At 36.8% G+C, this 72,089-nt stretch overlaps 1 long non-coding RNA gene across 1 annotated transcript; it reads right to left on the reverse strand.

The window, feature by feature from the left end:
• Positions 1-16,676: 16,676 nt before the first annotated feature.
• On the reverse strand, positions 16,677-21,932 carry LOC139736400 (uncharacterized). Its single transcript, XR_011711258.1, has 2 exons — positions 21,754-21,932; positions 16,677-19,842 (listed from the first exon to the last, which is right to left on the reverse strand). It is a non-coding gene; the product is annotated as an uncharacterized lncRNA (long non-coding RNA).
• Between the last annotated feature and the right edge of the window lie 50,157 nt (positions 21,933-72,089).

Below are 72,089 nucleotides of genomic sequence, written 5' to 3' on the forward strand. Positions count from 1 at the left end.
ATCATTGATATACAATAAAAACAATAATGGCCCAAGAATTGAGCCCTGGGGTACTCCTGTGCTAATGATTTTTTTGTGTGGATGTACAAGAATTAAATACAGTGTATTGTTTCCTATCTAACAGATATGATTTAAACCAGTCAAAACAAACACCTCGTATTCCATAATAATATAATTTTTGCAACAAAATATAATGTGAAAGAGAATCAAAAGCTTTTGATAAATCCATAAAGACTGCAATGACCTCATCCCCGAATTTAACTCATCCAGGATTCGATCATGAACTTCAATAATGGCAAGGTCCGTAGAATGATTGTGACGAAAACCATACTGGCTGTCATACAACACATTATGTTTAATTAAAAATAAATATAATCTATCAAACACTGATCTCTCTAAAATTTTAGAAGAACAGGGTAAAATTGATATTGGGCGATAATTATTGCATAAACTTGGATCACCTATTTTAAAAACTGGAACGGTCTTGGCAATTTTCATTTCAGATGGTATAATACCAGTATTGAGTGAGGAATTAAAAATATGATGTAAAGGTTGAACTATATACGGTAATACATGTTTGACAACAGTTGGGCTGATGTCATCATATCCACTGCTCTTCCCGTTCTTCAACAGTTTACCAGTTCTGATTATTTCTTCCTCTGTCACTGGCTTAAAAAATAAAGAATGAGACAGTGGTTCTTGCAGATATCCATAAAAATCATCAGTTCTTCCACTGTCAATCTCACTAACTTTAGATCCAGTATGAATAAAAAAATCATTAAAACGTTCACAAATTACATTAGAATCTCTACAATGTTTACCATCAAATGTGATACCTTCACTTTGCACATTATTTTTCTTACCGAGTATAGAATTTATATGAAACCACATCTTTTTTGAATTATTTTTTACTGAGTCAAATTTACTAAAATAATAACTCCTTTTTGCTCTTCGCAAACAAGCTGTAACATGATTACGTAATTTCTTGTATTTTTCATATCTATATTCTGACGGGCATTGAAGATATTCTCTATAAACTTTGTTTTTCTTATTGATGATCTTTAAAATACGAGAGGTTACCCATGGTTTCCTACTTTTCTTACATTTCTTCACATGCTTAATAATTTTCGGCAAGTGTGTGTTATATAAACCTGTAAATATTGCACAAAATACATTATATGCTGCATCAGGATCATCTTCCTTATACACATCTGACCAATCTGTTGTTTTCAACCCTTCTATTAGCTCACCGATACTTGCCCTCGTTACATTCCTGTAACAAAAGGATATCTGCTCAACATTATCATCGCAGACAGCTTCATAAGAGAAATAGAATACAGGAAAATGATCTGATATTTCAGTCAAAAAAATACCACACAGATTACAGTATCCCACATCATTTGTATAGATGTTGTCGATAAGAGTGGCCGATAATGAATTCACCCTTGTGGGTTTGTCTATAGTTGAGCAAAACCCGAATGAAACAACTGTATTAACAAAATCAAATACCTGCGCATTGTCTTGTTTTTTCATCAAATCAATATTAGTATCTCCCATAAGGTACACTTTTTTACTCTTCCAATCCTCAGTGTTCAACAAGTTATCAAAGAAAGATGTAAATGCAGACACTGATGATTTGGGCTGTCGATACACAACTCCTACAATTATATCATTACGGGATTTACGTTCAATTTCTACAATCAGATAGTCAACACCTTCACATTCCTCATAATTATTCTTTAACGTAAAATTCAAGCTTTCATGTATAAACAAACCAACTCCACCACCACGGCCACTGGGTCTATCCACATGGACAAATTTGTAGCCATCAATCACAAATTCAGGACAATTATAGGCACGAAGATGATCACTGATACATGATTGTATGACGAAGATGATCACTGATACATGATTGTGTCAAACCGAACTACTCAAGGTGAAGAATATTGTACGTTTGAAAATATACACCTAACCCTAACCCTAACCCTAACCCTAACCCTAACCCTAACCCTATAACCCTAACCTAACCCTAACCCTAACCCTAACCCCATCCCGCTTGGTTGCTTAATTCCCTCAGAAAGGTCCACTATATCCGATTTTGAACCCCCCTCCATAAAAATCCTAGTTACGGGCCTGAAGCCGTGTTAAGATCCCCCCCCCCCCCCAAAAAAAAAAAAAAAAAAAAAAAAAAATTGCCGGACTCTGAGATTGCCGGATGAGATATTTTATGTTTTCCAGCAAAGCAGCATGGCTAAGAGTCTTGCCACTACTGTGGTCCAAGTCTTAGCCCTAAACATGGCAGGTCAACTGGTGTCAATTAGTGTGTATATATATGTGTGTGTGTGTGTGTGTGTATGTGTGTGTGTGTGTGTGTGTGTGTGTGTGTGCGTGTGTGTGTGTGTGTGTGTGTGTGTGTGTATGTGTTGTGTGTGCGTGCGTGTGTGTGTGTTTGTGTGTTGTGTGTGTGTAAGTGGGTATACTGTGTCTTTATACTTCAATGCTTCTCTCATTTCTTCAATGTTTTTTCCCTTCTTCATCTACTATATGTCCTACAGGTAAACACATGTTATATACGAGTAGGGCTGAGGCAACAAAGTAAAAATACAAATACAGCCTGTAGATTATGTTCATACATGTATATTATGTATTATGTATACATATATGTATATTATGTATACATGTATATTATGTTCATCAGGAAAAAGCTAACTTAAGAATGTGAGTAGCTGCCGCTGCTTGATCGGTAGGTTGCCTTATAATGTAAAGTGACGATGGCGTGAGAACATTATGTTATGTTCATCACTTTGAGGACTTTCACTTTCGAGCCTTTCGAAACCTCCGTGTAATTGGAATTGGTGCTAAAAGCATAAATGACGGATGTTGCTTCAGACCAATAGTCAGAAAGAGAAATTTCAAAAAAGATTAGCCTGATGTGTCGAAATAAAATTTTCTGATTTGGGGAAAATATCCGGCATCGAAATATTGCTCTATTTCATTTCGTTTCATTTCATTTCATTATATTTCATTGCGGACGAAAGTAGTACATTGTATATACAATATGACATTCGCATATAAACAAAGTAATGTACAATGTAACTTTTGCATTTTAAAAGAGATTTGAATGCACGTCATTTGTTTACAATAAGACGAAACTGACTTGATATGAAGACATGAACTTATATATGAATCGTAACAAAGAAAAAAAAAAGTCGGAAATGGAGGGGACTGAAACCAAAAAGCCTAGCTTGTAGACTGCCGCCCCTTCGTGAGTACTGAATTGTAGTACATGCAATAATCAAACGAAACGATAAGACATATTGCTTGGGAAACAGAACATAAAACAAATACGGGAAGAGGAAGAGGAAGACAGGGGAAGAAGAAAAGGAGGAAGAGTTCAAGGGTCGATGGCAAAGCACATGAGACTAGTCTCGCCGAGATATAGACTATTTGAATAATGTGTTTAAACGATTATGAAATAAATTACACAAAGTTAAAGACGTTAAAGCAAAGAAATACATTAGCGGCTTTCAAAAATACAAGCCCCCAATGATTTAAGAATTAACAAAAAAAAATATTTAATTCAATAAGTGAAGGTGTTAAATTCTAAAGCTTCCTTTATGCTGCATGCTATTTAGTGAATTTCAGAATTGAGGTCCGGCAAAAGAGAATATAAATATTTTTTTAATCGCCCTATAGGCAGTGGTAAATGAAATTCATTAGATTGTCTAGTGAGATTTGAATGTACAAATTGAATTCATATTTGTATGAATTCCAATTGGCTGGCTAATTCGAATCATCTGACATAGAGTGATCAGTAACTGAATTTGTATGATTTGTATCCTTTGTATGATACTCGTCAGAGAAATTCAACCAAAGGTACGCACATGAGCCCTGAACTCATTCCAAGTAAAACTAGAAATATCCATTGCATCGCATTGCGATTGTATCCCCCGGCACTAGAGAGGCCTGGGGCCTGTTTCACTAACATGGGAAATCGATCCAACCCAAGACCGATCCCAACTCTGGGATTGATACCAGCCTGGGAACGACTCTTGTGACGCGTTTCATCAAATCGATCTTTGGGTGGGAACGATAATTAATTGAGTTCGACTGATTTAATCATAGTGAACGAGGCTGTGATCGATAGTGAGAGCTAAAGGCGAGAGAAACATGGCAATGACAACCAAGCAGAAGGTACGGTAAAGAAACAATGAAATTAATATTTCGTGGTCAAATTTCATTTTCAGTACACAAATTTCATCTTAGAATGACATGTTTATTTTTATTTCCATGGCTGATGCCATTCCAAGTCTGTTCTTGGCAGTCATAAGGAAGCACTGCCCAACGATTTCTTTACTCTGTTCGTATTGAACATGTTAATCGCAACAATCGTGATTTGCTTAGTCCCATGTGTGTAATTACGCACACGTATGTCAGTCTACATCTACCACTGATACGGTAATCCACATCTAGCTCCATCCTTGCTTTATTCATGCATGTAGACTCACGACTGTAGACCTAGAATATATCTAACTGTTAGATTAGTTACAACTTGTCACTGATAAGATTTCGATTAAGTGAGCTTCGAATAACTTGTGAAATGTCAGCAATATCGCAGACGCCGCTAGCTAGGCGATCGCGTAGCTGTCTAGCTATAGAAAATTCAAATTTGAATTGAGGCTCCTCCGGACAGACGTCAGCTTTTTCTGCCTAGAAACTCTAGACCCTCTACCTAACATTGTTAGACCCCTAACCTGTTACTCTTCATCACAATCACAATTGAGTCTCTCTTGTCTAGACCTAGACTCTGTACTACTCAATTCGAGTGCAGTCTACACTTGACTACAGTGCAGTAGATTACATTATAGGCCTAGCCTAGACTAGGCCTAGGGCTAGATCTAACGTTACTACTACTTACTAGTAGGCATACTACTACTTCTAGTTAGCTAACGTCAGTATCATTAGATATCTAACGTTAGTCAGTAACACATAGATCTAACATTAGATTAGTCGAGAACTAGTAGATACACAGTAATGGCAACGTAGCATGCTGATTCTATTATAGACCTCTATATCTTTGTCTGATTTTGTTTTCGGTGCTAAGTACTCGGTATCCATGGTTGCATGTTTACTAGACTTAGAGCTCTATACGGATGTTATATCTCAAGTTCCACTACTGTTTTGTTGGAACAAGCCGTCCATACTTCGACTATAACACTGTCCTAAATTTGACAAGCGGGTATGTGGAAAGACCTAATTCCATGCTTTTACATGTGGTCATATTTTTTCGTTGAACTGCTGTGCATTTTTGTTGGGGGGGGGGGGTACAACAAATTGTACCAGACTACACCAAAGTTAATTCATATTACACCATAGCCTATTTCAATATATGCATCTCTCGATGTGTAGGTTACTTCAGGTAAGCGTAGGCAGCAGCGCAGCGTATGCTGCGGAGAGCGAGGTTTTTGCAGTAACCATGTGCAAGTCAATGTCAATATCAACAATTTCCTTTACCGAGTTGGTTCCAACTTACGTGAATGATTGGAAAAAATCTGGTAGTATTTCCTGCCATTTTCATACAATATGGTATTACAGTAAAATCAAAATATCTCTACCTGGGTATGAAAGTACAATGCACAAATGCAAGTCGGTGACACTTCCTTTTCCCGCTAGGTTGAGTAATGACAGACAAATTTGAGAAAAGAACTAGAGCTTGAGATATTTTACTTGTCATAGCATGTTTCTACAGACTTGTATAGTTAAACTTTGTAATCTGCTTTATTCTGTTATCAGCAGGGACTGGCTCTGAATGTGATGCACTCTTCTACACAGTGGACAAGAGGACTGTGCAAACCTTATGAGAGAGGTGAATTCCTGACCAGGCTTTGAGCTCATTGATTGACTGGAAAGATGTAAGTTTCATTTCTTAAAATTTTCTGAAAGCTCATTATTCAAATGGTTTTTCAATGTATTATTTATACCCAGTTTTAGAACGCAATCATACGATTGTGGGAGGGAAAAAATCATTTAATGGGGATTTGGTGGTAGTGGTACTTAGTATTTCTAATCACAATACCTATGTACATTTTTATCGTAACTATGACACCATGTACTTTGAATGCTTATTTTCCTGATACCAAGTGTGAAATTTCCTTGAATTCATATTTTTTCTAGCGTCTTAAATCTGCCTCCCTCAGAGAAATATAAATTCTTCTCTTTCTTCTTCTCTGTAAAGGATCGTCAGATACTTTTAGTTGGTATTATGTAATCCAGCATTGGCAAATCAAGATCAATAAAATGGTATGAGATATGACATGAATCCAAAATCATGAATGTACAGAAAGCTCTTTTAAAACCAAAGTTGTAAGTCAAATAATGGCCAATGCAAGTGTCGGTATGGAGACCAAAAAATGCAAGTAGTGTAATATTTAAATTTAAAGTTATCACCATTACCCATCATTTTTTTATTAAGTCCTGAGAGATTTGACTTCATTAATTGGCAGAGTGACATCTATTTGCAACATGACTTTGTCTTAAATTAAGTTAGATATCAAAATGAAAAATAGCATTACTCGGGCTAGAGATGTAATGTGATCTTTAGCTTCCATGTAATACAGACCCATGCTACCCCCACATGCCATGTCTTTTTTTTTTTTTTATTCGCAAAATAATCTTTTGCTTTTAAATGTGACCATCTTTGAGAGTCCATCAAGTTATGGTATGAGTCATTACAGAATTAATGTCATAAGAAAAAAAATCTTAACAGTAACAAAACCATTTTGTGGTTCAAGACGTCTTCAATGTTTCTCTTTTTATTTTATATGCTTTGTTTTACCTCAGGAAGGGACAGTTGCTGAGTTTTATTGGTCATGTGTCGTCAACATGGAGCATCTACAGTCACAGCCTTCGTCCTTTCTATTGGAGGATATGAAACCCTATTCCTTCTTATATGCAGCCGTGGAGAACAGCTAGGGGACTGTCTTGTCCAAGCATTGTAGCTACAGGTGATCTTGTCTTCAAGTTGAGCTTGCAAATCTGTTCAACTGAACCCTTATCTTTTCCAGCAACTTTGTGAATGACGTGTAATACATTCTGGGACCTGGGCGCCTTTGAATGTTTCTACACATAAATGGCGCTATGCTGTTTCCTCATCATCATGGTCATCTGTGTTCTAGATCTCGGCTTCTAGCCACATTACATGGCAGAGTCACCATTTTCTTTTAAGAGGGATTTGTGTATAAACTAGGGCCGAGCCAACAGTAATGTAACAATTTATTCATCATCTCCAATCTCCACATAACAAGTCCACACAAACATGACAAATACGACAACAGTTGATTCAGAGGTGATAAGGGAATAAAAGGTTACTTTTGATTTTGATCTCCCTGTGTAACAACAATGGTATTCTTTCAAAAGTCATTTAGCAAGAAAGTTTAGGCATTATTGTCTAAATATTTTACCCTAAATGTGTTAATAGTGTCATGAATATGCATTTGTACAAAGTGGGTGTGGCCTGTTCTGCCCATAGTGGAAGTCAAGATGGCTCGAAGCAGGGACCATGCCGTCTGAGGAGTCGAGGGAAGAATAAAGTTTTCATTACTTTTAAGTTTGATTAGTGGTGGTGATTTGTTTGGTGTCAGAATGTGTGACATGTTGCCCCACCAGGATTTCCCTCATTCCATAATACTGTAATAGGAAATACAAGAGTATGCTGTAAGCAGATTCCTGGAAACTTATACCTTTGGCTGGTGAATACTTTTACTTTGAAACCTCACTCTTTAACTTTTGACACGACATTGAATTTTATCTCATTGTGAACGTTTGTGAGCTTATAATTTTTTTTTTTTGTAATCAATTAGTGTCATATTACTGAGATAACCATCATATCATATGCATAATAAATAGCCACTTTGTTATGTATTTGTTTTATCTGACTAGATTCAAATAGAAACCATCTAAGGCAATGAGTAAGCCATTTTAGTCATACTCCTTGCTTGTTTCTTCATTTTTCTTTGTCTATGTAATTGTGTGTCAAAGTCGTTATAAATCTGTAGTCTCTTCCATCCCCCTCTAAAATCCAAGTATATCATAGTTCCTCTTTCTTGCTCAATTTCTCTTGAACCTATTTTTCTTATTGCTCTCTTCTTGCACTGCTATGATTCTCTCATTTTCATTCTCCCTGGTGTGCATAATATGCTACCTTTCTCTCCTTTCCATTCTCCTTGTCATGCATATATGCTACTTCACTCTTGACCTTTAACAATGAAAAAAAAAAACTTGTCTTGTGTTGGAGGCTTAAAAGAGGGAATGTCTGAATGGAGTTGTCTCATGTTGTAATGTGTACGTTTCTACCATGGATTTGATTTGAATTTGAATATTTTTTCAGTTGTAAGAGAAGAGAAAAGCTACTGTATGTAGAAGAAAGATGCATACTAGTATTAAAAGTTTCATTGGTGTTGATTTTCATATCTTATTCATTCATGACTTCAATTACCATTGTTTCTTCTATGTGATTTTAACACACCCAGATGTGAATGATTTGCCCTTCACGTGTGAACGTGATGTAGTGGTGTTGAAACCCAAGTAGAGGCTTTCAGATAATGAAGAGTGTGTATTCATTGCATTTTTTTTTTTTTATTCCGGTAGTATTTTGACATTGCACAATTAAATTCCATCAAATGTGAATATTTTTGTAACAGTTGACTTATTCAGAAGTGTCTCGAGAGCTGTAGTTGATTGATGTTGTTTTATCGAGTGCTATAGTTGATGGTTTTGTTGGCGCACAGTGAATTTTGTGTATCTATGTAAATAAATTATGGTTACATGTATACATATGGTTACATGTATACACTGTACATATGCTTACATGTATACATGTAACCATATGATATAGCGCACAGGTCCACCTTTCAGTGCTCATGGCGCTTTAAAGATGAAAAGATAGATATACACACACATTGTACATGTATGTTCAAACATGTCAACAAAGATGAAAATGGCAAACAAAAAACAAACATATGTATACCAAATAAAGAATACAATATTGTTCCAAATATTAATGACAGCAATTACAGTCCTCAGTGTGAGTGGAACAGATACGTTATATATATGTATTATGTATATATACATGTATTATGTGTGTATATATATATATATATATATATATATACATACATACATACATACTGCGATATTACGTGTTAGATTTTAAGCTTGACACCTACATAAAACAAAAAGAATGGGGAGGGGGCATTTTAACTTGACATCCAAGGAACGCCCCCCCCCCCCCCCCCCCCCCCCCCCGTTAGCGTCTTTCTTCAAACTTACATGACTGATGGCTCCTGGTGCAGACTGCTGTGGGTTTTTCTGTCTCTGTAGTATCATGGACTTCAGTTTCAGTTCTACTATGTACAGTTGATAGAGTGTCCGTTGTTCCGGAGCTCTCGGCCATGATGTCGGCAGGAAATGTCGTTACAGGTTCCTCGGTGAAAACTGATTAGGTGGAATCAAGATCAAACCTGACCTGACCTAACCTGGGTTGTATTATTTCACCTATTTTCGCAGTGAAGTTAGAAGTTTCCAAATACATCTGTGTACATCCGATAACACCTTATAACTTCAGAAAAAAAGCAAAACTAATATTCAATGACATCAGAGCGAGACAATCGCAATTTAATACTCGAATTCACTTCAGTTGTCATGTGGAGTAAAATTCGCCAGTTTTAACACCAGTTAAAGACATTTTTAGATATCCAACAATGGATAGTAGCTTTGCTTCTTTTCAGTCTACTAACGGCGGTTGGTTACTACCTGTTGCCATAGCAACTCTTATTTTATCCTAGGCACCATGCATACCGATCGAGGGGTTTGCTGGTTTTCTGACAGGTTTTTTCCGCTTTCTTTGAAATGCATAATAGGATTTATTTTCAAAGCACCCTCACTGAAATTTAAGCGACAGCATAACATTCGTTAAATCGTAATCATGACCACAGATGAATATGTAACATACGTTATTCTCGGGAGCAGCCCACAAGATATACAGTCTTTTTACGAGTCATACAGTTCATAGACCACGAGGTCAGCATCAAGTAAAATAGGCCGACGAGTATTATATACAGCCCTTGAGTTCGATACCGTGCAAAAGAGGCTAACGAGACGGACAAGACCCACGAGACCGATACGATGAACAGCGTTATTCAGACACCAATTAAGAGTACGTTATTGCATTGAGAAGAAGGAAGAAATATAAACTTCAATTTCTCAATTACGTCTGAACTGGTGTAATGAACTACCGTTCAAAACAAAACGAAAAATGATTTACACTGATTCCTTATTGTTGTACCATTTTGTGGCATATAGGCCTACCTCTTGCTTGGACAGAGACGTTTGTTGCACTGCCATATGTCGACGCTGTTGAATAATCGAAAATCTGACACATATATTGGCCAGCATGGTCGGGATTGACTTCATTAATATGACCAGGGAAAAGTTGTTAGTAATGTCGAACAAGCCGGCCTCGTATCCGTAGCCACTCTTCTCACTTGGATCGCCGTTCTGAGTGAGTATTACCAGATACTCATTAGAGGGGTCACAAACCTTTCTCCAGAGTACCACATACGTTTCCATTCCCTTTGCCTTGCACGGAATTACACCTTGTTCTCCTTCCACCACTTCTACGGACGTTAGATCGACGTCGTATCCGTAAGATTCTCTCATTTTACCTGAAAAAAAAGAAGGATGTCTATCTATTAACACATTCTGCCCATGATTAATCCTTTCAAAAGTAATTAGACTTGAAAGTGAAGAGTGAGTGAAGGATCTCAAAAAATAAAAGGGGACTCCAAGACATACCTGATCACGTTTTATGTTCTTGGTAGTCTACCGTTTGTTTATTCACAAGAGATGTGACCGCGCCATCAATGGCAAGTGTCATTTATTAGACATTCTAATAAATAATTGCAGTTGCTACACTGCGCAAAACACAACACATTGTACATACATCGGAACATTCAATGAATATTAATGGATATCGAATAATTTGATGAGTACCAATGTTATTTCATAAGGCATACGCGTTGCAATACATCAAATGACGACTGTAAGCAGTGTTGAGAAATAAGAACATATAATGGTCAAATATACCAATATTTAATCAATATCTCGATGTTTTAATAGTATGTTGAGCTGCTACTTTCTTTATCAGTTTGTCTGCTTCTCTGTTTTTACCGTAAATTTCTCTCCTTGATACGCACGGTTTTAATAGTGTATTAGTTACATAATTCCTGTAACCAGGACAGCTGGTAAACTATCAGTCATTACGTTTATAAGGACACCCTGATCGACTGTGCACTGCAGTTACCCTTGAGGTCAGAAAAGATTTCGAATCAGGATGGTATTTTCACAACAAAATAGAACGCACGAGGCAGTACCTCAATGGCAAACTACGTAAAGGACATATTAGGGTATTTTGTGTTTCTGATAGGAAATTAACTTTCAGTTTTTTTGTCTAAATTCCAGAGTACAACTAAGTTAATCCAATTAACTTCAAACTGTGACTCCAGGTGAAGTACAGTATAGGTCATTTTCAGCACGTATAATTGAAGTTACGATTACCAATGTGAGTGCTAGGTCTTACATTCCTTTTTGATATTGTTATTATTATCGTTATTTCACAACACGGCCAAAAATCATGAATTCAAGGCAAGGCTGGAGACAAACAAGACGTTGACGAAGCTAATGGTGTTTGCAGTCAAGACGACCAATAGTGCCAAGTTGATAAAGACATCAAAATCTGACGATTGACTAAATTGTCTCAGGTTTTCATCCGACTCGGCCTGCTTCAAAATAATGGTAAATATTAACTTTACGGCAATGAATAAGTAATACTGAATACGCGAAGTGGGAGGTGTCAGCATTAATTCGAAAAAAAAAACACTGTTTAGATCGATAAAACATGTCTCAGTTTACAATATTGGAAGGAATATGTATTTACATTTGAACATTGCCCAAAAGAAATGTTCTTGGTAAAGCAGCTTACCAAGCACCTTAGTAGCTTCCAAATAAGATGAAAGACATGCCACATTAAAAGAAAAGAGAAACATTGCATTGCAAGCGATTCAAGTCCTAATGATTTGCGCGTGCCAAAAGGGAGGGGGGGGGGGGGATTCCTGACCCTTGAATTTCCCGCCGTCCCTCGAAAGTATAAGGAGATGAGATATGCATTTATATATTATATCGAAATATGTACAAAATCTACGTTCTTTTATCGTATGCAGCCATGCCTGATTGTCAAGGAAAACGTAATAACGAATATAATAATTCTCATAACTCAAAAACTTCATTCTCATTGTTCTCTCAGAAAAGATTTTTTAGTCTCATCATAACCACGGGAATACAATACTCATGGTTTGTTTGGTAATCAATCATTGTTTTTGAATTTTTATTTGTTCAGAAAGTTCTTTACAACTGCTGTTTAGCTATGTATACGTTGTATAACTATAATTTATTTGTATACTTTTAAACAAAAAGAATATGAACTAATACATTTATTTATATTTTCGATAAAGATGAACCCTGTCTTTCAACCTGCGAAGGTCATTGTCTATACGCAATAAAACATTACTCTGGAGAATTAAAGTAGGTATATCCTACCTTGCGCAGCAAACGACAAAAAAAAAAAGAAAAAAAAAAGAATGAAAATTTTCACGCAATCCCGAATGCTTCTCCCAGGGCAGCTTTCAAGGAATGGAGGTGAAGCTGGAGATAGAACAACTACAGTCGACGGAAATGGGACTGACTCCTGTTAAGACAGCCAACATTGTCAGGCTGATGTTGACATCGATGCGAGCCCTGATGGTGATACTTAAGATTCTTCGAGAATATGCTGAACTTTATGCCCCCCAAAAGGAATTTTGATACCAACATCACAATCTCACGTGCCTGATAGCCTATAGATATTAATGCTTGCAAAGTTTAGCTAGAAGATTCATTTTGAAAGGATCGTTTCACCCCGAGTCTCACACAATCATATTACACTGTTATATTCGTTTAATGAAGAAGTGTAAGTATACATTCACAATAGTTTATTGCAGTGTCAATTACTAATCGAGAGGAGATGTTATTATGTAGCCTCATGCGACCCGGACAAGAGATAGTACGGGACTAATTGTGACCGTGCACCTCAAAACGAACATAAAGTCGCACACACTGATTTTGCGTGAGGACTGAAAATAAGTGAAATGGGTCAACCTAGCCAAACTTGACTTTTTCATATTTTCTGAAATAGCGGGTCTTCTTTTACATTATTCTAAAATTTGGTATAACAAAACGGGCAGGAAAGTGTGTTATTTTAGCAGTTTATCTCGAACATTTTTGGTAGAATAGTGTGATTAGGTGTGTCTTTAGAATCCCTTTTTCATTTCTGAAAAACCTTGTCCACACTCTTCACTTTCAATTCTAATAACTTTTGAAAGAATAATGCTACTGCTTTGAAAGTTGGCATTAATTATGTACAGAATGTGTTTATGAGGCATGCTTAATTTCATTTTAATCTGATAATCTCTTCATTGCTATTACTCTTGGTGGTTTACTTCCTGTTTTTTGTCCCATTCATTGCACAGCCAGCACGGTTTGGTAAAGATTAAGCGCTTGAATAGACACTGTACTTCACAGCCTCTTTTCTCAGTTCACACTTTTCCTGAGTTTGTGCCTTCTTTCCAATATTTAGATAGGTTAGAAGAGTCCATTTGATTTGAGTTATACATCATTTTAAAGCTTAAAGTCTGCTCTTTCAGAATATGGTCTTAACTAAAAATTCATGTCTGGCGACTTTTTGTTTGTTTTGAGGTGCAGGGTCACAATTGGCCAGTGTAAAAAGCTGAAAAAATTGGTACGGGACTAACGATAGTCCTGGGTCAGAGAAAGTCCGGGGTTAAGAAAGACAAGTGTAAAAAGCCCTTAACTGTATTTGAGAATATTTAATAATGTCATCTGATATTCAGCAGTTCAACGGTAACTCTAGATATTGCGGTTGTTGTTTTTTTTTTTCAAGTGTGAATCACGTCTTCTCTCTACTATTAAAGGGGATGGCTAGTAACTGATCAGTGGGAATTAGTGGGAATGCTGGGGGATGATTGTTCCAATCCTTGTTAGCATGCCTGTACAGTTACGGGGCAATCGTTTACGGCCCGACACTGTACATTCATGCCATGCTAACCTGGAAACATTGAACTGCGCATTACTTGAATATGAAACCATTTTGAAGCAAATAATTTTTATACAACAGTAGATAAATAATGTATTCTTAAATGAATCCCACAAGGATTGGAACAATCATCCCCCAGCATTCCCACTGATTCACACTGATCAGTAACTAGCCATCCCCTTTAACTTCAATACGAAAAGCTGTGTGTAAAGTAACGGCCTCCTACATATAGGAAGTTCTACAGGTGCATGACTCTATAATGTTCTCGGTGAAAACATTTAGCCCTGTCTATTTGTTATTTACGTTCTTTCCATCTGTAATTCACAAATTATCAAAGGCAAAGTACCGTATTAGTAGCGACAACTCAGAGGCTGCCATTGTTATATTCTTATCAGTAATCTCACTGGTATACCCAGCAAGTATACATTTTTTAAAAGCAGTACCCAACACATGACTACATAGATTTACTGGAACAAGTAAAGGGGCTCTTGTTTGTTTGTTTTATTTTTCCATGTTTAATAGACGTTATTCAGTTTTCTTTGTGAAATGAAGACGTTCTAATTTTATTTTTTTTTTTTCAAAAGCGCCATGATCCAAAGATTTTTTTTTCTATTTTTTTTTTTAAGCTGCAGCATAGTTTTGTCCGGAGTTGAATCTTCAGTAGCATTATTTTTGTTGTGAGTTCGTATCACAATGCATATCTATACCTGCGTACATCGTGTAGTGTGTTCGATAATTCACTGTTTTTATGGCTGTGCTTGCAAGGAGGTTAGAATGCATAGTAATGAGCATTGTTATGGCGAAACCCTCGTTTAAAAGAAGTAAAAAAGTCATGTCCAAAAATTGCTGTTAGCATTATCTTTATGAGTATATTGTTCGGCTATAAAGAAATCTCAATCTATTAAAATCAAACTTGTCAGATTACGAGATGTATATATATATATCTATATATATATACTAGTATATATATATATATACATATGTAAATATATATTTATATATCATATATATATATATAGATATACATGTATATATTTATTTATTTATATACTCAATTGTGACAAATGACAGCAAAGAACGTCGCAAGATGCCAAATGAATTATTTAAAACTTTATACACTTGCTTTTCTGGAGCTTTATTGTCTGTACACAAACATGGCGTGATAAAGAAATAACCATTAATCTATATGCATGCACGGAATAAAATGCACACAACTAGTACAGCTGGCATCTTGCAACATCCCTTGTCATCATTTGTCATGGTTGTATTCTGATATAAAAAGGGTGTGGTAAATATATCAGCATCATGCCATTATTATAAAAATTCTATTGTGCTGATGTTAACGCTCTTATCTTACACGAGCTATTGACGAAAGGTAAAGGTAGATATATTGAACATACATACATACACAGATCTATCTAGCTATATCTATACCTATATATATATATATATATATATATATAGAGAGAGAGAGAGAGAGAGAGAGAGAGAGAGAGACATTCATATTCTGTGGTGATAATGATATCCTTATCTTTCACAATTTGTCGACTGATACAAAGTTGATAGCTGCTTATGACTTATATGGCAGCAGCCACTTTCACTGCAAAGCAATACTAATGACAAATGACTGACAACTCTGTGTTTATGTTCATGTTGTGTTGAGACTTTGGTATTTCTTTTTTTTTTTCTGTACAAGAGTATGAATCTAGATAAGAAAATCGTGACATCTTTAGCCACACAAATATTGGCACATAACAAGAAACAGCGACAAACTTAATTAATTGAAAAGGTTAAAGTTACTGGTATAATGAAAGTTGTAACTCAGGAAAAAAAAAAGTGATAAAGGGCCGACACAGATAAACCACTGTTTTCAGTGAAGTATCAGCTAAGTCAAACAACCTAACAGGAAATCAGGTATGTGTGGGTAAAAGTGAAAGGTAAATACATTTAGAATTCCACTCGGATAGAAAGGTGTAGCAATGAAACATGTTAATACGCTAATGGTAGCAAGGCTGTTAGTGTGTGCATAACAATCACCACCTTCTGCACTTTCAGGTGAACAATATTTTCGCTTTCAGCAGGAATATTAAAACTTCTTTTGAGAGTGTGTTGTATAATGCAGAGGTCTGATGAGGCAAATTGTATGATTAATGATAATTTTAAGTGCACAAATTTGAAATATATATATATATATATATTAAATTGCAGAACAGAACTTCAAAGTGGACATGTATCATACTTTCAACACCAACAGTTTATTTTGAAGAACACGCAAACTTTCTGGTACCGTGCCCTTTGTCAGAAAATCACTTGACAAAGGGCACGGTACCCGAAAGTTTGTGTGTTATTCAAATAAACTGTTCTTGCTGACAGTATTACACATGCCAACTTTGAAGTTCTGTGCTATTATTGATGACGTTATTTAACCAACACGTGGACTACGAATTACTGAACACACACACACTCATTATCATCCATTTATCGGACGTTTAATGAAATATACAGAAACTTACTATGGGCATTCTTGGTAAGATTTTTACTTATACGTTCATGATATTTAAGTGGATTTCATTTTCACCCGAAAACCTTTTAATTTCAGTCCAATATTAAAGTTGTCATTATTCTGTCTCTTCTTGAGGACGATTCAAGTCCGTTTAGTTACGATTCATGATCCAGTACCAATGTGTATCAATATTGCAAAAGCAGCATGATTCCCGTTCAGATAATGTTCTTACGAATCACAATTTGAAACAACACTCAGGTTAGCAGAAAATCGTAAAGGAACGACACAAAAATTTTATGAGACGCTCCAGTGCTGGAAAATCATCACAAGCTCATGACAAAATCTCCCCTTTCAGAGATGTTTTGTATTTCATACGTGTAATAATCATGGATGCGAAGGAATCCACTGATACGAGTAGATATATCTCGTTTGAAAGTAAAATGTGCACTTTTTGTCATTCATCTCTTATTGAATACAGTTAAGAAAATACCTCTTTGCATAATTTACATTGAAAGCTTAACAAAAAGACTTACTTCAGAAATTAAGCATTAAACATGCGTGCCTATAATTTGTGTAGGTTTGAAATGAAAGGCAAAACTTTTGTCATATCTTCACTTGTTTTTGCTTGTTTCCGGAAATTTCATTCGGAATTTCTCGAATATGAAAAACATTTGTGATGACAGCGGTTCAACCGAAAAAAGAAAAAGAAGTCAAAAGAAAAACTGCATGACGGGTATATTAGTAATAATATAACTTCACATCAAACAGGGTAATATCCTCGGTTTTGTAGAGACCAGAGAATAAGATGATATATTTCAATTTTCATACATTAACTTCTGTTCTATACTGTAAAAAGTTATGGCAAGTTAATCATATATATTCTTCTCAGAGGTCGTAATCAAAACCATACTTCAGTTTAAGATAGCCGTCTCCTGCATTTGTTGGCAATAAATTGATTGAATAGTCAATGGCTTTCAAGTTGTTCATGTATATTTTACAATTTACGCATATTATGATGTATGATTGGTGCATTCATTTTTTTTTCGGTCCAATATATAATTACTCTCGGAAATTTGTTTTTAACATTGTATTTACTTTGTGAATAATCCCGAAATTAAATGAAATCTAATCAAGTCAATTCATATCAAACAGATAATAACTTACGTGAGTCAATGCAATACACAATCTATTTTTCATTGAGTTGTATTTCTTTTTTTTTATAATGTCTTTAGTTTGACTCTTTCTGCGAAACACAATCATTGAAGTAGTTCAGTCCGCTGGAATTAATCCTACTACTCACTGAGCAAAGATGTGCATATCAAATCTGATGATAACTTCCTTTCACACTCTATGTAAGAAAAACGCTTGTTTGTTTTGTTTTTTAACAGCGAGATTTTCAAATATTTATCTCTTTAACATGTATGAATATCTAAATGCATACAAATACTTTTTAAACGTACACGTCAATCTTGCGTGTTTATCTAATATTATGAAGCCAAAATTTGCCATCCAAGACATTCTCAAAATTACCTAATAATCAAGCCTGTAAACAGTGGGAACTCTGGTAGTATCAGATATGATTAGTTATGTTATTTTCTGAAACATTATCTGTATGTATTTCGGCTTGATTATTGGGTAATTTTGAGAATGTCTTGGACAGCAAATTTTGGCTTCATATATAAACATGAGATAAAGAGATAATGTCTCAGAAAATAACATAAAATGCTAATCATTCTGATACCTAACAGAGTCCCCACTGTTTACAGTAAGCTCACAGTGGTGATGAGATAGATATAACTTGCTAAATTACACCTACAAACTTCTGGAGTAGAAAAGAACACATTTCAAATGTTAACAATGAATTATAAACATCATGAAACGGGCAAGATACATACTTTGCAACTGATTAACAAATTGCCCTACATCGACGTAAATATGCACTGAATTGATCAGTGCTTACTAATAGCCATGACAAAAGATATGATATTTACGTCGATGTAGGGCAATTTGCCAATCAGTTGCAATGAAAACATCTCGACGGAAGAATTTCATGAATTTGAAGATACACACTTATTCGAAACATGTTACAATCCCCAAGTATAATTTCCATTATCAAGAGGCCTAAGAATATCATGTGTGTTGGGGCAAAATGGCATATAGAGCATGTTGTCGGGTTTTACCACCTTCAGAAGGACTGAAAATTTTCTAGTTTTACCGAAGATTTAGATCATTAAATTACATATCTGAAGAGCTATGATCTGGCTGATATTTCAAAGGTCTTTGTTATTAATACATTTTGTTTGTGTGTTTGTCTGTTTTTGGTTTTCCGGTGTATTTTCCGTTCTCCACAATTCTTATAGCAGAAAAGGGTCTGAGAATCATGCGATATTAAGGAAAAACAGTACGAAGTAACACGGATACTTTTAAATGATCATGAGTCGTAAAGTGGTTTTAGTGTGCCTAGTTTACGAGCAAGCTGAAGATCACTCCACTGTAGTTACAACAGAATTTTATCAATACATTTTGTTTGTGTGTTTGGCGGTTTTCTGGTCCTCTCTGTTCTCCCGCATTCTTATAGTAGAAAAGGGTTTGAGAATCCTTCGAATATTTAGGAAAACAGTAAGAAGTTACACGGATATTTTCAAATAATCACTACTCGTAAAAAGGTTTTTAGTATGGCTAGTTTAATGGCAAGCTGAAGATCACTCAACTGTAGTTACAATGGAATTTTAAATCCGCTTTGATATTTTACACACAATTAAGCTGGAACTGATGTGCTTTAGTACAACCGAACGAAAACCTTTCTCCCTTTCTTAATCATCCTCATTAATGAACCTTTACGTTATTTCCACAAAGATAAACACTTGCATTTTATGTAAAACATACGATAAGTTTGGTCTTCAGGTTCGAAGAGGAATTATATTTACGTTATAGCTGCAGCTATAAAGAAATTTTATGACAATCATTAAAAATCCAAATGTTCATAAAGAGAAATATTATCATAATATCTAATTCATCCACATTGTGATGGGGATGAGTAAAAACTGATTGAAAAATGCGCTGAAACTTACCACCTGTAAACTTCTACCACACCTACAAGCAGGTCCCGAGGTGTGGAAGTGTCTCCTCGTTATATCTGCAGAAGATGGAGTGAAACATATTATGTCAGAAACAAACAGTTCAAATTATTAAATTCAATGCTAAACATAGATAGCGGGTAATATTCAACGCCACGTTCTCTTACCTTCAACAAAGTCGCTTACATCACTGTCTTTGTTTACATCAGAGTATCTTGTCATTCAAACTGATAAATTTACATTCAAGCTCATAAGTATTTTTTCTTGCTTATAACATAATCAGCGTAGAATCTGCTATCAACACTCAATGTCTTCAACACTGACTTGTCACTTTTACCGTATTATTCCAATGGTGCATCTCTCTGCAATCTTGGGGGAATGCCTAAGACCACTTATGAACTTGTTGCTGTTTGTGAAATGAAACTACTATTGCATCTGCTGTCAGGAACCCCCAATAGTGTCAAAGAATATAATTTCTTTACAAATTGCTCTGACAGAAAGATCTTAACTAAACATTGCGCAAGTCTTGGTTGTACTTTCCCTTCATGTCATGTGGTTTTCCTGGTCTCTTTTCTTTACTTGATAACATTCGGACAACCTATATTTCGTGGCGTGAATACACACGAAAGCGTTACATGTTTACTTTGGATATCTCTAAATTCCTCTGTTTCTCACAACAGCGAATACGACGGAGACGCGTAGAATTTTCTGGACTGCTGTATATGCGTGGGAATAACATGGCAGTCATATCTTTCCCAGTGTACTTAGAAAGTTCGCCTTAGAACAGTTAGAAAAGTAGCGAACCTATGCTGTGAAGGGCCTACAGAACAGATTCATGTGTAAATATTATCTCTGCAATTTACAGGAAACCGGACTATGTTCTTAGAGAAAAGATACGCTTGTTCTGCTAAGAGTGGCTGAATTAAAGTTACAGGCTCTTATCAATCTTCCTTACAAAAGGAAGAACAACAGCAAGAGAGAAACAAAAAAAGAATGACACACCTGTACAAACAGGCAACAAAAACCAGCACATTTTCTGCAGTTGATGTCAATCATTCTGTGATGCAAGGCACTGTGATGAGAGAACAGTCAGATTATTCTGGGTCTTTCATAATTACCCAAAAATAGTTGTGCATTTGTTTCAAGTAACTGTCTGTTCACCTTCTATTGTCTCTGTTCGTAAATAAATTAACAGCAGCACAGACAGTGAAGTTCATGTTTATCAATGCAGATATGTTATTGTGGACTTTCATATGTGGACTTTCATATATCTATTTGCCATAATATTTAATACGGAACATTATGCAAAATTTCCCTGTGATTAACACAAGAACAAGAAGTGAAGGCAAGCTCATACAAAATATAAGAAAATTTTCGTTTTCTGTTATACAAATGCAAGATAAAGCTTATTCTATTTTCGTCTTATACTTTGATTCTTTTATCCAGTAACTATTTTGATGATTTAATACGTCAAAGCCCATTTTGTGTAAAGTTTCTAACAAAATAAAGTGCAATCAGTTGGAAAAAAACCCACTGGAGAACAAAGAGGTGCTGAAAGTCACTTGTGTATCAAAATTAAGAGCTCGCTTCCAAAAGGCGCTAAAGTCATTGCAAAATGATGGATTTTTGGAAGCAAGCTCTTCAAATACCTATTATTGTGGTGAAGCATTTATGCTCCTGTAAAAACAGGTCTGGCATGCACTGTTTTTCTCCTATCCATCTCATCACATACTTTTCATCTTAAATCCATTGTTGATGAACTATTACACCAATCTCAAGTTAAAAGGAAAGGAATTTCCCATTGTGCTTGTGTATCTCGTTTGTCGACTGATAGAGAAGGAGAGATAGAAGTAACAAGAGGTGCACGACTGCTGCCGGCCAGCATTTTACCATCACCTGAAAACCAACACTGGGAGACATTTATTGAGTTTGCCAGGGAGTGATCACAGAAGACAAAATGGGGTCCTAACCTTCCAGCAGGCACAGGAACTGCAAGGAAGAAATCACCGGTTGAAGACAACATCACGCTTCTCCGGAGCTGCCGGCGAGATGCTTCCAACGATCGTGGCAGCGGAGCTAGGTCGCGCCCCCTGTCGCGTGAGGCTTCCGTCTTCTATCCCCCTTCATGACGCACAGGCTATGGGGGAAGCCTGCCACTCAGTCGATGTGCGCTGCGTCCCAACGAGCTGCCATGGCTGGGGCTGTCGGTGGGCCTACTAGCCCTCGACGACCGCGAAATTTGAAGCAGTTCCAAATAAACAAAGCGGCGAGACACATGACGTCAAAAAGAAGAATTGCTTTGAAGAATCGTCGTAAAGCAATGGGATGAACATCAGGCCAATTCCCGCAAATAGTCTCCTTTTGCCGCTCTGCGGTAAAGAAAATCTTTGAATGATTATTTTGTGCTAAATTTCTATTTATTCAAAAAATTGGAGCATTGATTTGAAAACGTAGCAAAGGGTCATCTGGGTCCAATAAAAAAAAAGAACATAATCATTTTTTAATAGGTAAAACTGCCGAAATAATCGTAATGTTGCTGAGAGCACATTTGCAGGCATTAACAGAGAACACAAACGGACACATAATGCTCTTATATGTATCTGGGCTGGTTCAAATCGTTGACGTGCATAAAATGAATGAGAACTACTAACAAGTTTCAAAATAAATTGTATCATGCACTCCAAGTAAATGTTCCTATGTCTGAACACACTTGGTCCGAGTTACCTTACTGTAATAGTAGGTTTTGATGATTTCATGACCTCAACAGTCGCTTCACAGGTCACCTGAATGTTTTAAATTTAGTTTTCTTAGGAGGAGAGGGAATCATTAACACAGTCGATGCTGTTTGTTTTCTGAAAATCACTGCAGTGCACTTTGTTATTTGTGTAAAGTTATGGAGTGTTTTAAGTCAATTACCTTCTGTAAACCTAAGGTCACTTTCTTCTTATTCCGCACAATGACTTGTCGTGTCTTAATGTGTCATACAGAAATAGATATCAGTTACTATGAAACACAGAAATACATATCTCTCTAGACCTCCACATATTTGTGGCAGATACTTTGCAATACGTTCTCTAAAAAACTCTTTCCTTTCAAGGACTGACCAGGTATTCCATCTTTCGTCTTGTATATTCCATGCAATGTAGTCTTCCGTATTTGCTTGCTTCAAACTGTTGTACGCCAATCTGTAAAGAAAATTTACGGTGTAATATCTGTGTCATGATTTAATAAACTAAGGAAAAAAAAAACCTTCCAAAAGTACATCCAATTAATTCATTTCATGTGTGTGTTGTCTTGGCATGAGACATTGCATCAGTGATTTTCAGTTTACAAACGTTTGTATCAAATCATGAACAATTTATAACTTTGATATTGCCAGCATTACCCCTTTTTGTACCAATGAATCAAATGTGCGTAAGTTACACACACACACACACACACACACACACACACACACACACACACACACATATACATGTATATGCACAGGAACTTAATGTGCACACAAAGGGCTCAAAATAATGTGAGACTCTTCTGAATGTATTTGCTTGCTGAGACATTTTCCCTTTGTAAGTGGAAAATGTACCTTAAGACGAATTGACAGGCGTTTTGAATTTCTTTTTTTCTTTTCTTGAGGATGATGCAACCGTACAACTTTAAATTTGCAAATGAAGCATGCGTCACATAGGAAAGTATTTAGGTCAAAATGACCTTTAGAATTAAAGCCCTATGTATCTCAAATAGCATCTAGTATGACTATATCCATGATGACATTCCAATATGTTTATTCTAAGTTGAAGTTTATTGATAAGACTGGCTACAAAGTTTTCCAAATGTTACAGTGCACAGATGTGTATTTGTGACATTTCTTATTTTAGCTCATGGCAGAATTGCGAATTGATGACGTCACTACTTTGCATTATTAAGATCATGCCAACATCACAAGTCGTTGAAAAAGTCGAAGAGGTAGGACTCAATCACATTTTTTCTACTTTACGTCCAAAAAAAAAAAAACACGAAACTTTTATTGCTTCATTACTTTGACAGTAGTCTACCTAATAAAGTAAACTTAAACACCGTTAAACATATTTGGGAACTCGGCTCAAACCCAAATCACTTCATAAATGCTTCTTTGTACTGAAATATGAATGCATTCAACTACTTGGTGTAAGAGCATCACCAGCCAAGATAGAACAAGACACGAGCACACAGAAAAATATGGAAACAACAAAAACTACTAAACACTTTTAGTGACAGATAGTTTCTATAGGAAATTCTAGTGGAACGAGTCACGACAACGGCCGCCAAACAAAGGAAACCAACGCCGACAAAATCTGGAAAGCAGCGTGAGTCAACAGGTGTAGGGAGAGAAGAAAGACAGGTACTGCACAACAAAGGCACTGCACACGAGCGAGGTGATAGCAAAAGTAGGTTGTGATCCATGAACTCTATTTTGGAAGGCGCTAAGTGAAATTCATGTTGTGTGCGATTTCAATACCATTTCAGCGGGTTTTTCCTTTCAAATAAACTCTTATGAAGGGGTAAATCGTGTAGATCTTAAATGTGGAAAGAAATGCTTTTGTTTTTCGACTGTTATTTTCTTCGCTTGCACCGAGAAATCCTTCGTCTATTTGCTTGATGCGTGCAGGCTCTTTCTGCGGTTTCTGCATGATTACATCTTTGTTCGTTTTTATCTGTTCACTTCCAGTTGGCTTTGAATTATGACTCCAAGTTCTACTTTGGAGAAAGAGACCTATCGAAAATAGCGATCAGGTATCAAAACGTGGCACATGCCATAAAAGATTAATCTCTATGGTGTAGATTACAGTAACCCAAAAAAAAAATCATGTTGTTTTTAACGTCAAGTTACAGAAATCTTTGGTCTTAACTTATCAGTTATATGATAATGTCCCAAGTCGACTTCATTGAGCACACCCTCTAAAAAAAAAAGAGATTTAAAAAAAGAAGGTTTAAACAAGAGGAAAACTTAAAACACATCAATGAAATTCACCTTTTCATTAACCTGCTCAACGGCATATGTGGTTTAGGTCTGCAGAACTTGGCGAAACAGTTAACGTTTTGTATTCCTTTCTATTGTCATTTAAAGAGGAAATCCAGTCCAAATATATGTTAATCTGACAAAAAAGTAAAATCTTACCAGTTCAACGGTAAAAATTTGACTGAAATCAGATGAAAAATAATGGTGTTATGACATTTTGAAGTTTTGCTAATTTCTACAAAACAGTTCTTGTACAGTGGATATGAATATGCAAATGAGTGAGCTAACCATGTCACATCCTTACAATTTTCCATTGATCGTGTAAAAAAGAAAATGACGAAAATTCAATGTTTCTGTCATTGAAGTCTAAAACATGACGTTATTCCAGGTTGAATAACTTCAGAACAGTGATTAGTTACATATACGAGGATTTGAGCCTCGGGCATGATTGGGTTTTAGTGAAAAAACTGGAAATTTCACAATTTTATTTACAAATTATATGGTAAGTTGTGAGCGAATGACATGCTCAATTTGCCATTTGCGTATTCATACTGACTGTTCAGGAACTGTTTCCCCCCAAAATTGCGAAACTTCAAAATATCATAATTTCCTTATTTTTCATCCGATTTCGATCAAATTTATACCATTGAATTCGTAATATTTTACTCTTTCTTATCAGACTAACTTATACTTGGACTGGATTTCCCCTTTAAGAAAAGATATTTCTTGTAACTATGCATTGACAAGGGGGTGGAGGAAACGTTACTGTTTTCCATTCTTTCCTAGACTGCGTGGAACGCAGAGATGATAATCTATTTGTCACAACTTTTTCGTTCAGAGAAAACAGTTACGACAATTCAGGAAACTAACATACCGTTTGGGATATTCCTCGTCATTGTCTTTAATCAAGATTAAATAATTGTTCCTTTATAGTTGCTTCTTTCATGATTCTCATCAAGCTATCCTATCAGTTCATGAACGTCCAGCCGTGCAAATGTTTATTCTAAATAGGTTCTAGATTTTTAAGTCAAATTCAGAAATTAGATCTCACGTAATCGGGGAAATTCCAGGAATTTATTGACTAATATACAAATGTATGTTTATGCTGTAATATGGACGCCTGTTGTGTATATGTGCATATATATATCTACATATCTATATATATACATGGTAAATCAATGTTTTAAATTTTTTCACTCCAACCTTTTGGAAAATTTTAGATTTAACACTCAAAATGTTGAACTACCATTTCACAAATGGTAAATTTGGATATTTGGAACTTTCTTCCTTCTGAAATTCGAACTTTAAAGTCTATGCACTCTTTTAAGAAAGCTGTAAAGACAATACTGCTCTCTGGATATCAGTGAGCTTATAATGTCATTGTAATTGTATTTTATATGAAATTCCCTCGTGGAAATATCGCCGTTCTGAATTTATTGCGTAATGTTATGTAACCGACCATGACCTGTAACTGTTCACCTGTACCTTAGTGAGAAAATACTTTGCCATGCTTTACTATTCAGAGATCCAGGTGATCTAACTTTGTGTATTAGCGAAAGCAGACAGACCTCTCCTCTCTCCCTTCTTCTATCCTATCTCTATGCAAGTCATCCCTCCCTCCTATTTTCCTATATGTTATGGATTATGTACGAGGGCTGCATGCAAATCAATCAATGCTTAAGCTGCAGCCCTTCTGTGTTATTCATTGCATCGCTGATATATTTTGTTGTACATTGTAAAGGCAATGAAGAAACTTACTTTGTTAACAATTAATGTTTATGTATATAATATGTATGGCACCAACAATGCATAATATTATGATATATGTGTATGTATCTACATGAGCAATGATATAATGCAGGAACCAATCAATCAATCAATCAATCAGTCAATAAAATACAACATTTTGTCGGCTAAATTTCACATTTACAAACAGGTTGAAGGAGTAACATATAAGATGTTGATTTACCATTTCATTTTTAAGAGTGTATATGTACGTACATTATGAAAATGACTAACCACAATTTATGTAATACGCAGTAGAAAGGTAGCGAAAGGTAGTTTACATGAAGCATTTTGGAGCTTGTTACTTGATAGTTCATACACTTAATTACACTAACAAGGGAAGACCTGTGTCCCAAATAGAATTGTCGAGAATAGATGAATACAATGTCTCCTTTTCTATCTTAATATTGCAATATTTTACCGGACAGCCGTCCTTTTAATTCACTGACGTGAACTAGGTTCCTATCAGAGATTAATACCCAATTGGATTTGTATATGCATATGACACAAAACGTTTGAAGCGGGTTTGTGCCTTTGACGTTACTACAAGGGAACTAACTTTTTGCCTGGATTTTATTCCTTTACTAGTAGAGGCATATTATTGCTTGATAGCATGCCCAAAGGTAAGCAACGTTCCTACTATTACAGAGGAGCTATACCCCCTACCATGTAGATGGTATAGGCATCCCCTCTAATACACGTAATAGGCAAATGACCTACCACTTTTGACCGCAGAGTTTGGACCATGTAGATGGTATAGGAAGGCGCACCAGCCAGCAAAACAACAGTTTTATTTGGAGGCTTTTGACCACGCAGATGGTTTAGATATGCGGACAAAGATGCAAAGTTGATGTTTTCTGCTCCTTCTTCGTGAAAACGGCCACGGTGACCTGTAACAGTAGTGTTATCATGATGCAAACGTGAATAACTGTGTTTAAGTTCATGCATAAAATTCATGTATGAACAAATCATAGAAATGAATAGACGAACACATTATTAACAAGAAACGAAGAAGAGGAATGAAGTGGGATTTAGATACTGTAACATAACTCAAGAGAATTGATAGATCAATAAATGTATGTAATTTTGACGGAATTGTCACTTTCTCATTATTTTGTTTCAGCATTCGTCACTATCATATTTCTAACAGTAATGAACATTCAACGCACTGCAGGCTGACGACTTTGACTGAAATTAATGATTTTTGTTAAATCATAACTCATATATTATACATATGTCAATATCATAACTGACGAAATCACCTCATGAAAATAGTGCTCAGAGATATTTTTTTTTTAAATTATGCAGGCACAGGTGGATGAACCCTCATTTAACCATTATGGTGCAGTATCCTAAAAGTTGAATATGAAGTTTGTGAAGACATTATTATCGTCAGTTTGTAACGTTTTGTTGTCAAACTATGTCGAGATGTTTAGATTCATTAAATTTATTCTGCTCATTTGTCTGTTTGTCTGTGTTTAAGAAAGAAATATATCTTTCCTAATAACGTTTGGGTTTCTTTCTTTCTTCCTGCTAAAAAGAGGTCTAATGGTTAACTGCAAAACGTTTAAGTTTGAAATTCCCTGTTAATTGATGCATGATTATTTCACTACAGATTTTGGCTTTGTTTGTGTGTATTTGTTAATATATCGATTTGAATTAATTTGCACTTTGATTCGATTCCACTTTCTTTTTTTTTTTTACAATTCAAGTGAAAGTATTCTTCAAAATCAATCACCCATTATCTTTGCAATGTATTTCAAACACTTCTTCGATGAATATATGTTCGATAAAATACCAATTTCATGTGATGATACAGTCAAAGGTAGAATACACTACTCATCGTTTCCTTTAATTGTGTAAATGAAGCATTAGAATGAAAAGTTTTTACATTCTTCCCCAGTTTACTTCGGTCCGCAGTGTGACTTTCATTGCATTTATTTTCAATATTTTTGGCGTTGATATGAGTGTGAGAGGTCGAGGTTATATCTTCACAATAGTATATTGTTCAGACATTACAGGCACGTCTTGGACACAGACATGTTCTTAACATTAGCAGTTCCCTAAATTTTAGCATTTTACCAGTTCCTTCCATTTCCTTACATATTAGCAGTTCCCTCCATATCCGACATCTTTTCCTTGATACGTTTCAGTTACAGTTTGCCTATGAATTTCCTTAAACCTATGTTTTGTTCGAAAAATAAATGATCTGCATCAATTTCGCTTGAATGTGCGAAAGTCAAATTGTTCTCCAATTCTTTGTATATGCAAAAGCCATATTGTATTGCATACTATTGTCGGAAATGAAATAAAATGAAATGAAAATGAATAAAACTTCAGGATGGATTGCTCTGTTATAGTCCCCATATCACACATTTACAATATCACTTTATACATTAACATCTAACACTGATTTTTTTTTTTTTTTTTGCAAAGACTTGCACGGTAAAGAGACTCGGAACGAAATAACCGTTGATAACACACAACCAACCGAATTGCTCGTTGAAGTGACCTTAAGATATTTCTGACTCTTGGTGCCGGTTAACGTGATGTTCGATTCATCTTGATTCGATTTAGTTGTATTCTTTTGGTTTTCGTATCATTGTCATACATACATGGATCAGAATAAAACTTAGATCGCAAGGAATGACATTCTCTTGGATACACATATGCCGCGATAAAGTTGAAGCGAGAAGTATTACAGCTTGAAACCTGTACCACAGATAAACTGGGTTTAAGCATTTGACTTTTTATCGAGAAATGAGGTGTGCCCCGGAACCCTCGGTGTACGAACGTTACGTGTCAAGACTCAGGCTTATACCGTTCGTCTAAAGAGCAGGTTATATGCCAAATGAAAAATGTTTTTCAAATTTTTATGTATCACCGGTATCTTAGTAGTTTATAATGACATACGATATTCGAAGATTTTATTCGTTCTTGCATTCTCGTACGGGGTCACGATTGTTTAATACGTTTCATGCAACGGACAGAATTACTTCTCCTTTAGCTGCTCAACTTCCACGGTACACCAGCCCGTCAAGTGGGGAGATTCGGCCCGGTACAAACCCAGCAGCCCCTACTCCAAGTAGCTTTATGCAGACTTTTTGTCTGTTCTTCATTAGTAACGGTTTTCTCTCGTGACGTAATTTGCCTTTTCTCCTTACTTCAGTTGTTGGAAAACCTAGTATATTAAATTGCTCTACAGAACATACGAAAGTACTTTTTTTTTCTCAAAGTTTAAGTGACATGGAAAATTAAGGTAAAACGCCTTTACGGGCTGTCTAATGTCATTTAGCATAGTATTGATATAGCTTCATGAGTGACATTATTCTCGTATATTCCTAGTAACTCAGATAAGCTCTATTTTACTCTCTCTATATATTTCATGACATCTATGTAAGGTCTGACGTTGGAAAAGCACAGGTCGTATACCTATGAGCTCTCGTAAACTAGCCGCCTATCGTTCGCCTGTTCAACACGTAAACAATGCCCAGACTTTGGAACAGATACAGAACACATGTGATGTTTGGATTCTCATAGAAAAGGAAGTAAAAGTCAGATCTGCCATCTATGGTACACAATTACGTGTACACTAACGAAGATACAGAATGAAGTATATTTGACCTTTGACCCCACTTTCCACGGACAAGATGACATCTGAGCAAAAAAATGGTAATTTTGTGAAATGATCCTTGAAACATGGTCTTTACGTGTGCAAAATATGGGAAAGAAAGAACATGTATTCACCAAGATACAGGATGATACATTTATGACCTTTGACCCTAATTTACATACCCAATATGGCGTCCGATCAAGTAGTTTTATTTTATGAAATAATGTACGTGACATGACCTAAACATGTGCAAAATATGGTGGTGATAGGGTATGTTTTTCTTGAGTTATTGCAAAGAAAATTGCAAAAAGAAAGGAATATGAAAATACATCGAAGATAAGCTGTAATTTCAACCAAGTTTTTGGACGTGATCCCGACAACGTATGAAAAATTAAAGGGCACAATAACGATAGCCCAAAGTCTCAGCTACAACATATCAAAATCTTGGAGAAATTCATCGAAGCATAAGTGAGCTAGTGCTCGATAAAAATAGTAATGTCAATTTTCATTTCCATAAAAACTGCACTCCCATAGAGATTACACGTAAACTGGTCAAATTTGACAAGGTTACTTTCAATCCATTTTTACGAGGTGATGCCGTCATCCAATTAACATTATGTTTGAATATTTGTGAAAGAACATTTCATAAGCTACAACATATTGAAATTTGGGTGAAAATTGGCGAAGGATAAGTGAGATACGCTCGAGTGAACTTGAAATTTGATGACGTCATTTTGAAAATTTACTTTTTTTACTTTATTAAGAAATTTGATATCTTTTAATCATTTTTTTCAGCATAGCCAACCCATGAAATAACATGTACAACTCATCAGCTTTCAGAATATGTCAAAAAATTGGGGGTCACCGTCCATCCTGACGAGTAAAATCCGATTTAAAATTGGCAGTTTTTTGGCATAGTTGCACTGTGTATCCCCATTGACGCACGCGCGGAATTTTGAATTTGACGGGCCCGTATAACGTCATATTGAGTCGGATCGACTTGAAACTTGGTAGAAATATTCCTTGACATTTTGGACATCCGGTCCGCGTAAAAAAACTGAAAATTTCTATTGCATATGAGCTGTGTGTGCGAATCTGTGCGCGCGCGTACGCGTCCGTCCATTTTTTTCAATTTTTCAAAAAATGCTCCAAATGGTCTGAAACGTGTGCAAAAAAATTTTGAGCTCGATTTGAGCATACAAATATTTCAACGCGCGCGTACGCGCGCGTTCTAAAATAAATATGAATGTTGACAATATGAGTAGAATCCACTTGACTTAAAATATATGTGACGTAAATTTCATTGAAGAATTCTATTCTGTTAATGAGATATGGATGAAAATGTGTTTTCATATAATGACGTCATAGTGACGTCACGGTCGACTGATCACTATGATTTTATAAAATTCGTCTGCATTTTATTACACTGGTATATATCACACTAAAACTTTCGAGAAGTAGATTACGCATTACATGCCTTGTTACTTGCCTTAAAAAGCAAACTGATGTGATTATGGTACACTTAATTTTGTGTACGTGGCATCTTAACCGACTACTTCAATAATACTGTTGCATCAGCGAACCTATTTTCCTACTTTTAAATGAAATACCCATGGTCAACCCTCTCTCTTTCTTGATTTACCTAAAATGTAAAGAAGAAACAAAGGTTCCCCCATTTTCTTCTTCACCTGTTTCGCTTTTTTTTTTAAACTGCTGATTCTAGCATGAGGACAATAACATTACAGCATGATACGAACATTGCTTCTGCCCCAAGGTCAATTTCTTGTCAAATTATATGTAAGAAACTTGTGTTATGTATCATTAATGAAATTACACTTCTTGAACATCGCGATGACATACATGACATGACATTGAAAAAAAGGGGTAATAAAAACAATTGAAGAATCCGAAAAACGGTTTAATAGAACGGAATATGGAGTAATTATCAATTCAATGAAAATAACACAAGAAGTGTTTAAGATTTTGAGATCACGGTAGATCTATAGTAGACAAATTAGTCAGCCTGATTATATATTTTTGTCTAACATATTATCCATCAAGTCAGTGCTCAAAGCCAAGAGATGAGAAATCTTTCACTAAGAGTTTTATGAATGATTCTAAAATGAGGTATTAGTGTTGGAAAAACATGCTATGGCACAGTGACTGCATCAGAAAAACAAAGCTCTGTACTGTGTTTTAACGTGTCTCATGAAGGGATTGTTAAAAACCCCACAAATACATGGTGTCATAGGTACATTTTCGTTGTTTTTATTTACAACTATGGTTTGACTGGTAAATAAACATGAAGAGAACCTACAATCTCAAGTGTTACCACTTTCTTTCTTTTTTCATACATACTGTCATTTTATCTGTCAAGCATTTAGGAAATGAATACTAACTACATTTCCTTGATTACTCCTACAATCATACGTTTAGTAAGGCTTTGCTCACAGAGTTTATGTTTATAAATGTTAACACACACAGATATATATATATATATATATATATATGTATATATATATATGTGGTTTACCCTATAACCCTGATTTTGATTTATGTACAGCATACTTGTCCTTGCCCGTGTTTAATACACTATAAAGAAAAGTATTTGAAAGTGCAAAAGTTATTTTTGGAGTCTAGAATAGATGTATATTTTGATGGACAACCTCAACTGAAAATTCCAAAGTAAGCTGAATGTGATTGACTTATACATCCAATATCAAAATGACTTAACCACACCAAAGAAAAGAGTATCTAAGGAACAAAGAGACAACCGTACAGTACATAAGTATATGTATGTAAATATAAACCCCTCAAAAACGTCCTGCAGTTCCAGTTTCATGTATCATATTTCACTTTAAAACTCTATCATTTTCATTCAAATGTGACATCATTAAAAATCCTGTTTAGTATCTATTTTGGAAGCATTCTTGGAATGCACAGTACGACTGAGTATGAGGAAGGGTCAAGTGAGAAATGCTACAAATGGAACAAACATGTTATGTCAAAAAGAGTAATCCCCATTTATTTTGTCTTTTCAGGGAAGGTTGTATTTCTGTTGTACGTTTTAAAAGATGTGAAATAAACCCCAAGCTTGAAACCTAAAACATTCATAGTTCAAACTGAATATTTCCTGTATACTTGGTTTTAAGAGTAAATAAAAAAAATACATATGCGTAGATAGATGAAGACAGAGGAAGATATAGAAAGACATGCATAGAAAATGTGTCTTGTTCTCATGAAAAACTAACTTTGCTGCCGAATATTATTTTCAGATTTTTGACGTGAGTGAATTCCCCAGACTCTAAACTTTCAAATGATGAAAAATCCAAACATTCCTTGGAACAAAGATAACAGAAATTTTGTAAATGAAACTTTCGTTTTGAGCATATATTTAGTACCGTATTTTCAGTCAAATACCGTATTTAGCATATTCCATGGTTTAATGTCTGAGTTACGTCCGGACACACACACACACACACACACACATACGCACACACAAGCATAATATGTACACACATATGTGCATATATTATGCTATTCTCATAATCATCATCACTATAATCATTAGTTTAGATTAAAAGTCATAATAGATTGAAGTGAATACGTATGACATATCACAATGTGAGCTGAAAACAATATATTGATTGATAAAGTTGTCTCTTGCTTTTCTTCGAGTAAATATCGTTTGCTCTTGATCATAATGATATACTGATGATGATGTTAGGAATTTTTGTTAACAAATTTAGATCAAAGGACCAGTGTGCTGGACCTAAAACAAGGATTTGATGATCTGCATTTATCAACAGTTTTTTTTTTTAAATGCAATCATAAAAGGTGTGAGTTATCATTCAAGCAAGAATATCTTTCATGAAATCCTCTGATCATGCTGATGTTCAAATATCAATGGCTCTTGTCAATGATGTTATGACTGCCAAAATCACGGATATTACACGTTTGGCAAGGTTATGAAGTTTTTTCCCCCCAAATGATGTCACGACACATTGGAATTCGGGAAGATCGTGATACTTTTTGAATAAAATTATACTCAGGTACCTATATCAAATGTTTGATTATTTCAGATTTCATAAAATCCCACCTGCGTGGTTGGCAAACCTTCACATATACATCCAAAATGGTACATGCATGTAAAGAAATAACCTGCGCAAGGAAGTACAGGAGACTACTTCAAATATAATGTGGATGCATCAATTTGCACACTTCTTCACGAATTTGTCATCATCATTCTGTTCATGCACGTGTGATTATATATTTCTTCATTCGAGTATATAGTTGTTTAATTGGTATATTGTCCAATTTATCTTCATGTACCATGTGTTTTAAGAGTATATATATATATATATATACACACACATATATATCTATATATTACCTACTGAAATCAGAAGTTGAAGATTTGAATCAGCTTAATACGTTTAATTTTGTTGTATGTATGTTTTATTTGTTTTCGAAGCGGACTGTATAATATGACAAAAATACCTATTCTTATGTTGAAATCTTTAAAGAATGCAAATTGATTTAAGAGACTTCGATTTTCAAGTTTCCAGTCGCTTTGATAACGAATACGTTGTTGAGTTGATATATTGCATACTTCTGCACTCATATCATATTCCGATTTCACTCTCTGCCATATTAAGTAACATTAAGGATCAAATTTAAAGGGGGCAAGGATAAAAAAAGGTAATGGATACATACTTTATAATACAACGCGTTTTCCATATAAAGGATATATAATTGACAGTAGGGCATCGTAGATATCCGTGTGTCTTTTAATGCAGAAATCGGAAGTATTCGTCGTCTTTTCTTTTTCAAACTACGCTTTATTTCTCTGACAGTTTGCATCAGGGTATACTGCACATTCAGATTATACATACGGATGTACTTCACTGAATTCTAACATTATTCGCTACAATTGCCCCGAAACTCTCGTCACTTTTAAAAATATGTGACATGTTTGTCACAGAAATCAGTGTCAACTTTGGGTGGTGATACTGACGGTATTATCTACGAGAGTTGTAGCATTAATTGGAGGATGAAGATCTCTAGCAATTGTATATCCTGAAGTCCATTATTGTAGTTGCCATCCCCTTGAAAGGAATAAGCTACTTCGAGTGAATAAATGGACATCTCCTAACGACTATCTATTCCTGCTACTGTTATTTTTCAGTTACAGTTGCAATTCTTATAGAAAGTGTACACAACAGATATCTTTATGTGCCATTCATCCGTTATAATTAGCAATGTAATTTGCATTTAACGGCGCACGTGGCACATGTAACCCGCTAACTCATGTACATCAATTCCTAGACAAAGGAAATATACTGTTAAAGAGGCCACCTTGTAACACTCGTAATAAAATGGCTCTTTTTCGCGAATCCTTTTAGCTGCCGTTTTAGAAACGCCCCAGACGTACAGCTTATTGTACGATGAAAACCACAGACAGTCAAAATATGTGTTATCATTATTTATGTTGCATGCCTGCTTGTCTACTTCCCTATATAGTGTATAAAATAATACAGCTTTTAAAGCCAGACAGTTTTTTTTTCTCTCTCTTCCCCCTGCCGTTAAATTGTACTCAAGCACACATTTCGTTTACAACAGCCACTAGAACCATGGCTTCATGAGCAGACACAAAGGTATACAAAAGGGGAAAAAGAAGGAAGGCTGTAAACCCGACCTTTCAGCAATTTACGTATACCCGCTGTTTTCTAGAAACACGCACCCCCGGATAGATATGTCAACGGTACCCTAAGGCCGGTTAGTATCCCTCCGCGTGGCAGTGCAGACTTCTAAATGGCGATCGTTGATTGGTCAGTTGATTGGCCGTATCACTAACTCACAAAATTAGCGAGAATTTCGAAACTTTGCAAGTAGTCCTTTGATTTATCGACCAGTCACTGGAATATTAAATGGATAAAGCAACATTCAAATCACCTCCAGGGGAAATATATAAAAAATTGTAACTAAAAATTGCTTAATCACATGTGTTACTCTATAGGAGGCCTTGGCGTTCCTTTACCAAGGTTAGACTTGTGAATGCCCATACAAATCAAGGTTTAATGAGTCATAACTTGAATGCGCCATCAATGCATTAAGAACATTCTGTTCATGAAAAGAAATAGAAACCAGAAATGAAATGAGTTAAGAATACTTTAGATAAGTTTGTGTCTTTGAAGGCATCTTTGTCACGCAATACACACACACACACACACACACACACACACACACACACACACACACACACACACACACACACACACACACACACACACACACACATACACACACTCGCATACACAGCGATCGTAAACGTTTTGCATTTGGTGTGTGTAGGCATACGCGTGAATTCTGCTGTCAGGGAATTGTGTTCTGCAAAAGATGCATCGAGACTCGCACAATGCCATCCTGGACAGATGTAATGTTCGATAGAGGCTTATCTTGACACGAACGGTCATGAATCAGTTTGTATTTGTCCTGAAACTGGAGCCTAAACAACACTTTTCCAAATTCGGTAATTTTTAGTGATTTTTTTTTTTCTGTTGGAACCTAGCAACGCAGTATGATTGACTTCCCTCTGGCCAGTATGTTTCAGTACATCATGCATAAGCCTATCTGCAGGACGCTTCGTCTGGTGGTTATAATCCTTCTTGTGTCTTGTGAGTACGATTACTTGTTATTCGCTTTATGATATGTGTTTGATATTTTTTTTTATAGTATGATATGTCTGTGTGTTAAATATACCCATTATATATCTACTTACAGTTATACATTGTTGAATGTTTTGCAATTGCCAAATATGTTGCCAAGTATGCTATGAAGTTGTTAACTCATGCTAAACAGCTAAACTTGTATTTAATTCATTATGTTTATTACTCTATAATATTGTAATGAAATGAGGTTAGAGCACTGGAGCTGGTGTCTCTGTGTAATGACAGTTTGTGAATTCTTAAAATGAGAAAGAGAATAGGGGAGAGGCAGAGTGAGTATGAGGAACAAATGAATTGTAGGAATCAAGCAGTAAGGAAGGGAAAATACATGAGTCTAACAAAGCCATGTATGTTATAAAGATAGATTGAGTGGCCTTTATAGCAACAAATATAACAGATGGGTTTGAGAAAAGTTTCTGGAATAGTTCACAAGATATGGAAAACTTCTGTCTTGGGTGGAAAGTATATGACGTAAAGGTCGTGTACACTCCTAAAGCAACTACAGTAACACGACGGTGTCCTTTGTTCATTGACTTGAGTGGTAAAATCCCGTCACGAATGCGACTATAACATCGCGATAAGAAACTGGACATGATAATCAGATATCAGACACGGTTATAACAAAAACAAAAAACAAAAAAAAAAACAGCTGCTAACGTTGAAGTGAAATTCACTTTCACTGAAGGCTATATCAAAATATTCCTCCCCCTCAGTTATTATGAAATGTTGATTTTACGAAAGAAACCTGCTGGTCCCGAGGAATCAACTACTTGAAAAGGTCGCTGTGAAGACATGCAATCTGTTATCTCCTTTTAGACTTTATGACAACTCAGTAATGCTTATCCACGTAGAGGGTTCTCTCTCATTCTATAAATATCAATATTGCATAAACGCTCTCCACACATGATGTGAAGTGCAGCCCCATGTCCATTCTCTCAATGTATAGTCAGAGCCTTATACAGAGTAGGGTAAACGCTTTTTACATCACAGTGGAAGTGTCCTTCTACATCCGTCAGGCACGTGACTATGTAGAAATATATTACATACAAGAAAAATTAGGACAAAACTTTCACATACAAGGCAAATTTGGACAAAACTCTTTACATTTTGTTTTCTCCACGGAGGAACGCTACTTCCTTGCACTTTGCTGCTTCTGTTTTGCAAGTAGATTTGATATGGTGTGTGTGTATCTGTGTGGTATTGACAGTGTGCCAAGACAAGGTCCGTGTGGTTTTGAATATTGGTGTTTGTGTGTATATGTTCGTGTGTGTATTTTTGCAGTTATTACGTTTACCAAAGAAAGTGAAGAGTCCTTAATTCAGCATGACGGAAAATAGATGGCAATGGCTGAAACCTTGATATCTTTACAGAACTGCAATTATTAAAGACGTATCTTTTGTAGATGAAGTCTTGAATAGTGTGGTTTGTGTTTGCATGTAACCACTCATCTTTCACTGTCAATCAAAATCAATAAAAAATGGTTTATGACGTTCAAACTTATTTGTATTGTTGCTCAGTTTCATGGGTTTCCGGTTATGGTCGCCATGGTTATGAAGCATTGACTGTAATGTATTGCCTGTGATATATTGCGTACGGATGGCCAATGTTTGCATTATTCCATGCAGAGGAAAAAGTGAAAGAAGATGTAGCATTTCACAATCACAAAAAGGTTGTTTCAAGAACGGCGCAGTGTTTTCAAAAGTGTGGGGGCCCACTTCCAGGTTTCATGAGCCAACAAAGTGATGACACCTTATGTATTCCTTTGTATGGTGCACAAAAAGTGTGGGGGCCCGAGCCCCCACGGCCCCCACGGCTGCGCCGGCCCTGTGTTTAACCCATTATGTGTCAATGAGACGATTCTGCACAAAATGTAACACACAACCTAACAACAGGTGCATTTTGTACACTGAGGATAAACATAATTATGAAATTGATTTCCTGAGACTTTAACGAATGTTAACTACAATTCACCAGGATGATTTGCATTCATGTATTGTGATGCAACATATGATACCTGCCATGATATGAACCCTACATACACAATGAAAAACATTTTCATCTTGAGCATTAATATAATGTATCGCATTTGCACGTGCAGATAGAGGCAGTAAGACGGAAGAAAAATCAAAAGGGAGTTTTATATCTTGTTCTGCTTTTCGACACAGTAACATTGAAAAACAAGAGGGCACGGGCTGTATGCGTGCTGTAAAGCCTCGGTAAAGCCTCAGTTACAACGTAGCTGAATCAGCTTCGAATCCACTCGAATACACGTATTCGGGTGGATTCGGGAGCATTCTGTTCTCCTTCCCCGAATGGGCAAAAAAATTCTCGAGGGATTGGGGAACATTCGTTTCGGCTCGTTTTGAAATGTTCAAAACCAGCCGAATACTCTTTAAGCTACTCCCGAATGTGGCCCGGACAAATTTCATTCCGGCCACATTTGGGATGTATTCGGATGGAATTCGGTTGGATTCGGGGAGGCATTCGGGGCATATTCTAAAAAGATTCGGGCCTATTCGTATCATAAGTGGAGTAACGGCCCGAATCATCTAACCAAATAAACCCGAATATCAGGAATAAAGCCGAATCTGCCTTGAATGGCCTAATACTTCCCCGAACCCATCCGAATCGTTTCCCGAATACAGAGCAGAATACAGGCGAATGAGCCGAATAGGCCCAAATACGACCGAATAGCAGCCGAATACGTCGAATGAGCGGCCAGAATGACCCGAATAGCCTCGCGAATATAGCCAGATTGGTGATTCTGCTCTGATTCCGGAACTATTCGGAACATTTGATTCGGAGAGCTCCCTGAATCAGAGACGAATAGGTTCCGAGTCCACCAAATCCATCCGATTCAGGCCATAATTGTGGCAGAATTGGTTGAATTTTATTCCGGAGAATTCGGCTTTGGTGTAACCCTGGCTTTACACCGTAGTCGAACCAGCTGCGAATCCACCCGAATTAATACACGTATTCGGGTGGGTTCGGGAGCATTCTGTTCTCCTTCACCGTTTGGCAAAAATTGGGGAGGGATTCTGAAATGTTCGTCGAGGGATTCGGCTCGTTTTGAAGCCTGCCAAATACCCTCAAAACTACACCCGAATTTGGCCCGGACAAATTTCATTCGGGCCACATTCGGGATGTATTCGGATTGAATTCGGTGGGATTCGGGGAGGCATTCGGGGCATTCTGGGCAGATTCGGGCCTAGACGTATCATTAGCTAAGAAACGGCCCGAATCTTCTATTCAAATAGACCCGAATATCACGAATAGAGCCGAATCTGCCCAGAATGCCCCGAATCCATCCGAATCGTTCACCCGAATACAGAGCAGAGTACAGGAGAATGAGCCGAATAGGCCAAAATACGGCCGAATAACAGCCGAATAGGTCGAATGAGCGGCCAGAATGACCCTTTAACCTCGCGAATATAGCCAGATTAGCGATTCTGCTCTGATTCGGTAACCTATTCGGAGCTCCCCGAATCGGAGACGAATAGGTCCCAAATCCACCGAATCCATCCGATTCAGGCCATATTCGGGCAGAATCGGTCGAAATTTATTCGGGAGAATTCGGCTTTGGTGTAACCCTGGCTTAAGGGATTGTCCTATAGCCCTATAGGCTTCAACGTACTCAGCACAAATACATATCCAGAACTTTTAATAATGCCATCTGTTGTTCAGTATTCTACACGGTAACTCACGATTTTTAAAAAAATGATGAAATTAAATGCGAAGTGTTCAGGCTGTTGTTTTACACAGTGACAAGAATGAACCAGGGAGGTGGGAGGCATCTCGCCCAACCTCCCTCAGTAAACTGAAACCGAAACTTTTAATGAACAGTGATGAAGGTAGTGAAGGCAGCTCCGAGTACCCTTTTCCCCTTTTTCCGGCTCGTATTACAAAATTTTAGTCTGACTTTGAGACCACCTGACTGTATTGTTTGCTTCCCAGAAGGATATCGCACATTTACGACGAAAGAAGTAGCAGGTTGGTCCTAACCACTGATCTGTGCAAAAACTATTTCCCATAGTCACAGCAGATAGAGAGCAGTGATACAGAGATGCAGTATTCCTTGTACAGGCGTCGATTTCTTCACCGCAGACGGCGCAGTTTGTGGAAGGGACTGCATGGCAGAAAGGGTCTAGAAGTAAGACTATTTGATAAGTGGAGTAAGAGAAGCTTGACTGTAACAATGTTGGTTCATCTAAAGAAAGTGATCACATCGTCGGCCGTATGCCAAAAGGCCGACGACATGTACAGTCAATACAATAAATATCCATTTCACATGGCAAGGACATCGTACTTCTGTCAGTACTGTACCTGTGGATACACTGGCGTAGCCAGGGGGGGGGGGGCGATGGGGGCGGTCGCCCCCCCCCCCCCCCCCCCTAAGATTTGGACCGAGGATTTGGGAGGCGGAAAAAAAATGCGTGTATACTGTATGCATGCACATGAAGCGGGTCTTCTTTGCAACCTTTCATCAAATAAGATATTCTTTTTGAATATTTCACTCAAAGTGTGCACCAGATCGTTGAATTTCAACTCAAAATATGCAAAATCTCTCGTGTTTGGGAGGGGGTATCCCCCTCCCAAACCCTCCCCCTCTATGCCTCTTTCACTAGCTAAGTACACTTTAGATTTACCAAAAATTCGGAATAATTCTGAGTGCACAAGACTTTTCACTAATATTCCGAAAACTGAAGGTTCCCTCATGTATAAGGGGAATTTCCCCTTTTAATCGACCCTTTCCTCCCTCAGCCACCCCCCCATCAGTTTTTTTTTTTTTTGATTACCCAAATGTTGATTCCATCAAATATGCGTATTATGCGTATACGAGATAGGCCTATCTCAATTTCAACCTTAAAAAGATAAAAGCTCCATCGGAAGGGAAGAGTGGAGATAACGCTCGCCCACGCCTTCTCCCTGCTCGCCCCCCCCCCCCCCCCCCGCCATGCAAAGAAGTAGACTGTGGCTATACCAAGATCGCTTTATTTCAATTCTAAAAACGCAAAAGCTCCGCGAGCGGGAGGGGGAATCCCCCTTCCCCTAAGTTCTACCTCACTAGACTTTATACATATGTGACTCTGCACCTCAAAACAAACAAAGAGTCGCCAGACATGAATTTTTAGTTAAGACCATATTCTAAAAGAGCAGACTTTAAGCTTTAAAATGATGTATAACTCAAATCAAATGGACTCTCCTAACCTATCTAAATATTGGAAAGAAAGCACAAACTCAGGAAAAGTGTGAACTGAGAACAGAGGCTCTTAAGTGCAGTGTCTAATCAAGCGCTTAATCTTTACCAAACCGTGCTGGCTGTGCGATGAATGGGACAAAAAACAGGAAGTAAACCACCAGAGTAACAACAATGAAGGGATTATCAGATTAAACTGAAATTAAGCATGCCTCATTAACACATTCTGTCCATAATTAATGCCAACTTTCAATGCAGTAGCGCTATTCTTTCAAATGTTATTAGAGTTGAAAGTGAAGAGTGTGGACAAGGTTTTTCAGAAATGAAAAAGGGATTCTAAAGACACACCTAATCACACTATTCTACCAAAAATGTTCGAGATAAACTGCTAAAAAAACACACTTTCCTGCCCGTTTTATGATACCAAATTTTAGCATAATGTAAAAGAAGACCCGTTCTTTCAGAAAATATGAAAAAGTCAAGTTTGGCTAGGTTGACCCATTTCACTTATTTTCAGTCCTCACGCAAAATCAGTGTGTGCGACTTTATGTTCGTTTTGAGGTGCACAGTCACATATATACGCACAGATGGTGCACATTCGGAATAAGAGCTAAATTCCGTGATTTTAACACTTCGATGAAAAAGTGTTGCACCAAAAATTTGCACCAGATCGCTGAATTTCAGGTCTGAAAACGCAAAATCACCTTCGTGTGGGAGGGAATATGCCCCTATCTACACCCTCGTGTGCATGCTTTTTCTGTTTGATTGCTGAACAGACAGCGTTCATGATATTCAGTGTAAGAATTAATACAAGAAGACTAGTGTGTTTAAATTATACTGTTTTATGGGCAAATTGTTCAATAATAATCTACACTAAAATATACTGCAACCTTAGATAAGTGGGACTGTTTCAACTCGTTAAAACACGCAAAAACATGCATCAAATTGCACCATTTGCAACATCAAAATGCAAAAAGTTCTCACCGTGGGAGGGGGGACACCCCCCTCCCACACCCTCCCCTCCCCCCTCGCTCGCTCCGCTCGCTCGGGTTCAGTCGAGTTCGTGATATTCAGTGAAAAGAATTAATACATGAAGTGTATCTAAATTATATCATTTTATAGGCAAATTGTTCAATAATAATCTACACTAAAATATACTGCTACCTTAAACAAGTGGGACTGTTTCACGTCGTTAAAACGCGCAAAAACATGCATCAAATTGCACCATTTGTAAAATCAAAATGCAAAAAGTTCTTACCGTGGGAGGTGCATCCCCATCCCACACCCTCCCCTCCCCCCTCGTTCGCTCCGCTCGCTCGGGTTCAGTCGCGTTCATGATATTCAGTGAAAAGAATTAATACAAGAAGTGTATTGGAATTATACCATTTTATAGGCAAATTGTTCAATAATAATCTACACTAAAATATACTGCAATCTTAAACAAGTGGGACTGTTTCACGTCGTTAAAACACGCAAAAACATGCATCAAATTGCACCATCAAAATGTAAAAAGTTCTTACCGTGGGAGGGGGGACACCCCCCTCCCACACCCTCCCCTCCCCCCTCGCTCGCTCCGCTCGCTCGGTTTCAGTCGCGTTCATGATATTCAGTGAAAAGAATTAATACAAGAAGTGTATCTAAATTATACCATTTTATAGGCAAATTGTTCAACAATAATCTACACTAAAATATACTGCTACCATAAACGAGAGGGACTGTTTCACGTCGATAAAACGCGCAAAAACATGCATCAAATTGCACCATTTGCAACATCAAAATGAAAAAAAGTTCTTACCGTGGGAGGGGGGACACCCCCTTCCACACACTCCCCTCCCCCCTCGCTCGCTCCGCTCGCTCGGGTTCGGTTGCGTTCATGATATTCAGTGAACAGAATTAATACAAGAAGTGTATTCAAATTATACCATGTTATAGGCAAATTGTTCAATAATAATCTACGGCACTAAAATATACTGCTACCTTAAACAAGTGGGACTGTTTCACGTCGATAAAACGCGCAAAAACATGCATCAAATTGCACCATTTGCAACATCAAAATGCAAAAAGTTCTTACTGTGGGAGGGGGACACCCCCTCCCACACCCTCCCCTATCCCCTCGCTCGCTCCGCTCGCTCGGGTCCAGTCGCGTTCATGATATTCAGTGAAAAGAATTAATACAAGAAGTGTATCTAAATTATACCATTTTATAGGCAAATTATTGTTCAATGATAATCTACATCAAAATAAATTGCTACCATAAACAAGTGGGACTGTTTCACGTCGATAAAACGCGCAAAAACATGCATCAAATTGCACCATTTACAACATCCAAATGCAAAAAAGTTCTTACCGCGGGAGGGGGGACACCCCCCTCCCACACTCTCCCCCCCCCCCCTCGCTCGCTCCGCTCGCTCGGGCTCGGTCGCTTCGCTCCCTCGCAGACTAACCGCCCCCCCCCCCCCTAAGATGAAATCCTGGCTACGCCGTTGGGATGTTCAGACTTCTGTCACTGCTGTATCTGTGGATGTCTTGCGAGCATCAACATGTAGGGCATGAAGGTTAACCACCTATCTCATGGATGCATCTGGACACTGTGTCTAAACGTCTTTTTCCTACTCTCAATATGTGAGTGTGTTTCCTCTCTTATTTTTGTTTATCTTTTCAAACAAAGAAGTAATGCGAAGAATTGAAATCGACCGTCGTGGTGTCGGAATCGCGCCTTCGCTTCTCATAGAAAAGAGACGTGCGGGCAGGGCCCCGTCTTATAAAGACTTGTGATTGATTCAAATCAATCACAACTTTACGATTGAACACAAATCCATCTTATATAAAAAAAATATGATTAAATCAATCAGTCAGTCAATCAATCAATCAATCAATCAAACAATCAATCAATCGATCAATCAATCAGTCAATCACAGGTTGTGATTGATTGCAGCTTTCAAGAGATTTGTGATTGATTGATTTCTATCACAAGTTTTATAAGACAGGGCCCTGGTCATAAGATTATGACACTCTATACTAGGACCTGAAAGGTGGTCCTCTCATCAATGTGATAGGAAAAGTTTCAAGTTTCAAGTTGAACTATTGAATTGAATTGAATTGAAAGTTTATCGGTTTACCTTTGCTATCTTAGACACATTTAGCTTTGCTAACAAATTTTCAATCCCACCAATATTCTATATGAATGATACTTGCTAGCTCGTTGTTGGCTCAATTTTTAAGGAAATATTTCAACTTGTCTAGAGTAATTGTATTACACTTCATAATAACCTATTAAACCTCTTTTTTCTGTAATTGGATTTGTGGCTTCTGTGTAAAATGGAATTCATTTCACCTTATTGCATTGTTATGATAATTCCCACCGAAAGTCATGCAATGAGGAGTCAGCCAGTCCATCAACACAACAAAAATTGTTGTAGATGTTATTATATAGTGATATAAAAGGCCCTGATATTTTCTGGTCAACCCCAAGCGTGTATGCATAATGATGTGATCAACTGTAATTACACCTATGTGTTGATACATTCGTGTATTGGTTCGATTCATTGAAACACTCGTACTGCTTGAAATCACAACGTGTATCACGTGTACTGTAGCTGGAAATACATAAACAGTTCAAAAGTTTCTTGATTTTAACATATTATAATCTTAAAGCAAAAGCAATGAGGATATTTTTGGTGGGGTGCTTTTATTACTTTCTGCAGTGTTTTATAATGCGACATTAATACAGTAGGAGATATGCGCTGATATAAGTGGTATGCTGCAATCAGTCTTTATCGTCTTCAACATATCGTCTCAGACATTAATGAAAGACGAAGTAAAATTTTCGTCCACTCACGTTGTAAAAAAATGCTTGCATGATATAAAGGTTGGTAGAATCCTGAATCTCCCACTGTGTGATTTTTATGTTTGTTATTATTTAATTATTCATTTGATTTGAAATAATTTTTAGTTATATGCTCTGCTGTTGAACATTGTTTCCAATGTTTTTGATTTTTTTTTTTGTTTTATTTTGATTGGATGGGTATGTAATGTTATAAAGGTTTTTATTTCAAGAATCTAGTTTTTCCTTTGTGTATTACTTTACGCAGTACATTTTAATGTATTTCTTCGTTTTGGCTACCACTGACACTTCAAATGCATAAAGTTTATCTGTTTGAAAGCAAAGTCTTTTACAGTACTTTGTAGACAATGAGGTGATGATGATAACCCCTATGCAAGGATAACTACATGTATCTACAATACTATTCATCTTTTATGTAGAACGATATTAACACTGCATGATTTGTTTTTGAAAAAAAAAAACAATGTGTATCATTATCGAACGTGTCACTTTGAGAAGCTGTACAACCCTCGAATGATTTATCGCGTTCAGTCAAAATCCGATCGGAAAGTCGTAAAACTGAAACTCTCTTCCCGGACCCTTTTTCGACCACAGTCTCTCGATTATCGCAATCAGAAAATTTGCGCCCTCTCTTGGTCGCACCAAGGAAAAGGGGACGGAGCCCAGACTAGGGTGGCTAGGAAAAGAAATGTCTCACCCGCCTAGCTAATTCTTGAGCGAAACTGCATCATGATGGAACCTCATATATTACGAAACCGAAACTTTTAATGAACAGTGATGAAGGTACACTGTAAAAAATTTGTTTAGTTTCTAAACACCTAACTAAACACTTTTCTGTGACAGTTTAAAAACACTGCGACGCGTTTATATATTAAACATGTTTAGGAACTAAACACATGCTGTGTTTATTTTCAGCACACCCTAGGTGTTTATCACACACACATGTTTATGTTTTAAACTGTTCTGATGTTTAAAAACTAAACACCTGCTCTGTTTATAGCCTAAACACCAAACGTTTACACCATAATCACTCACAGTGTTTAAATACTAAACACCGCACAGTCACATAATCACCCACAATGTTTAAGATCTAAACACTGAACCAAAAAATAAACATGACGCACTGTTTACGATGTAAACACTGCGACATGTTTATTCGCTGTGACAGATTAAAAACACTGCGACATGTTTATTTGCCATTTGAGTGTTTATTCTCAGAACACATGTCTGATTTTTAGATCGATCACAAAATTGCATACACTAAACATGTGACATGTTTACATATTAAACATCGCAATTTCTCAGTGTTTATATGAGACATGTTTACACCTTATACATGCTGAGTGTTTATATGAGACATGTTTACACATCATACATGGTAATTTCCACGTGTTTATATGAGACATGTTTACACATTATACATTCATACATGCTAATTTCTACGTGTTTAAATGAGACATGTTACTCATCATGCATGTTAATTCCCATGTAATTATTAATGTAAAGTGGATTGTTTCCACTTTTGAATGGAATGAGATAAACGCATAACATTATATAGAATTTACCCAGTGATGTACCAAATCATCAGCACACTTAAATGGCATAATACAAGGGAAGACGTGGGTTAGCTTTCACAAACATTTTGGCTACAAGAGTCAAAGGCAATTCTCTGAATGTAAGTTATCAAAACATCAGTCAAAGCTTGGGCAATATCTGATGAATAATAAGTTAAAATCCTTTAAAGGGGAAATCGAGTCCAATAAATAAGATAGTCTGATAAAAAAGAGTAAAATCTTACAAGTTTAACAGTAAAAATTTGAATGAAATCGGATGAAAAATAAGGAAGTTATAAAATTTTGAAGTTTTGCTAATTTCTGCAAAGCAGTTAAAAGTGGATATTATATGCAAATGAGTGAGTTGACCACGTCATAACCTCATAATGTTCCATTGATCGTGTACAAAAAAAAATGATGAAATTCAATGTTTATGTTGATGAAATGTGAAACATTATGGTATTACTGGTTGAATAACTTCAGAAAGTGATCAGTTAGATATATCAGGACTTGAGCCTCGGGAATAATTGCGTTTGGATGAAAAACTTTAAATTAAGTAAGTTGTGAGGGATTGACATGCCCACGTTGCCATCGATTTGCATATTCATATTAACCATTCAAGAACTGTTTCCTCAAAAATTAGCGAAACTTCAAAATGTCATAACTTCCTTATTTTACATCCGATTTCGATCAAAATTTTACCAATGAACTCTTAAATTCTACTCTTTCTTATCAGACTAACTTGTATCTGGACTGGATTTCCCCTTTAGCTGTTGCCATGTTTTGCTATACGACACCATACTGAGTTAAATGCAAGATACCTGGGAGTCACTGGCATGTACACGAAGACATAAATGAAATTCTGTCCTATACAGACAGTAAAGTTTGTATATGCAGGAAATGGCACACAACTCATTTTGGAGAAAAAAAATATTGCATTTAACAATTACTTTTCAGTCACATGTAATTCTTGGCCTACTTTCAAGAATTGCCTTCTTTCTACTGTATTCAGAACTAATTCTTAGTATTGTAAAACAAACTAATAAACTTGTTGATTGTGAATTGCAACTCAACGCTTCGGAAGCTTGACATATATGTAACACCTCCAGGAACATAACTGCAGTCTGTGAACAAATCCAAGATTGCATCAATTATTGGCAAAGTGCTTTGGGTACCCGAACCAGATTAGGCTCACGGCAAATTATACCATGCACAACACTATGGTCGTATTGGTACTGATCAGGGAGTATAGATGATGCACTCCATCATAGAGAGACTAACATTTTTGAGAGAAATATTAGAATGTTAGTGGATTTCAAGGGGTGAGTGAGAAAAAACTTCTACAACTGTACCTTGCTAGAACCTTGGAGAAAGAAGTCAAACTCAATGGGTATACTTGAATAGTCTATTAGAGTCCAATCAGTCTCATCATACTCCACATAATCATGGTATGGAGGGCTACTTTCAATCTCGACACAGCAGAATTTTTGGTAAAGACAAGAGGATATGAACAAAGAAAAAATAATGCATTGCAACTGGAGGCGGGAGGGTATGCAAGGCTGTCATGAACACGCAATGTGATCAGCAAGACTCCTCCCTTGTCAATTTGTCAGTCAGTTGCAAGACTCCTCCCCATTCTCCATACATGTTGTACTACATTTCTAATACCTCTCTCCATGTGACGGATTTCAAGAATATCTCAGAAAGAAAATATTAATTACTGAATACTGCATTTCCTATCAGGTCTACAAAAAAATTGCAAAGAATTCCGAACAAATACAACTACTTCCACACCTAATTGCGTCCAATATCTGCTGATTGTATAGGAAGCACCTGAGGGAAAAAAATGAAATGGCAGATACTTTGATTTGATTTGTTTTGATTTCTATATTCCTTTTTGCACAAGAATATAACAGAAAGCCAATCGAACAAAGTTCTTGAGTAATATCTTAACAGTGAATTACAAGGACATTGGTTGATGAATAAAATGAAGTGAATAAAACTGTTTTTCTTAATAGTGCAAAACGATTTCGAGCAAGTGTCTTTACATATTAGATAAAATTACAATTTTACGTACTAGCTGTTAAAAAAGACAATTACACATATCTATGAGCAATAAGAATGAAGGTGACCATTATCGTAAGCACAGAGGACAATAGAATCGCTTTGTTTTGGATATCCCTGCCATTTCAAAACCAATTTTCATCAAATAAGCATTGAATTCCTCTTCGAATTATATAGGCCCCCTACCTTCATATTTCTTTAGAGGTTCGTCATTATGTAATACACACACGTATACACACACACACGGAGAACTGAAGCCCTATCGCATACAAAACCCTATCATCCCCCATATGATTTACTTTATTCTAGTATACAGGTTTACATGCACACTGTCAGTGAAGAAAAAAAAACAATAGAAAGGTTGCTCTAACAGGTGGGATGCCTCCTAATAGGTCTGTAGTCCATCATGACGATGTGAGACATCACATGGCTAGCGGGAAAAAAGATTATTAATATTCAAAATTTTTATCCATGGTTCATTTCCTTCATATGGCATGTAGGCCTATAGATATACTGTATATCAGTATATCTTGCGATGTCCTTGTAATCCTCAGATGTTTGCACTTTTAGACGGGTTGTATAGAAGTAAGCACATGCATCTTTCATTCTAATCCAGACAGGTTTGGCGTGATCCCTGATCAATTCTTCCATGACGTACTGGTGCTGGTAAAAAGAAATGATTACACAAGGAAAACAAATCAGTTGGCTTTGCAATACAATGGACTTAACTGCTCCCATAGATTCTGAAAATGAATGGGTAGCAAAGAAGTTGACTGAATCCATAAGCAAGTTCAAATTAAAAGGAATGACAGAATCCCTTTGTCACATTAGCACTTAGCGTCTTGCGTCAGTTTTTACTCACTTTGCTGAATTTTCTGGACATAGTTCAAGTCTTTTTGTTGTTGTTGCTTCTTTCTTATTCATCATCATTATCAAGCAGAGTTACGACCATTACTGTATCCTTTGTCTCTTGGGTGAAGATTTTCACATCTGTAATTTACACTTTCAACAATATTTGCAATAAATCAATTTTCCATATATATTTTAGGTAATGGAATGGATTCGGGAGTCGGGAGTAGGTCCCCCCCCCCAAAAAAAAAGCAACAACAACAACAACAACAACAAACAAACAAACAAACAAAAACAAAACAAAACAAAAACAAAACAAACAGACAAAAAAACAGAAGAACTTAAAGCATCTAAAATCTGCATTTTATAGAAAATCATTTACATGCCCTTTAAGTACATAATATTCATTGATTTGGCACTGCAAGTTTGAGTACTTACTTGATTTCCACTTTCCACATGGGTAGTATACAGTGATGTACTATCCCCAGTTGATTTACTCTGCTGACTGCAGCATGCCTCGTTCTCTGCCAGCAGAGGTAATGTCTTGCAGTATTTATACAGTCGTCAGGACATCATCGTCACCCACTTTGGTGTCATCGGCATCCCTTTCCAAGACATCCTAACGGGCTTTACATTCAATTTTCACCACCTGTTGAGTTATAAAGAATTTACAGGGAATAAAACTGAATTTCACTCAAAATATAGTCACTAACCCATCGTCATTCACATGAAAGATACTTCATAACTTCGTAAAAGATACAGTGAGTTTACCCGCTAGGCCGCGTTTACCCATAACTACGGTACCCGTTATCTGTAGAGTGTAGGCCTACTGTAACGTTAACAACACTAACACGTTACAGTTAGAGCGTTCCCCGTTCTATATAAACGTTAACCGTTAGATTTAGAAATAGAAAACTAAAACAAACGAGCAAAATCTTTAAGGGCCTAGCCTATTTCTACGCCTACTACAGTTTTACATTAAACGAGGGCAATTTTGCAATAAATCTTGATATTCACCGACTTAGCAGGCTTAGCAGACTTACCGCTTTCATGCAGGCCGGCCAGGCTAGAACTTTATCGCTTCGACGCCATCTTAGCTAGATCCGCTCCTTGGCCTTTAGCTTTAATGCAGTATACAACAGTCATGCAGTCGATCGAGTCGTAAGTACAGTGTAGTGTGTGTACCAAGCCTAGAACGAATGCGCACGTACTGTAGGCCTACGCACATACTGAGTAGTACATCACGCTGCTAGGGCAGCACCAGCCAGCCAATCAGACAGATCCATCCGCACAGGTACAAGGTACGTACGCGCACATCTCCTTTCCCGCCAATTGTGCATTGATTATGGTCATAATAATAGGCATAGCCCGAGTGTGCGCTAGAAGCGCACGCACAGGGCACCACTGCGTGCGTTGTGGCCGCGACCGTCATGTCACATGCGCTGCTGACTTGTAGAGTACGAGTATCACAGTGTTTATGTTAAACATGTGCGGCGTTTAGAACGTGTTTACGAGGCGTTCTAAATGTAAACGCGTCTGTTTACCCTGACAGTAGAAGTGTTTAGGCCTAACCAACAAACATTTGGGTAATGCCCTAAACCATGAACGAAATCATTAACAAAGGCAATTCCCATTTTTTTCTAGCAGTTAAAATACAGGACTGTACATGCGAAACCAAAATATAATTTTATTACAGTTCTATTACATATTTTTAGGTTATCATTTTTCCTTATTGATTAGGCATTTCCATGAAAGGCATAAAACATGAATTATTTCATAGTGCATCTTGATGTCGTAACAGTTTCCACTTTCTCGTGATAAAAGGAAACTAGAAATTGCAATTTACACACCATTTCCAACACTTTTACATGTATATATGGACATATTGAGATTAACATAGCGTGACCAGAATAAACACTCCAACTAAACACTCCAAGCTAAACACTTTAACTCTCAATACTTTAAACGTGCTATACACACCGGGTGTTTAGATGTTAAACAAAGTGTTTATATTTTCAACACTGTGTTTAGTTCATAAACATGTCGCATGTCGCATTTTTTACAGTGTAGTGAAGGCAGCTCCGAGCACTCATTTCCCCCTTTTCCGGCTCGTATTACAAAATTTTAGTCTGACTTTGAGACCATCGGACTGTATTGTTTGCTTCCCAGAATGATATTGCACATTTACGACGAAAGAAGTAGCGGTTGGTCCTAACCACTGATCTGTACAAAAACTATTTCCCATAGTCAAAGCAGGTAGAGAGCAGTGATACAGAGATGCAGTATTCCTTGTACAGGCGTCGATTTCTTCGCCGCAGACGGCGCAGTTTGTGGAAGGGACTGCATGGCAGGAAGGGTCTGGAAGTAAGACTATTTGATAAGTGCGTAAGAGAAGCTTGACGGTAACAATGTTTGTTCATCTAAAGAAAGTGATCACATTGTTGGCCGTATGCCAAAAGACCGACGACAATCATTATCCATATTTCACATGGCAAGGACATCGTACTTCTGTCAGTACTGTAACTGTGGATGTTGAGACCTGGTTGAGACTTCTGTAACTGCTGTGGATGTCTTGCGAGCATCAACATGCAGGGCATGACGGTTAACCACCTGTCTAATAGATGCATCAGGACACTGTGTCTTTTCCTGCTCTCAACATGTGAGTGTATTTCCTCTCTTATTTTCTTATCTTTTCAAACAAAGAAGTAATGCGAAGAATTGAAATTGACCGTCGTGTTGTCGGAATCGCGCCTTCGCTTCTCATAGAAAAGAGACGTGCAGGGCCCCGTCTTATAAAGACTTGTGATTGATTCAAATCAATCACAACTTTACGATTGAAAACAAATCCATCTTATAAAAAAGTAATGATTAAATCAATCGATCAATCAATCAATCAATCAATCAATCAATCAATCAATCACAGGTTGTGATTGATTGCAGCTTTCAAGAGATTTGTGATTGATTGATTTATATCACAAGTTTTATAAGACAGGGCCCTGGTCATAAAATTATGACACTCTATACTAGGACCTGAAAGGTGGTCCTCCCATCAATGTGATAGGAAAAGTTTCAAGTTTATCGGTTTACCTTTGCTATCTTAGACACATTTAGCTTTGCTAACAAATTTTTAATCCCACCAATATTCTATATGAATGATACTTGCTAGCTCGTTGTTGGCTCAATTTTTAAGGAAATATTTCAACTTGTCTAGAGTAATTGTATTACACTTCATAATAACCTATTAACCCTCTTTTTTCTGTAATTGGATTTGTGGCTTCTGTATAAAATGGAATTCATTTCACCTTATTGCATTGTTATGATAATTTCCACCGAAATTCATGCAATGAGGAGTCAGCCAGTCCATCAACACAACAAAAATCGTTGTAGATGTTATCATACAGTGATATAAAAGGCCCTGATATTTTCTGGTCAACCCCAAGCGTGTATGCATAATGATGTGATCAACTGTAATTACACTTATGTGTTGATACATTCGTGTATTGGTTCGATTCATTGAAACACTCGTACTGCTTGAAATCACAACGTGTATCACGTGTACTGTAGCTGGAAATACATAAACAGTTCAAAAGTTTCTTGATTTTAACATATTATAATCTTAAAGCAAAAGCAATGAGGATATTTTTGGTGGGGTGCTTTTATTACTTTCTGCAGTGTTTTATAATGCGACATTGATACAGTAGGAGATATGCGCTGATATAAGTGGTATGCTGCAATCAGTCTTTATCGTCTTCAACATATCGTCTCACACATTAATGAAAGACGAAGTAAAATTTTCGTCCACTCACGTTTAAAAATGCTTGCATGATATAAAGGTTGGTAGAATCCTGAATCTCCCTCTGTGTGATTTTTATGTTTGTTATTATATAATTATTCATTTGATTTGAAATAATTTCTAGTTATATGCTCTGCTGTTGAATATTGTTTTCAATGTTTTTGATTTTTTTTTTGGTTTTATTTTGATTGGATGGGTATGTGATGTTATAAAGGTTTTTATATCAAGAATTTAGTTTTTTCTTTGTGTATTACTTTACGCAGTACATTTTAATGTATTTCTTCGTTTTGGCTACCACTGACACTTCAAATGCATAAAGTTTATCTGTTTGAAAGAAAAGTCTCTTACAGTACTTTGTAGACAATGAGGTGATGATGATACCCCCTATGCAAGGATAACTACATGTATCTACAATACTATTCATCTTTATATGTAGAACAATATTAACACTGGATGATTTGTTTTTGAACAAAAACAAACGATGTGTATCATTTTCGAACGTGTCACTTTGAGAAGCTGTACAACCCTCCAATGTGCAATTTCTCACATGACGTATGGGCAAATATTATCGAAACCACATGATTTTACAAAATCAATCAAGAAATGTGACCTCTACTTGAGACGGGAGGGGGCGGTTAACATGCGAGGGAGCGATACATTGTTTGTGAAATACCTGGGAATTTGTCAATCATACAAGTGTGGTAGATCTGTTGAGAGTGACTATAAAGCAGGAGAATGATGTGGGAGGGGGTAAACCCTATCCCTTCCCACTTTTCACTTGACGAGAATAAGTCAAACATGGAATTATAATAAGGATTTGGATTTTGCGCTTCAGTATAGTGTACAACATGTTATGCACCTTTGTCTCTGTGTTTATGGGGGAGGATTTATTTTGCCAGCGAATTGGATGACTCCTCATTTTCTAGAAGTTTTAAGTTAAATATAGAAAACAGGCAAAAAAAAAATGTTATTGTTAATCCAGACTACCGCTCCTCTAAGCTTTAAATTATTTATGATCTGTCAAATCAATAGCAGCATTTTGTTTTTCATTGTGCAATATTTGCTAAGTCTTTTCCCTCGACCAAAACAGACTCATGTGCTTTTTAAGTTCACATGAAATTAATATACACACTTAAGTTCCTCAATCATGTAACTATGGTATCTTGTAGTTTTGGGAATTGGTCGTGATATAGGTCACAGTAATTATCCAGTGATCTCAGGCCAAAGGCACCTTTACTTTCATGATCGACGTAGATAGTGAATTTTTATTTAAAAAAATGAATTAACAACATTGATTAAGAACTTCGAAACTTTTGTGTCATTATTGTTTAGGTAATATATTTTCATTATCTTAAATTTCTTGTGGTCGCATTTCATTAAACTACATCATGTTTAAATAACTAGTCTATATTATGCTTCATTTTTTTGTTCGGGAGAGCCAGAGCCAGGGCGCGTAGCAGCTGCTGTGGCTTTCTCTTCTTTTTCTTATTTTGCTGGTACCGAGCTTCATTTTGTTGATTCGAGTGTTATTGAACATTTTTATATACCCCACTGATGCTGCAGGACCAATTTCTGGTCAAGTTATCAAGTATTTTGTTCTGTAAGTACCTTCAAGTTTGATCACTCTGTTGTAGGCAAGTACCTGCATACAGAAGCCATGTTCTAACTACACTTTGTACACTGTCAGTAGCAGTCTATGTCTGTGCGGTCAAGGGCATCTCCTATTCATTTAACAATAAGAAGGTTGAATACTTGGCCATCTTGTAGTGTACAAGCAGCTATAGCAGCCATGTTCTAGCTGCACCTTTGTACACAGCCAAAGTGATTTTGTGTGTAGTGGTCAATTTCACTGATCAAATGTTTTGTACGTACTGTACTGATGCTGTTTATGAGTCATTTCTGATGGAATTGTCCCACGTTTTTGTTCTTTAAGCAATTTGAACTTCTGATTATTTGTAGCAGGCAAGTAATTATAATATGCAGTAGTTATATTTTGATACACAGTCAATGATTATACTCTGTGATTTGGGGTTATTTTGTATTACTTAGGTGAGCAAGCCAGCAATAATGTTCTTGGTTCTTGGCTGATTTGTAATCAGCCAAGTATTCTGTGTATACCACATCAAACACAAATATAATTGAATATAATACATGCAATTAACCACGGAGGTCAGTGAAAGTCACGATGGCAATTATCCATGTGTTATATACTGCTCTTCTACTGGGATTTACACTGTGTAACGGGAATGTAGGCGTTCCTCAACCTTGCAATAGTGTTATCAGTTCATGGAATAGATCGGTATGCAACGTAAAATATGTCGGTAAGAGGATATACTTATTGTATCATCAGATTGCTTCTTCGACATGTAGCTTTCAGCTTCAGCTGATAGATTGTGGGGACATTCATCCAAACCCCGGCCCTATCGATCAAGATAAACAAGGTCAAGGAAGGTATAAGGTCACTTCTCTTTCGTTAAACACTCACAGTCATAGGCCAACTTATGATTCTGAAACATTTCATAGATTAAATGATCACAATTTCCGTTTGGAACCATCAGTATGGTCCACATTAAGGGACCTAGGTATATGTCGACGCCGAACTCGCCGTTGTAGAAAAGGCGGAAGATGTCGACGTCGACAACACCAAGAACAGCTTCGAAATCATACTGAACGTGCGACTTTTGCACTATGGAATGCAAGATCTCTTAACAACAAAACTCACGTTCTATGCGACTTCATCATCGGAGATCACATTGACATTATGGCCATTACTGAGACTTGGTTCACCGGCGATGAGCGAGATCATTATTGCTCTTGCTCAGTTATCGTCAACGCTTCCGAACTATTCCTGGTATCACCGGCCGCGTGTGGGACGTACAGGTGGTGGTGTGGGAGTCTGCATTAAGAAAACCTTTAACCTTAAGCAGCATGAAACAGTGACAAACTTTGTCTCATTTGAACATATCGATCTGCTAGTAACGTCTCGGGAGCAAACACCATTACGTCTAGTGGTGATCTACAGACCTCAGCGGATGGCAACCGGAGCTCTGACAGATAGCATCTTCATAGACGAGTTTACAACATTTTTAGAACAGATGTTGATATGTCGTCATCCCATTGTCATTGCTGGTGACTTCAACTTCCACGTTGACTCTGGTAACATCAGCAGGTTTTTTGGAAACTATCACAGCATTCAATCTCCAGCAGCTAATAACATTTTCCACTCATCAGTCGGGCCATACACTAGATCTTATCCTCACCAGGTCAACGGATGATTTCATTGACAACATCAGTCTTCACAGATATCTTCCCTCTAATCATATCGCAGTCAAGTGTTCACTCGACATCAAGCCAGAACCGATGCATCTTCATGTAAAAATGAGGAAACTACGTAACATTGATATTGATGACTTCCGTGACGATGTACGTCAGTCTCAGATCTACGTGAGTCCATCTTCCAGCATGAGTGATCGTATTGACCAGTTCGAGACTGTCTTATCTTCGATTATGGACAAACATGCTCCCTCCATATCCAGAACAGTACGATGTCGACCAGATTCACCGTGGTTCAATGACGAACTGCGTGAAGCTAAACGACAACTGAGACGACTTGAATGTAAAGCATTTTCATCACATGCAATGGTGATAGAGAGAATTTTAAAAGGGCTTGTCATCGGTACAATGACACATTGACCTCTGAAAAAAAGAAATATCATACACTGCAAAAAGTCCGGTGTTAAATAGTGAACACCGAGCTGGTGTTAAATTTTCGGTGCTCATTTATGGTGTTAAAGGGGAAGGCTAGTAACCGATCAGTGGGAATCAGTGGAAATGCTGGGAGATGATTGCTCCAATCCTTATGGGATTCATTCAAGAGTTCATTGTATATCTATTGTTGTGTGAAAATTATTTGCTTCAGAACGGTCTCATATTCAAGTAATGTGCAGATTAATGCTCCGTCGCTGACCAGGGACGCTAACCTGGAAGCATTAAACTGCACATTACTTGAATGTGAGACCATTCTGAAGCAAATCATTTTCACACAACAATAGATATACAATGAACTCTTGAATGAATCCCATAAGGATTGGAGCAATCATCTCCCAGCATTTCCACTGATTCCCACTGATCAGTTACTAGCCTTCCCCTTTAAATTAACACCTACGGGTGTCATTTCCAAATTTTAAACTGTTTTTTGAAGAGTTTCTTAGTAACTGCACTTCTTGTTGATTTTTAATTTAAACAAGACGATCAAAAATTTTACATTAGAATACTAGATTTCTGAAAAAATGTGAAAATAAATTTACACCAAAGTAACACCAGCTGGTGTGGTCCCTTATTGAAGCTGGACGGGTGTTAAACCATTGATATTAACACCAGCAAATATCAAATCAACACCATGTGGTGTCATTTGTGAATTAACACCAGTACAGTGTCAAAATAACACCAGGTACAGTGTCAAATTAACACCACGAAGTGTCAGGTGAACACTTTTCAACACCATCACAGTGCATTTTTAACACCTGTGGGTGTGGTCCTTTATTGAAGTTTGATCGGTGTTAGATTTAACACCCGTGGTGTTAATTCTAACACCAATGTTTTTACAGTGTAGGGAGCAGTTAAGGGGGTGTAACACTCGTGATTTGTTCAAAAAAGTAGAGAAAATGTTACAGCCAACTGCTCTTCAAAACCTTCCTTCTGATAAAGAACAAGACAATTTGCTTCCACAACGTTTTTTGAACTACTTCTGTGATAAAGTAGGTAATATTACTGCAGAATTTCAGTCGTTACACAATAATTTAAACACCTGGCTGTATGAAGAGTCCACGCACTGTTCCTCTTCATTTGAATGCTTTGAAGCTCTTTCTGGGAGCGAAGTTGTGAAAGTTATCACTGCGTCGTCATCAACAACATGCAGTCTCGATCCAATCCCAACATCGTTATTGAAGAAATGTCTTCCTGAATTGGCTGCAGTCATGACAAGTATCATTAACGAATCATTTGATATTGATTGTTTTCCTTTGCAGTTTAAATGTGCTAATATTTTGCCTAAACTCAAAGGCGCATCCAATGATCCAGATGACTTGACAAATTATAGACCTATTGCCAACCTCAAGTTTTTTGCAAAATTATTGGAGAAAATAGCAGCATCACAGTTATATGAGTATTTGAACAGATTTGATTTGCATGCTAAATCACAATCGGGGTACCGGCAATTCCACAATGTGGAAACCGCCCTGATAAGAGTTGTTAATGATATTCTCGTTTCTCTTGACAGAGGTGAAGAGGTTGTACTGGTATTGTTAGATTACTCCTCAGCTTTTGACACCATAAATCACGATGTATTGTTACATAGGTTGTTTCAAAGATTCGGCATTCGAGGAAAGGCACTCACATGGTTTAAGTCTTACCTGTCTGGACGTACTCAAAAGTTGTGATAGGAGAAAATGAGTATACTGACCATGTAGTTACACACGGTGTTCCCCAAGGATCTGTACTAGGTCCAGTTTTGTTTTCATTGTACACATCTCCTTTGGAAACTTTAATCAATTCATTTGGTGTTCAAAAGATGTTTTTAAATGCCGATGATACCCAGCTGTAATTAGCTTTTAACAAATCTGAAGTTGGGAATGTAATCCCACAGATTTAATCCTGTATCAGAGCGATAAAGGAATGGTCGAGACTCAATGGGATGAAGTTGAACAGTGCCAAAACAGAATTTCTCCATATCGTCTCTTCGCGTTTTCGAGCAGTAGAATCTATACAGTCTCTTGATTTTGATGGTACTACAATCCATGCAGCACACACTTGCAGAAATTTGGGTGCAATCTTGGATGATAAATTGCTCATGGAAAATTTTGTGTCGCAAAAATGTCGCTCTGCTTCATTCGCACTTTACAAAATTGGGAAAATTCGGGAGTTCATTGACAAACATACCGTAGAACAATTAGTTCATGCTTTTGTCATGTGCCACCTTGATTTTTGTAATGGATTGCTTAATGGATTGCCGGTCAAACAGATACAGAGATTGCAATCAATACAAAACTCTGCTGCACGAGTAGTATCCAAAATCAGGAAACATGAACAAATTTCACCAGTTTTAGGAAGCTTACACTGGCTTCCAGTGAAAAATCGGATTCAGTTTAAGATACTGTTATTTGCATTTGAATGTTTTCATATGTTTGCTCCACATTATCTAAGGGAGCTACTTCAAATCTACACACCAGAGAGGGACCTTCGATCAAAAAGTAAAGATTTATTTGTTATTCCAACCAGAAGAACCAAATTTTACGGAGAACGAACATTTGTTTTTAATGCCTCTACCTTATGGAATAATTTGCCTCAGAAATTAAGACAAATTACTGATATAAATAGATTCAAGTCTGCTTTGAAAACGCATTTGTTTACAGTGTAAGCAAACATGAAGCTCGGTACCATCACTGTAAGTGGAATTGTATGTTTTTGTATAATCTTTTCATTTTTTATTTCTTGAGCGCATAGGGACATTATCACTTTGTGTTATGCGCTATATAAGCACTGTAAATTATTATTATTATTATTATTATTATTATTATTATTATTATTATTATTTTGGACGGGGGAATCATAAAACGTGATCAGGTACGTCTTGGAGTCCCCTTTTATTTTTTGAGATCCTTCACTCACTCTTCACTTTCAAGTCTAATTACTTTTGAAAGGATTAATCATGGGCAGAATGTATTAATAGATAGACATCCTTCTTTTTTTCAGGTAAAATGAGAGAATCTTACGGATACGACGTCGATGTTACGTCCGTAGAAGTGGTGGAAGGAGAACAAGGTGTAATTCCGTGCAAGGCAAAGGGAATGGAAACGTATGTGGTACTCTGGAGAAAGGTTGGTGACCCCCCTAATGAGTATCTGGTAATACTGAACGGCGATCCAGGTGAGAAGAGTGGCTACGGATACGAGGCCGGCTTGTTCAACATCACTCACAACTTTTCCCTGGTCATAAATGAAGTCAATCCCGACCATGCTGGCCAATATATGTGTCAGATTTTCGATTATTCAACAGCGTCGACATATGGCAGTGCAACAAACGTCTCTGTCCAAGCAAGAGGTAGGCCTATATGCCACAAAATGGTACAACAATAAGGAATCAGTGTAAATCATTTTTCGTTTTGTTTTGGACGGTAGTTCATTACACCAGTTCAGACGTAATTGAGAAATTGGAGTTTATATTTCTTCCTTCTTCTCAATGCAATAACGTACTCTTAATTGGTGTCTGAATGACGCTGTTCATCGTATCGGTCTCGTGGGTCTTGTCCGTCTCGTTAGCCTCTTTTGCACGGTATCGAACTCAAGGGCTGTATATAATACTCGTCGGCCTATTTTACTTGATGCTGACCTCGTGGTCTATGAACTGTATGACTCGTAAAAAGACTGTATATCTTGTGGGCTTCTCCCGAGAATAACGTATGTTACATATTTATCTGTGGTCATGATTACGATTTAACGAATGCTATGCTGTCGCTTAAATTTCAGTGAGGGTGCTTTGAAAATAAATCCTATTATGCATTTCAAAGAAAGCGGAAAAAACCTCTCAGAAAACCAGCAAACCCCTCGATCGGTATGCATGGTGCCTAGGATAAAACATGAGTTGCTATGGCAACAGGTAGTAACCAACCGCCGTTAGTAGACTGAAAAGAAGCAAAGCTACTATCCATTGTTGGATATCTAAAAATGTCTTTAACTGGTGTTAAAACTGGCGAATTTTACTCCACATGACAACTGAAGTGAATTCGAGTATTAAATTGCGATTGTCTCGCTCTGATGTCATTGAATATTAGTTTTGCTTTTTTTCTGAAGTTATAAGGTGTTATCGGATGTACACAGATGCATTTGGAAGCTTCTAACTTCACTGCGAAAATAGGTGAAATAATACAACCCAGGTTAGGTCAGGTCAGGTTTGATCTTGATTCTACCTAATCAGTTTTCACCGAGGAACCTGTAACGACATTTCCTGCCGACATCATGGCCGAGAGCTCCGGAACAACGGACACTCTATCAACTGTACATAGAAGTACTGAAGTCCATGATACTACAGAGACAGAGAAACCCACAGCAGTCTGCACCAGGAGCCATCAGTCATGTAAGTTTGAAGAAAGACGCTAACGGGGGGGGGGGGGGGGGGGGGCGTTCCTTGGATGTCAAGTTAAAATGCCCCCTCCCCATTCTTTTTTTATGTAGGTGTCAAGCTTAATCTAACACGTAATATCGCAGTCTAATCATAACACTGTATTATGACTACTAAGCTGTGAAATTGAAAGCACTAACCTTTTTTTTTTTTCAAACGGCAACGGGTGTAAAAAGCAAGTTAAATCAGTGAGATTAATTATCCTTTGGACACACAAAAAATAAATAACAATACTTTGTTCAGACCCCTTGTCCAGGTCTCTTTGCAATAGAAAGTATATTTACGTTATGTAGGCCTATTCATACTTCTTACAAATTGTTACGTACAAAAAAGGCACTGAAAATTCAAGAAGCAAAATTTATGCAATCGTTACCACAACACTCAGATATCACGGTGCAGATTTGTTATTGTACAATCACTACGTGGAGGTTACTATATCTATGCAAAGGCCCATTCTCTAGGTGTCCAAAATTTGTTGCTCCTGAATTAGGCCAAGAGGGTCATGAAGCAGGCTTTTTGGACGCCAGGTGAAACTACAGTCTTGTATAGGGAGTCTGATATATATATATATATATATATATATAAAAACCCAGCGATTTCACAATTTACTGCTGATGATTGCAAATTTGATTTTCCATTGAGTTATAAATTAATTTACACTCAATTTTCACTCATGGAACCTCCTCTGGACCACGAGTGTTTTCACGTGCGATGACCATTCGTGTTTAATCTCTTATTCCGTAATTATTAGGTGATCCGAGTATCCTCTCGGATCACCTATTGTATCTGTACTGAATCTTTCTTCTTTATTTCTTTCTCCTCAAATGTTGTGCAGCGATTAACTCAAAAAGTCATTCACCTATGACTTTTAAACTTATACCATATATGTATCACGTCATAAGAACGACAGATCTAATGTATCTTTGTGATCAGTCAACCATGACGTCACTATGACGTCATTATCTGAAATCACGTTCACATTCGTATCTCATTAATGAAATGGAATTTCTCAACGACATTTACATATAATATAGTTCAAGTCAATTTCTATCGATATATTTAATAAAATTTCATCACGACCCTGGTAAACGAGCGCGTACGGGCGCGTTGAAATGTTAATATGTTCCAATCGAGCTCAAAATTGTTTTGCACACGTTTCAGGTCATTTGGAGTATTTCAGAAAAAAATCGACGGACGCGTACGCGCGCGCGCATATACGCACGCACAGCTCATATGCAATAGAAATTTCCCGTTTTTTCACACTTATCGGCTGCCTGAAATGTCAAGGAATATTTCTACCAAGTTTCAAGTCAATCCGACTCAATATGACGTCATACGGGCCCGTCAAAGTTGAAATTCCGCGCGCGCGTCAATGGCGATATACAGTACAACTATGCCAAAAAACTGCCAATTTTAAATCCGATTTTACTCGTCAGGATGGACGGTGACCCCCCATTTTCTGTACATATTTTGAAAGCTGATGAGTTGTACATGTCATTTCATGGGGTGGCAATGCTGACAAAATGATTAAAAGATATCAAATTTCTTAATAAAGTAAAAAAAGTAAATTTTCAAAATGACGTCATCAAATTTCAAGTTCATTCGAGCGTATCTCACTAGTCCTTTGTCAATTTTCACTCATATTTCAGTATGATGTAGCTCATCTAATGTTCTTTCAAACATAAAATTACAAAATTTTGATTGGATAACGGTATCACCTCGTAAAAATTGATTGAAAGTAATCTTGTCAAATTTGACCAGTTTACGTGTTATCTCTATGGGAGTGCAGTTTTTCTGGAAATGAAAATTGACATGACTATCTTTATCGAGCACTAGCTCACTTAAGCTTCGGTAAATTTCTCCCAGATTTTAATATGTTGTAGCTGAGACTTTACACTACCGTAAGTGTGCCCTTTGTTTTTTCATACGATGTCAGAATCACGTCAAAAAATTGGGTTGAAATTCAGGCTTATCTTCGATGTATTGAGATATTTCTTTCTTTCTGCAACTTTCTTTGCAATAACTCAAGAAAAACGGCCTCTATCACTTCCATATTTTGCACATGTTTAGTTCATGTCACGTGAATTATTTCATAAAATAACAACTACTTGATCGGACACCATCTTGGGTATGTAAATTAGGGTCAAAGGTCATAAGTGTTTCACCCTGTATCTTAGTGAATACATCTCCTATCTTTCCCATATTTTGCACACGCAAAGACCATGTTACAAGGATCATTTCACAAAATAACCACTTTTTACTCAGATGCCACCTTGTCTGTGCAAATTGAGGTCAAAGGTCATATGTACTTCTTTTTGTATCTTCGTTATGACGTGTTATCTCTATGGGAGGGAATTTTTTTAAATGTGAAAATTGACATGATTGTCTTTATCGAGCACTAGCTCACTTACCCTTCGGTGAAGTTCTCCCAGATTTTAATATGTTGTAGCTGAGACTTTGCGCTATCGTTATGTGCCCTTCGTTTTTTTCATACGATGTCGGAATTACGATAAAAAACTTGGTTGAAATTAAAGCTTATCTTCTATGTATTGAGATATTTCTTTCTTTCTGCAACTTTCTTTGCAATAACTCAAGAAAAACACGCCCTATCACCCCCATATTTTGCCCATGTTTAGTTCATGGCTCGTACATTATTTCATAAAATAACAACTACTAGATCGGACAACATCTTGGGTATGTAAATTAGGGTCAAAGGTCATAAATGTTTCATCTTGTATCTTAGTGAATACCTGTCCTATCTTTCCCATATTTTTCACACGTATAGACGATGTCGCGAGAATCATTTCACAAAATAACCACTATTTCATCAGATGCAATCTTGGGAGTGCAAAGGTGGGTCAAAGGTCATATGTACTTGTTGCTGTTTCTTCGTTATAGTGTATACAGAATTTGGTACCTAACATGGCAGATATGACTCCCTTTGCTAAATGAGAATGCAAACATCACACGGCCAATGTCTCTAAACACAGATGAAACTTGTATGGTCATGCCTATTGCGATCAGGACTCGAATCATTGATAAAAAAAAAATCGGATCACCTTAATTTGTCAGTGATGACAAATTACAATATCTAGTTCTTTTCTGGGTCCCGTTTTATCAAATAATAAAATCGATTTTAAATTTCCTTACCACACAGGTTGCCGTAGACGTACATTTGAAGTCAACTACATAATCAATTTCAACTCTTCATAAAACAGGGCTCTTGTCTCTATTGGCCTTGAACTGGATCTGCCAGAGGTCATCATACACACAAGTATTGACACACGCACACACCCACACACACACACACACACACTCACACACAGCAAGAAAAAGAAAAGAACTAGACCCGGAATTTGTCAAGACTGACAAATTAGGTGATCCGATCTTCTCCAAAATCAATGATTTGAGTCCTGATCTAAATGTTCATGACCATACAGGTTTCATCTGTGTTGACTTGACATTGACCGTGTGATGTTTGGATTCTCATTTAGAAAAGGGAGTGAGACCTGCCATCTTTGTTACCGAATTCCGTATACACTAACGGAAATACAGAATGAAGTATATTTGACCTTTGACCTCACTTTGCACACCCAAGATGGCGTCTAAGCAAAAAGTGATTAATTTATGAAATGATTCTTGTAACATGGTCTTTGCGTGTGCCAAATATGGGAAAGATAGGACATGTATTCACCAAGATACAGGATGAAACATTTATGACCTTTGACCCTAATTTACATACCCAAGATGGTGTCCGATCAAGTAGTTGTTATTTTATGAAATAATGTACGTGACATGTACTAAACATGTGCAAAATATGGGATTGATAGCCATTGTTGTTGTTCATCTATTGCACAGAAAGTAGTAGAAAGAAAGTAAAATAAAGAAAAATTATGTTATTTTATAGAAATTTGAAGGAGAAGCATAAAAAATCAGAAAAAGATAAAATGAGCAAAGGGAGATTGAGATTAACTAAAGAAAAAGAAGAAAAAAGTGTTTTAAAAAATTGAAAAAAAAAATATTGGCAGGGGTGAACCTCGAACCAGGGACCTTAGGATTACGAGTCGGATGCGCTACGCAATGACCTATGTCATTCTCCATAGGCCCTGTGTACGCAAAGCAAAATGACGCTGCATCGAAGCCTCGTGCCATTTTCAACCAAGTTTTTCGACGTGATGCCGACGTCGTATGAAAAAATAGAGGGCACAATTACGATAGCCCAAAGTCTCAGCTACAACATACTAAAATCTGGGAGAAATTCACCGAAGCATAAGTGAGCTAGTGCTCGAAAAAGAGAGTCATGTCAATTTTCACTGCCAGAAAAACTGCTCTCCCATAGAGATAACACGTAAACTGGTCAAATTTGACAATATTACTTTCAATCCATTTTTACGAGGTGATGCCGTCATCCAATTAAAATGTTGTAACATTATTAATGAAAGATCATTTAATAAGCTACAACATACTGAAATCTGGGTGAAAATGGGCAAAGGATAAGTGAGATACGCTCGAGTGAACTTGTAATTTGATGACGTCATTTTGAAAATTTACTCTTTTTATTTTATTAAGAAATGTGATATCTTTTAATCACTTTTCCAGCATCGCCAACTCATGAAATGACATGTACAACTCATCAGCTTTCAGAATATGTAAAGAAAATGGGGTGTCACCGTCCATCCTAACGAGTAAAATCGGATTTAAAATTGGCGGTTTTTTGGCATTGTTGCACTGTATATCGCCATTGACGCGCGCGCGGAATTTCAACTTTGACGGGCCCGTATGACGTCATATTGAGTCGGATTGATTTGAAACTTGGTAGACATATTCCCTGACATTTCAGGCAAGCGATAAGTGTGAAAAAAATGGGAAATTTCTATTGCATATGAGCTGTGCGTGCGTATATGCGCGCGCGCGTACGCGTCCGTAAATTTTTTTCAATTTTTCAAAAAATGCTCTAAATGGTCTGAAACTTGTGCAAAAAAAATTGAGCTCGATTTGAGCATACAAATATTTCAACGCGCGCGTGCGCGCACGTTTTAAGGATAAATATGAATTTTGAGAATTTGAGTAGAATGCGCTTGACTTGAAATATATGTGACGTAAATTTCATAGAAAAATTCCATTCCATTAATGAGATATGATTGAGAATGTGTTTTCATATAATGACGTCATAGTGACGTCACGGTCGACTGATCACTTTGATTTTAGTTCGATTGCCGTCTTTGGGAGACGATACATATATGGTATAAGTTTGAAATTGATAGGACCAGGACTTTCTGAGCTAATCGATGCACAACTTTTGGGGAGAAATAAGAAGAAAAAGAAGACGAGAGATTGTAATTTGTCATCACTGACAAATTAAGGTGATCCGATTTTTTTTTTAATCAATGATACGAGTCCTGATCGCAATAGGCATGACCATGCAGGTTTCATCTGTGTTCAGAGACATTGGCCGTGTGATGTTTGGATTTTCATTGAGAAAATCGAGTAAATATCTGCCATCTTTGGTACCAAATTCTGTATAATATAAACACTATAACGAAGATACAGCAACAAGTCCATATGACCTTTCACCTACCTTTACACTCCCAAGATGGCATCTGAGGAAAAAGTAGTTATTTTGTTAAATGATTCTTGCGACATCGTCTATACGTGTGCAAAATGTGGGAAAGATAGGACATGTATTCACCAAGATACAGGATGAAACATTTATGACCTTTGACCCTACCTTACATACCCAAGATGGTGTCTGATCAAGTAGTAGTTATTTTATGAAATAATGTAAGTGACATGAACTAAACATGTGCAAAATATGGGGGTGATAGGGTATTTCTTTTTTTAGTTATTGCAAAGAAAGTTGCAGAAAGAAAGAAATATCTCAATACATCGAAGATAAGCTTTGATTTCAACCACGTTTTTTGACATGATCCCGACAACGTATGAAAAAAAGGGCACCCTTGCGATAGCGCAAAGTCTCAGCTACAACATATTAAAATCTGGGAGAAATTCACGGAAGGGTAAGTGAGCTAGTGCTCGATAAAGACAATCATGTCAATATTCACATCTAGAAAAATTCCCTCCCATAGAGATAATACGTCATAACGAAGATAAAGAAAGAAGTACATATGACCTTTGACCCCACTTTGCACAGACAAGATGGCATCTGAGCAAAAAGTGGTTAATTTGTGAAATGATCCTTGTAACATGGTCTTTACGTGTGCAAAATATGGGAAAGATAGGATATGTATTCACTAAGATACAGGATGAAACGTTCGTAACCTTTGACCCTAATTTACATACCCAAGATGGTGTCCGATCAAGTAGTTGTTATTTTATAAGATAATGCACGTGACATGAACTAAACATGTGCAAAATATGGTGGTGATAGAGGCTGTTTTTCTTGAGTTATTGCAAAGAAAGTTGCAGAAAGAAAGAAATATCTCAATACATCGAAGATAAACTTGAATTTCAACCAAAATATTTGACATGATCCCGACATCGTACGAAAAAACAAAGGGTACACTTACGGTAGCGTAAGGTCTCAGCTATAACATATTAAAATCTGGGAGAAATTTATCGAAGGGTAAGTGAGCTTGTGCTCGATAAAGATAGTCATGTCAATTTTCATTTCCAGAAAAACTGCACTCCCATAGAGATAACACGTAAACTCGTCGAATTGGAAAAGATTGCATTCAATCCATTTTTACGAGGTGATACCGTCATCCAATCAATTTTTTGTAATATATTATTTGAAAGAACATTAAATAAGCTACATCATAATGAAATCTGGGTGAAAATTGACAAAGGATTAGTGAGATACGCTCGAATGAACTTGAAATTTGATGACGTCATTTTGAAAATTTACTTTTTTTACTTTATCAAGAAATTTGATATATTTTAATCATTTTACCAGCATTGCCACCCCATGAAATGACATGTACAACTCATCAGCTTTCAAAATATGTAAAGAAAATGGGGGGTCACCGTCCATCCTGACGAGTAAAATCGGATTTAAAATTGGCGGTTTTTTGGCATAGTTGCACTGTATATCGCCATTGACGCGCGCGCGGAATTTCAACTTTGACGGGCCCGTATGACGTCATATTGAGTCGGATTGAGTTCAAACTTTATAGAAATATTCCTTGACATTTCATACATTCAATCCGTGTGAAAAAACGGGAAATTTCTATTGTATGTGAACTGCGCGTGCGTATATGTGCGCGCACGTACGCGTCCGTCGATTTTTTTTGAAATACTCTAAATGACTTGAAACGTGTGCAAAACAATTTTGAGCTTGATTGGAGCATGTTAAAATTTTAACGCGCGCGTACGCGCTCGTTTACTATGAACGTGAGTACATTTTATGAAATATATCAATAGAACTTGATTTGAACTATATGATATGTAATTTTCATTGATAAATTACATTCCGTTAATGAGTAATATATGTAAACGTCATTTCAGATAATGACGTCATAATGACGTCACGGTTGACTGATCACAATGATGCACTAGATTTGTCGTCCTTATGACATGATACATATATGGTATAAGTTTGAATGTGATAGGCGAAGGACTTTTTGAGTTAACCTCTGCACAACATTTGAGGAGATATAAAGAAAGAATCAGTACAGATACATAAGGTGATCCGAGAGGATACTCGGATCACCTAACTAGAGATTGTAATTTGTCATCACTGACAAATTAAGGTGATCCGATTTTTTTTTAATCTATGATTCGAGTCCTGATCGCAACAGGCATGACCATACAAGTTTCATCTGTGTTTAGAGACATTGGCGGTGTGATGTTTGCATTCTCATTTAGCCAAGGGAGTCATATCTGCCATGTTAGGTACAAAATTCTGTATACACTATAACGAAAAAACAGCAACAAGTACATATGACCTTTGACCCACCTTCGCACTCCCAAGATTGCATCTGATGAAATAGTGGTTATTTTGTGAAATGATTCTCGCGACATCGTCTATACGTGTGAAAAATATGAGAAAGATAGGACAGGTATTCACTATGAAAGATACAAGATGAAACATTTATGACCTTTGACCCTAATTTACATACCCAAAATGTTATCCGATCTAGTAGTTGTTACTTTATGAAATAATGTACGAGACATGAACTAAACATGTGCAAAATATGGGGGTGATAGGGCGTGTTTTTCTTGAGTTATTGCAAAGAAAGTTGCAGAAAGAAAGAAATATCTCAATACATAGAAGATAAGCTTTAATTTCAACCAAGTTTTTTATCGTAATCCCGACATTGTATGAAAAAACGAAGGTAACAAAACGATAGCGCAAAGTCTCAGCTACAACATATTAAAATCTGGGAGAACTTCACCGAAGGGTAAGTGAGCTAGTGCTCGATAAAGACAATCATGTCAATTTTCACATTAAAAAAAATCCCTCCCATAGAGATAACACGTCATAACGAAGATACAAAAAGAAGTACATATGACCTTTGACCTCAATTTGCACACCCAAGATGGCATCTGAGTAAAAAGTAGTTAGTTTGTGAAATGATTCTTGTAACATAGTCTTTGCGTGTGCAAAATATGGGAAAGATAGGACATGTATTCACTAAGATACAGGGTGAAACACTTATGACCTTTGACCCTAATTTACATACCCAAGATGGTGTCCGATCAAGTAGTTGTTATTTTATGAAATAATTCACGTGACATGAACTAAATATGTGCAAAATATGGAAGTGATAGAGGCCGTTTTTCTTGAGTTATTGCGAAGAAAGTTGCAGAAAGAAAGAAATATCTCAATACATCGAAGATAAGCCTGAATTTCAACCCAATTTTTTGACGTGATTCTGACATCGTATGAAAAAACAAAGGGCACACTTACGGTAGCGTAAAGTCTCAGCTACAACATAATAAAATCTGGGAGAAATTTACCGAAGCTTAAGTGAGCTAGTGTTCGATAAACATAGTCATGTCAATTTTCATTTCCAGAAAAACTGCACTCCCATAAAGATAACACGTAAACTGGTCAAATTTGACAAGATTACATTCAATCCATTTTTACGAGGTGATACCGTTATCCAATCAAAATTTTGTAATTTTATGTTTGTAAGAACATTAAATAAGCTACATCATACTGAAATCTGGGTGAAAATTGACAAAGGACTAGTGAGATACGCTCGAATGAACTTGAAATTTGATGACGTCATTTTGAAAATTTACTTTTTTTACTTTATTAAGAAATATGATATCTTTTAATCATTTTGTCAGCATTGCCACCCCATGAAATGACATTTACAACTCATCAGCTTTCAAAATATGTACAGAAAATGGGGGGTCATCGTCCATCCTGACGAGTAAAATCGGATTTAAAATTGGCAGTTTTTTGGCATAGTTGCACTGTATATCGCCATTGACGCGCGCGCGGAATTTCAACTTTGACGGGCCCGTATGACGTCATATTGAGTCGGATTGACTTGAAATTTGGTAGAAATATTCCTTGACATTTCAGGCATCCGATAAGTGTGAAAAAACGGGAAATTTCTATTGCATATGAGCTGTGCCTGCGTATATGAGCGCGCGCGTACGCGTCCGTCCAATTTTTTCAATTTTTCAAAAAATGCTCCAAATGGTCTGAAACGTGTGCAAAAAAAATTGAGCTCGATTGGGGCATACAATTATTTCAACGCGGGCGTACGCGCACGTTTTAAAGTATTGATGA

Source organism: Diadema antillarum, unplaced genomic scaffold, assembly GCF_040938485.1.
Source record: "Diadema antillarum isolate AM-2024a unplaced genomic scaffold, OU_Dant_1.0 seq00000643_RagTag, whole genome shotgun sequence".
Classification (NCBI taxonomy): Eukaryota; Metazoa; Echinodermata; class Echinoidea; order Diadematoida; family Diadematidae; genus Diadema; species Diadema antillarum.